Genomic DNA, 72,089 nt, shown 5'->3' on the forward strand with positions numbered 1-72,089 from the left:
ACTTAAAATTTCTCTCAAAACTCCTCATGAAGATTGGGTCATTTTTGTATGGCCCAAAAAGAAAAATATGGACCAAAAATGAAAAATCAAGTCAGGTTTGGTTTCTGTTTAGAGGTGACTTCTGATTGATTAAATCAGAACCACAGGCGCATAATCGTTCATATCCATCAGATACACCGAACAATTATCCATTGAGGTTATCTGGTGTATTTAATGAGATCATTGACGAAACCGAAATACCGGTGTCATTGAATGGATCCAGATTGCGTCCTGTCCTTGCCCGGACGGAATCGGTCCAGGCAGGGGCATGTGGGATCCATCGTGATGTATTGGATTTATCCACGCCGTTCATCCATTTTTACATATCACTATGGATGAACGGCGTGGATAAAAACTTCTTAGAAGCCAAAGAAGTTTTGGATGATATGTAAAAAATGGATGAACGGCATGGATAAATCTCACTTTTGAGGTTATGTATTAATGGATGAACGGCGGTGTGGTAAAAAATGTATTAATACATAACCCCAAAAATAAGGCAGATCTAAACACAAGTGGACCACAAAATGGGGATTGAATTTCTACCATTAAAACCTTCTTAGAAGCCAAAGAAGTTTTGGATCTATCTGACATTTGTGTTTTATCTTCATCCATGTCTATGTGACCTTATGAACACGTTGCATGGCAAATAAACATCACGGTGGACCCTAAGAAGGTTTCAAGGGTGGGTGTCATTACCACCACTACTTTCTGTGGTGTGGTCCACTTAACCCTTGGATATGCATCATTTTTTGGATTATACCTTAAAATGATATGTGAAAATGGATGAGCAGCGTGGATAATCTTCATACATGGACCCCACAGGCCCCTTCTTGGACCGATTCCGCCGAAGGTTACACGAGAATACATATACGCATGGTTCATGTTCCAGGTATTTAGACAGGCCGAACCCGTTTAGTAATTTTGGCAGAATTTTTGGACCCACACCTCCCATATTGGTCTAAGTTTTGGATGCAGACCCAATGATCAACCTGACTCATTTGCACCCTCCATCAGGAAGGGCCACTACTGATCTTAACCATCCGATCGGATGACTTCTGCTTATTGATTTGTAGATAGTTGCTTATTTATGTACTCTGGATTACATTTCTATGGTACTGATCGGATAGTTACTGATGGTTCTTTAAGCTATTCATCCTTCACGGTAGGTCTCGATTGATGAACGGTCTGGATCTTGTCCACCTGAGCATCTAAGAAAATCTTTGATCAAGGACAGAAGGAACTTTCCCCTTTTTTTGGTCAGAGACCTAGTTTAGTAAGATTGAAAAGCACAGCCAACTCCACCGAAGCAATTAAGAAAGTGCATTTAAATGACAAAAAGCAAGATCAGTCTGGATAGATTCTCATGTTAGTTTTGTACCGTTTAGAAAATGGTGGCAGCTAGTTCTGATGTACAACTATCCAGATCATCCAAAGTATAGGTCAGTCTCATCACGGATGGATGATATCTCCAAGATCAGAATCATCAACCATCCAATTAAGGTTGGGCTAAAAGTAAGTGAGTGGTCCAAACCGTATGGAAGAAATCAAGTGGCTGATTTTGTCTCCTCAGTTGCAATTTCTAGGTCATGCTCTACAAAAAGTTATGAGGTTTGATCGGTCTGAATTGCCATACAACCATACCATGTGTATGTTTGAAGAGTCACTACCGTTTCTAAAATGGTGCAAAACTAACATATGAGTAAAGTCCGATCAGTCCTCCGCATTGAATTTTGGGTGTTGGGTGACCACATCATGTTTCCGAAGAAGCTAACAATCGTTCCCGATGCCTGAAGGAAACCATTTACATTGACTAAAATACCCCTCGGGAGAAAACTTCTCCTACCTTAAATGATGTATATATTGGAGGGTAGTTTAGTCATTGTACTATTTTTTCTTGCATACATCTTTCAAATCAGGCTCTCGAATATTCAATACATGTATTAGCGACCAAACGGACCCACCTGTACCAAATTTATGAGGCATTCAGACAAGGTGGGCCCTACTGCGTGGAGAGCCAGAATCATGTGATTTTCACAAGAATTGCTATAATTTAAAAAAAAGAAAAAAAGAAAAAGAAGTTCAGATGATTAAATTAACAAGAAGCTCCATCTAATTATTGTATAACACCAAAATCGGGTGATCCCACGGGTGGGTCGTAAAAGACGGTCCCATCAAGCCATTGGTTTGATCATCGGGACTAATAAAATATTGCAGCATTTTGAATCCGGCAATCATTCATCTTCTTTGCTTAGGTAAGATTGGTGTTTTGAAAGCCAAAACAGACCAGATGAACGGACCGGATGCACCCGTTGAAATAGTCCCTTCAGGTAAAACGTTTGGACCACTATTTCCTGTGCTTTATTCATGGGGATTGGGGAGCAGATTAGGTGCGGCCCTGACCATGGAGCCCACCTTGATGTTTTTGTTGTATATCCAAGCCGTCAAACTGTTTTGCCAGCTCATTTTAGTAAACGAGCCAAAAAATCAAGCAGACCCAAATGTTATGTGGACCACACCATAGGAAATAGTGGTGATTGACCATTAAAAGCTTTTTATGGGACACAAAAGTTTTGGATCCAGCTGATATTTGTTTTCTTCCCTTCATGCAGGTCTGTGTGACCTTATCAGCAGGTTGGATGACAAATAAACATTACGGTGGGACCTAGGAAGCTTTTAATGGTGGGTGTTGGATCACCACTTTTTCCGATGGTGCGGTCCACCTGCGACTTAGATATGCATCATTTTTTGTCTCATGCTTTAAAATGAGCTCAAAAAATAGATGGACAGCTAGGATATAGAATACATACAACAGGGTGGCTCCTTGGTCGCTGCCTCCCCTCAGTTACATGACAATCATACTTATTTTCCCTCTCATCTGGATGATTGCAGGTCGATAAAGAGTTAGACAACCAAAATATCAGGCTAAGCTAATCATTTAGTAGGACACACCATAGAAGAAAACCTCCAAATTCACGTGGTAAGCCATTAGATGTTATATCAGCCTTATGTTTGGAGTGTCCCATTTTCATGGTGAAGTGACCATGCTGAATGGGTTGGATGGCACTCATCCACCATCATGGGCCCACACGGTTACAATCTAGTTGGCCATGACTGAAATGAAAGGGGGTATATGTAATAATCCAAAATAGAAGAGCGGTGCATTTTATTATCATGTAACTGAGAGGAAGTGGGTGTAATTAAACTTTATTTAATTTCCATATCGTTTGGACCATCAGTACTGGTTTCGACTGACACACCGACAAAAGCAAGCCTGGGTCTGGTTTGGGTTTTAGAACATTGGCTAGGATTATGCATGCAATTTGCTGTCTGGGCCATGGTAATGGTGTCAGCCATTTACGGGTCGTGTGTGAGATTCCCTGAGACTTCTGTGCATTATTTCAGTGTGTGGCCAATTTCATATGTAGCGTATATACACATGCAGACATAGTGACAAGGTTCGTATCATTTCCTTTCTAGTACCAAAGTACTATTGGACTTCAAGAAATATGCCAGCAACCTAGTGTACTCTTGGTAAGGGACATGCCAGTGTGGCATGCATATGGTAGGTTAGGTCGTGGCCATTCATAAGGTGGGACCACCGTGAGCATTCATGCGTTGAAATTTGAATATAGATGATTGGTCTTTTATTTCTCACTACCTACATTTTTATATATTTGTCGGCCAGCATGGTTTTGGGGCCAGGGCATGTTCATAGTGGTTCCTACCTTATGAATGGCCTGGATCAAAAGTATTGGACCTATTCATTATTGAATCATGATTAAGAAAAACCAAGTAACTTTAGCACCTACAAGGCCATTAACCACAATGGCTGAGTGATCTCTACGGTTGAGATGATCAAAGAAACCCACCAACATGGATGAGTGGTCTAGCCTAGCTATGATGAGGGGCGAATGAAAGGTGATGATCATGATTATGATCATTTTAATAGCAAAGCTAGTTTTCTCAATGGAGGAGGTTCATTGGAGAGCTGGTACAAAATGGTTGAAAACTAGAATGTGAGGTTTGTTAATATGAAAAATCATCATCCATGTGTAAGTCCATCTATACTTCTAGGAGGAATGCTTGCATGCACACATTCTTACATGAGCACCTAGGCGCAGGCGCACCTTTACACATGTGTCTTAGGCATAGAATTTGAATGGTCCAAGTGATGCGGCACCCCTTGAAACCACACAAGCCCAATTTTCAGCCCAATACAAAACTCTGGTGTGCCATGGCAAAAGGGAATAGTTTCCTCCCTTGATTTGCAATTCTCTGTGTTATGGCCATTAGAGCTTTGGATCATGTTGAAAATTGGGCTATAGAATTTTAAGGGGTGCCGCATCATGTGGACCGTTAAGATTTTGTGCCTAAGAGATGTGTGCAAAGGTGCTCACATAAGAAGGTGTGCGGGTGAGCAATCCTCTACTTATCTTTGAAAAAAATAAATACATGAAACAATAAAATTGTTAAAGAACTGCAAAAGCACACATAAATAAATCTCGTAATTACATAACTTTACGTGTGCTGTATAGAACTTTGATGGCATCGAAATTACTTCGATGACATCAAATAACAACACTAAAACATTCTAACAACCAATATAGAATTTTCAAAATTTACTAATGTAATCAAGCACCTGTCGATGACATCTACCTTTGCTCAATGACATTGAGTGGTCCGTTGATGGCGTCGATTGTTTACAGATTTAAGACATCAACAGCAGGAATCATCATAGTATTTTTATTTTTTTTTAAAATTCCCACATAGAAACGGAGAGAGATGATAAATGGATCACTCAACAACTTAGGCTTAATGGATTATATTTATCTTTTTTAGATGGAAGAAAAGACATTAAATCAGTCTATTTTTGGTGTCATATGCATAATGAGCACATTCGCCATAATCAGCAGCTACGAAATTATTCCTGAAAAGAAAATAAGTCTCTTACTGAATATTCTCCACATAAAGGTTATACTGAACATAGTTCTTATGGATGTTTTAATAATATTTGTCAATTACAAAATTACTTTTTTACTAGGTACACTTTCTCTTTGTGGCATTTAGCCAGAATTCCGTGTGGTCCCGGTACTTCAAATTGACGAAACGAAAGTAGAACTTTACCAAAATACCCCCCGAGTATCATCTCTAATCTCCAATATAACACCACGTTGTTCCAATGGATACCACACCTTTGGTAGGTTCGATTCGATAGTCCAATGGGCCACCATAGGTTGATATGATGGGACCCATTTCATGTCTAAGTCCCATCTTTTCATAGGCGTGTGGGACCCATCAATCAAACCAGCTGCAGAGACAACCTTGGCATGGTAGATGGCCCACTGCCATCCATTTCCCATCTTTTGAATCAGCTTTTGATCGGTCAAAAAGCTTCAGCGTCTATACATCAACACCACCTTCTTTTTCAAATCTCTTTAGCTCACACATCTACATCACAATAATAAGAGAATGATGCATGGAAGCTCTCCATTGCTACAGTAAGAGTTTCATTTCCCTCCCAAGAGTGTTTCACTTGCCCAAGAAAAAAGAGTTCTCAAGTTTACATTGCATCAGTTAAGGGAGCGTTTGGATGCTCCGCTGGGATGGATTGCGACAATTCAATCCAACATAAAGGGAGGTGGGACCATTTAAATCACAAGAACAACCAACCTTTGATTGAGATTCCTTCCATTTTATGTCGGACCGACGTCACCCGGTGACTTATTATTTGGCGCATAGTGTACCTAATCAAGAACATTGTGAGGATGGCCCCAATTAGGGCATTTCCACTTCTGCTGAATTAGATTTTGTAATTTAATTCAATTGAGAATCCAAACATGGCATTAGTCATTTTAAGTCAACTACTATAAAAGAAGCTTCCTTCTTCACTTGTTCTGGAGGTTTGCCGCAGTGCATGCCAATTACACAAGAGTCAGGTCTGGTGATATAAGCCAATTACAAGATTGGCAACAATGTAATAAAGAAACTTCCCAGTTGGAATACCTAAGTATTTTTATTATTTAAATTTTCTGATAAATGTGGACCACTGTCTTGACCATTGTTTTGTGGGCCATTGATTCGAAAGTCTAAGATTAATCATTTTAAAAAGATTTTTGAGGTGACCTTGCGCCATCATTGTTGTATTTCAACAACTTGGATCACAACCACGGTCCCATATCCAACTGTCATCGGCTTGTCACATTGTATTGTCACACATCTGGATGTATTCTACCCCAACCTCCTTTCTGATTTCTCATCCTAGCTAATTTCATGCATTTATTAGCATATTAATGGTATGGTACTGTTATGTGGCAATAGTTAGGCCAAGTGATTAGAGGATAACCACCCATGAAGTCAGGAATACTAAATAGTTTCTGATGATTGCGGATGGGCCGCTTCACCGGATCGGCATCCAGTTGAGATTGGGGTCCACATACAGCAACCATCTTTGTTAGCGGCATTGGTGGACCAGATACTGAAAGTTTTCGTTTAATGATTAGAACAAAGCTTGTCAAAACATAAAATTAGTGGACCACGTAGCTGTAACTAACCTTGTCACCGTCTAATTATCACTTGAAATCACAATTTTATGTGATTAGTGAAGTGCATTGGTACTACGCTCAATCACATGACACAGAAAATACCATTTAAGTAATTTCATCCAACTGAGGTGAAATAAAAGTGTCTGTAGGCAGCAACTGTGGGGCATGGATTTCATTGGGGCAGTTCTTTAAGTTCTCAAAAGATGAATATGTCCTTGGAGTAGAGAACGCAGCACCACCATGGACCAATTCGTTTGTCAGTATAGCAGCTTTGGTTCCATGACCCTTCTTTTCCTTACTGTGGGCATCCTAGGGTGGCTTTCAAGGGAGGGTTTTCGATGACCATGGGCTGTTTGGATGGAAGAAAGTTGTGTCTAGCACAAGTTATCCGGCCAGACACGCTATCCTCGCCTTGTGTAACCCATCCATTGACTTGTTGTGAAAAAATAAGGATAGCCATCCGAAATGTAGGGTAAACAAATGATAGTAGGCCTTCTGAAAAAAACATAAAAATTTATCTATAGTTCCTTGTTTTGATTCATGCAAATTTGTATTATTGATTAGCAATTAAAATAAAAGTACATGTATATGGTCTATTAATTTCGTTTGTGTATTGGAATTAGGCTTTTATAGACAAATAATCAAAATATATGACCATTAAAGCATGAATTAATTGTTTATTATTAAGCAATAAAGTTAATTATTCTATAGTTCAGTTTATACTAGTAATACATCCATCCTTGCACATGGGTCACATATTTCGAATTTGTCATGTATATCTAATTTACGCCTGTACATGTATTAATGTACACCATTCATATTAAGCTCACCACATATATTACCATCTGCCATTGTTTATTATTCGAGAGTTATTTAAAAATAAGGAATGGAACAGCTAGTCTCAAATACATGGCTATATATATCACCTATTATGACACAACTTTGGTTAAATTAAAACAGCTTCATAATGTTTTACATACATGTCGAAAATGTCAAATGTACTGCATGTGCAAATATCCATGTTCAAGTGTGATTTAGGGCAGGTTGTGGACACTTTCATAGCCAAGATGGACCAGAGAAGGCCCCATCGGATGAAGAAGTGATCAAGACTATTAGAACCCTAAAGTAGGCATATTTGGCAAACCATAATGATTTATTCAACTTACCATATATGATTTAGGGGTAGGAGAAGCTACTTTAGCCAATCTACCCTGCTACGCCAAGTTGCCCACTCCTAAATTGTTCGATTCCACCATATCAATGGTCAAAAGTATATTTTGATTTTATTTTTACTATTTATAATAAGTTTCAGTTCGATTATAACTTTGACTTTAGGAGTTGTGCCTAACATGAAAAAGATTCAGAAAAATTACGAGAATTACGTAGTTAGGTCAAATTGAACATTATCTTTGCCTAAAACGATGTAGTAGAAATCATTACCGTTTATAAATAGTAAATTTACCATTTATACTAAGTCACATTTTTTAGGGAGTTTGATTCTAAAACTTCTTTATAAGTTAGATATTACTATTTAAAGGGTTGTAACTTCATTTTTATCATCAATCAATTTATTTCAAATTCTTAAAAATTATTTTTATTTCCTTCCCCTATGGATTCGAGGAATCTCCTTGAGAGTCAACAAAGCTCTCTAAATTTAGAGCAATTATCCCCTGGTGAAGACAGTGATCAACCTCATCACATCCATCTGTATATCAGAGCGTTTTATATATGTCACATGTTCCACCTGCAATCTTTTAGCATGTTTTGCATGTAAGGTATACTTATGTCCCTTGTGCATAATGTCATTTTTACTCCACATTCCAACGTGTTAGATAAATAATAAAGAGAATGCTCAATTCTAAATAGCATATAACCTAAATTGCTTATCCAAGAATGCATGACTTTGCTCAGAACACAACTTACATCCAAACAGGCTGGGCTGTGGATGGCGCATCAGGCTGCATAGCTCTCCGGGCCCACACCGTACCATATATGATGCCCGAGCCTAGGATCTCTACATCATCCTCCGGTTTAAGTTTGGAAAATGGCACCCATCCATCAGTATCCAGACAGCTGATCTGATGGTGGGCACGGCTTGGGTACTACCCCAACAGGACCATGGGAGCGGATGAGATGAGACCCCGAATCCACCGAGGTGGTTGGGACCCCTGATTGGGGGGCCTAGTGTGATGTATGTGACTACATTCATACCGTCCATCTGATTTTGAAAGCTCGTTTTAGGGCATGATCCAAAAAATGAAGCAGAACCAAATCTTAGGTGGACCATAATACAGGAAACAGTAGTAATTGATCATTAAAAGCTTCACGTAGGCTGTAGAAATTTTGGATCAAACTGATATTTGTGTGATCTCTTCATCCAGATCTTTGTGACCTTCAAAACAGGTTGGATGGAAAATAAACATTCCAGTAGCCCTATGAAGTTTTTATTGGTAGGGATTCAATTACTACAATTTCCTATGATACGGTCAACATAAGATTTGGATGTGCTTCATTTTTTGGGATCATGCCCTAAAATGGGATTTCAAAACAGTTGGACAGTGTGGATTTAAGGCACATACATCACTGTGAGCCCCACAGTCAGGGGTCCCACCCACCTTGGTGGATCTGGGTCTCACTTAATCTGCTTCCCCCACGACCTAGCTAAGATGGACGGTCTGTCTGGGGCACCCTGGGACCTACTGTATTGTATATGTTTTATCCATGCTGTACATCCATTATGAAATATCATTTTATAGGATGAGCCCAAGAACGAGGAATATTGGAAGCCCAAGTGGACCACACCAAAAAAAGCAGTGAGGATTGAAAGCTTACGGTTGAAAACTTATGGGGCCACATAAGTTTTGGATTAAGATGATATTTATGTTTTCCCTTCATACTAGCCTTTGTGACTTTATAAACGGATTATAGCAAATAAACATCACGGTGGACCCAAAAACTGTTTTGAACGGTAGGAGTTCAATCCCCACTGCTTCCTATGGTGTAGTTCACCTGAGCCTTTGATCTTCCTCCTTTTTGCTCATGCCCTAAAATTATCTTTCAAAATAGATGAATGGCGTCGATAAAACATATAAATCACAGTAAGTAGGCTCCACAGAGCCCCTGACATGATCGTCCGTCTCTAGCAGGTCCTGACGGGGGGTAGTACCCAATCCGCGCCCTCTGATGGTGTGGTTCCTCGACAATCTCCCCCATTAAACAATCTTAAACATTTGATCAGAAATCTACATAAAGATGGTTAGGAAGGGAACACGGAGACATTGGGCATCAAACCAAAGAAAGGAATCGGACGATCTTCCAGTCCCGAAAATTTTCTGGGAATGTCCAATCCACATCGGAAACCATTAGATAAACGGTCTGGATTATTGGTTCATGGCCCACTTTTCCCAACCTAAAAAAGGATCATAAAATTACTAGAAATTAGATACAAATTGCTGATCTGATGATCCCTCACAGTGGATGTAGGATCCCATTCGCTGAAGGGAAGGGACCACCAACCCTTCCATTGCAGACGCCGTACAGTGGTCCACCAATCAGACAATGTCGATCTTGTGGGACCTAATGTGAATAAATGGCCCTTCGAAAGCAAAAGTGTGATTGTTAGAACAGCATCCAACCGTTGGAATCTTATGATGAATTGACCATCTTCTAGTGCTGGGGTTCACGTGTGCCTCATCATCTGCGGTACCATGCCTGGGAAAATCGGACCGATCGACATCCTCTGCAACCCCAGTTTAATACCTAATCTCTGTGGGGCCCACCATGTTGTATATGTATAATCCACTCCGTTCATCAAGTTCTCTCCTCAGTACAAAGTCCTAGGGCCCAAAATCAGCCAATTCATAGCTCAGTTGGCCAACCAATAGAAAACAACGGAGATGGGATGTCGATCTCCTATATGCAAAAACAAGATAAACTCAAATTATCATCATCATCATCATTATTATTGTTGTTGTTATTATTATTATTTCATTTTAAAGCTCTAGCTTCATTTGGTTCTTAATACATGCACATTTTATGTAGTTATGAAAGTAAACAATTTTTGGACAGTTAAAAATGAGCAGAAAATATCTGGTTAGTTTTATATTATGCAAGATTCAAACTCAGTTGGAACATAGTATGTTGGTTGGATGTAAACAAAGTTCTATTTTAGAATTGAAATTAAATATCAAACAAGGCTTATTAAATTTTCCTAGAATTTTCATTTAACTTATGATTCAGTTAAGGTTTTGATTGTCTATCTAACATAAAATTTGATTTGATGATCCTAACCACTTAATAACTGGTAGGAATATGATGTGGATCATCCATCACTGACGTGGTACTCTCCTTTTATTTCTGATTCCTATGATCAACATGCCACTTTGATAAAATGATTTTAATCCTTGCCAATGGCTATGAGAATAGACAACTACATTGATTTCAATAAATAATGTTCCATTAGGGCTTGTTTAGATCATAAGTTGCTTAAGATAAGTTACTTATTCCACAGGCAGCTTATCTTAGATTCTACTTATTAAGAAGATTATTAAGGGCCTGTGTGGACATATATGCTAATATTTTCATTTTTACAGTAATCTACTATGTTTTCAATACACATCTTATTTTTTGTACTTGTGATTTTATTAATTATATATATAGTTAATTGTCATAAAGAAGTTCTTTATTTTTTTAAACAAACAAGTTAAAATATAGGACAATTATTCCTTTAAAAGTCATGTTGTACACCAATCATTGGGAGAGCTATATTTGGCATATCTTATTAGCTTGAGTCATAACAGACAAAATGAACCAATGAAACCCGACAACATTAGAATTTCATGTGCCTTCAACACAAACGATCCGCACTCAATTATAATTTATAAGGAACTTATATATCGATTGTATTCAGGTTGAGTCGGGCAACCCGAAACTTCAACTTGAGCCCAACCGAAGTTTTTTCGAGTTGGTGTTTGTATAGCCCAAGCTTCAAACCGAACCTAATACATCCTGCTCAAGCCCAACCTAATGTTGGGTCATTCAGGTTGAACCCATCTGACTTTCAGCCATACCTTCCATCATGTGGGCTAGCATTTGACTGTCCATCCCTCTTACAAGATATTTTATATAACAACCGAAGAAGGTTCAACAAGTGATCAAAAATATCCATCAGGTGGGAATCATCCATCCCTATGCATGCAATTTAATGATCTTAATAATTCAATCCATGACCAGAAACCAAAACAGATATAGTCTTATCAATGATATGGAGGATCCATCATTTGGGACCCACCTTGATATTCCATTGCAAACCATCAAATCAATGGCTAGGAAACTAGATGGTTTATATTAATTATAACAAACAAGGTTAGATCATTGACCTAAATTATCCATCATTTGGGATTCGTATTTGATTGTCAATCCCTCTCACAACCAACTTGATTAGATGATCCTAACCATGTGATCATTACTTGAGAAAATAGGTGATCAATTTAATAGTAATAAATTATCTTCAATTATTAATGTGGATTGTCCATCTTATAAAGGGGTACAACTTAAGCATGTTAGGTTGGGTCGGGTTGAGTTGAGTTGATTTGAGAGTCATCCCATGCCCTACCTGACTTCAAGAGGACTCAACCCAAATTCCAATCAAGAGTTGCCCAACCAGAAATCCTCAATACCTGAGCCAATTTGACCTGACCCAAATAAATGTGATTATTCCCAACTCAAATCCAATCTAAGGACCTTCACAACTCGACCCAAGCTCAAGTTAGGTCAACCAGGTTCTGGTTTACCCAAATCCAACTTCCAGCCATACATGGGGCCATCTTTGATCGCTCATCCCTCTTAAAAGTCACTATATTATAAGATGCTAACCATCATATCAATTGCTAGAGTAATGAACATTCCATATTGATTTACAACAAAGAAGGGTTAATCATTGATTTGGACTGTCCATGATATGGAGCCCACCTTCAATTGTCCATAAATCTCACTTTGATCTATTGATTCTAACTAATGGAAAATGGACAATCCAGAATTTTTTTAGTTTATTAACCCAAACTAAGTTGATTAAAATTTGGAACCCATTCTCACCAAGTCACAGTTCAAAAATCAAATTGCTTAAACAAGCCTTTCCTTTAATTTTTGGACACTTCTTTTGTTGAAACAAGGCCCTATAAGTATCATTTTAAGCATCCAAAAAATGTCCACCCATCCATGGGTCCAAAAATAAAAATAAGCTTAGGCCCTGTTTGGCCTGGCTGATTGGAAGGGATTGGAAGATAAATCCCAGATTTGGCTAGGCCTGCCAAACAAACATGGGATCCTGATCCCAAGGATATAACAATCCAATGGATCTTAAGGCAATCCATTGACATCACCATCATTACTTTACATGTCATCCAATCCACCCTAATCCCTTCAAAATTGCCCGGAGCATGTTTGGTTCGAGGGATTTAAAGGTTTAATCCCGGAATTGGCTGGGCGTGCCAAACCGACCCGATATAGCAGTCCCATAGATCTAGCACCAATCCACCCACGCAGCTATCATTACAGTAAAATCACTGCAATCCACTCTAATGTTATCCAATCGCATCTAATCTGTCCGGCCAAGCAGGCCCTTAATTTTTTGTTATGATACATCGATTCCTACGTACTCTACTTGCCTATCATCCATCACACTTTTCCGGAGTATTAAAGTCGATCCCACTGGCAATTTCGCTCCAACATTAGAACAGTCAAGAGTACAATTTTGTAGTCTCCTGGAACCGATAAAACTGTAGTCTGCTCTCTCTCTGCCCCTGTAAGACCATACATTTGATCTTTTCGATTGATCTAAACCATTCATCTAGTGATACTCAACAACGCCATGCAAAATTTTTATCAGCTGGACTTCTTTTTCATCCGTAACCGGACATTTGCAGGAAAGGTACGAACGGTTAACCTGCTTACAAGCAACAGTTACTTCGAATACAATGGTGAGATCAAAAGTCCCACTCAATCAGTGTGATATCGAATTACAATCTAATTGATTGTGGTACATATGTATTGAGCGGTTCGGATCAATACATAGTAGGACCCATATGTGGCAAAAGGACTCAAGGATTCTGGTCCTACGGACTATCAATCCAAGATTAGATATTACCGAAGTTGCATCGAAAGGAAAAATTAAAGAGCCGCATACTGTCGGTTATTTCGCAGCAATCCGAAGAAGATAAAAGGACAATAAATCCTAAAAACGAGGGCCATTTACAGCCATCCATGCCCTACGGTTGGGATATGATACGCGTCGAGTCCTGAAATCTGATTGTTCTTCAGTTCAAGTTGCAGGTACTTTATCAATCGGACCTGTGATAGATGGGCCATCTTCAAAAAACAAGTCAAAAAATATTAGCTGTCATTTTTATTTCACTAGATAATTTTTTATATCCACAATAAATGTTATTTTGTTTTCTACGTGGATTTGAAGGCCACCGATCAGATGATCTGCATCATCCAATCTATGTAGATTTTGCAAAAGGTTCCATCGGTATATGATTCAACCAGATGAACCGTCCTGAATTATTGTTAACCTTGACACGTGTGCTTCAGAGTGATGGCTGTACCATAATCTCATTGTACCCGATGCACTGTATCCACCTCCCAAGTTGTTACGCACCTGAATTCCGTGAGCAGACAACAATACAATGGCTAAAACACCCTTGACCGTTTTTCATCCGGACCGCGACTGAATGTACAGCCCCTCCGTGAGGGGGCGGAATACGTGTCATAGATCCGAAGCGTCCAACACATATGTCGGAAATCCGTATCATTAATCAGATAGGGTAAACATTAAACATTCCATGGACCAAAAATTACTATTGTTATGCTAAAATAGACAGGCAAAGGTATATGTCAAAACTGGGCGGTTAGAAAAATATCCAACGGTAAGAATTCAAGCTAGGCAGTGGTAGTTCTAAAGATCAGTAATTGATGAGTTGAACAGCTGATCCTTTTTCCTAATGGATTTTTCCATAGGGAACCCTATTTGATGAATGGCATAGATCTCTTACACGTATGCCGTATACATGGTTATCTTATAGTAATTCTGGCCCTTACACATGAGGGAGCAGCTCACTCAATTACGACGCGTTTCAACTACTGACAAGGAATTCCACGTATTTGCTTTTTTGTTATTATTTGATAGGTGACAAACCCAAGGTGTAACAGAGACCAACACAGGCAGCATCCCCACTACAAAGCAGGAGTTCTTCATGTGGTCCCCTCCACCTATGAGGTCGTTTTCCATTATCCTATCCGTCGATCATGGATGTCAAACCGTCCACGCGCTCCATTTTTCTCTACAGTTGCCACGTGTACGGTGATCGGGGACATGTAGTACGTCGAACAGAGTAAGAATGCCTCACCCATTACATGATCCTAGCCGTTCATTCCGGTGGCTTGCAATCCAATTGTTCAAAACAGATTGGCAACAGGTCCATCTACTTGGGGAGCTGTTCCACGTGTAAATTTGGATGGAGGGTATGAGGTTCTCAGTTAGGACGCGGATTGCGTGCCGAGTAAACTCAGCGTGGCCCACTATGACGTGTGTCTTATCTAGACCGTCCATCCGTTTTATCAGCGCATTTTAAGGCATGACCCCAGAATTGAAGCATATCAAAAGCTTATATGTTATCCAAGTTGCTTATTAGTTCACACAGACATAGAAGTTTTCAACGGTGGGCAGTGGTGTCGTCCACTTGAGTTTTGGATATGCTTCAATATTGGGCTCATGCCCTAAAATGAGTAGGAAATGGATGGATGGCGTATATAAGATACATGATGGTGAGCCCCGCAGTTGAATTCAGATAAGACACATACATCACGTCGGACACCACATACTGTACTCAGTACGTTATGCGCGTCCCCACAGTTAATCGGTACGATGATGAATCTTTTTCTTGGGTTTTAATTTTAGGGCAGTGACCCACTAATGACACAACAAACCCACGGTCCAGATTTCGAGATCACCGTTGATCGGTAGAAAAAGCATGTGTAATTTTTTAAACTTTTAAATCCACACCTTCGGTTCGGACTACACGGATAAACGGTCTCTTTTTAAGTATGAGAAACGAAATGAGTTTCCATAGTCATGCATGAACCATCCGAACGGTGGGCAACAGTATATATGAGCCACCATGCACCCAAAGTTAACAGCTATACGATGATCCTATCCTCCCATAAGCAGACATTTACTCATTCAATTTGGACCACAGACAATCCCACATCCAGACAGCTGCTTGTCGGATCCAATCAGGCAGGCAGGCAGGCAACATCATTCTTTCATATGGTTTTCAAGACTACGTACCATTCATAAACTGGTCCACAATCTGGACGGTTTAGATTGAGGTAAACGACAACGCGTGCGTGCTTTGTAAGCATAGGCAGCGGAACAAATGCCACCACTTTCGCGAATCCGGATTTTCGGGATTCCAAGAAAGAAAAGCTAAAACCTACAACTGGCCAAGAAAAAAAGAAAGTAGTAATCGGAGATATCTGCAAAAACTCCTTAAAACGTGAAAACCCAAATAACGAAAATATTCAGAGAAGCTTAATAACAGTTGACACGAAGAAAGAAAGCCCCAGCATTTATGGATTGCTCTGTCTGGGGCAGCAACTGCAACGCCACCTTCTTCGCACCCACTCTTTTTCTCTGCACAGATTTGAATTTTGACGGCTTTTGAGGTGCCACTGCCACAGCAGGAAAGTTACGGTGTAAGCCGTATGTATATACATTGGTATTTTGATACGGATAATATTAGTATTTTCGTGGGAAGGGAAAGGGCGGGTACGGGTGCTGCCACAGCACTGCCACGGACTTTGACCTGATATGGGCGCGGAGTCCAATAACTGTCCCTCGCTTTTAGCATATTACCGAAATGCCCTTGCGTCGAAGGAGGTGTGAGAAGGGAGGCCTTGGTCCAAAGAAGCAAAAGAACAAGATTTTAAAGAAGAGAAAAGGAAGAAAAACAAGGCCATCTCCCGCATCTTTCTTGTGCTTTTCTCTCCTTTTCATGCTCTCCCCCTCTCTCCCTCTCTCTCTCTCTCTCCACACTCTTGCCCTTTTGCTGTTTGGCCAACCTTTGCAGTAAGCTTCTGCAAAAGCAAGTTTTCTACCGTTCAAAAACAACTCATACTCAAAAGAAGGAAGATGTAAGAACTGAGAGGAACCCCACCAAACAAAAAAAAAAAAAAGGAAAAGAAAAAATTTAAATTCATCATCGCTCTCTATCTTTCACTGTACATTCCTTATTCCCAATAATACCCCCACTTGAAATCTTTCGGAAGCAAAGCGCTCTCTCTATCCATTTCTTCTTTCTTCCTACTCACATCTTCTTCACTTAACCCAAAAGAAGAAAAGATAAGAAAAACAAAACAAAACAAGAAAAAAGGTGAAAAAATATAATCCAATTCACCCCTCCCATTGGCATATACAAATTCCCAAAGGCTGAGCTCCAAAATTCAGCCCAACACCACATACCCATCTCCCAATTCTTCCAAATTTTGGCTGTCCCGGCCCGACCCTGACCTGGCCTGCCCCGGCCAGGCCCCACCTATATAATGGTCATATTCCATGTGGCCCGCCACAACCGATCGGAGGGACATCGATCACCGTTCATGAAAACCTCCCCGATTCTTCAGTCTCCCACATTGCCGATAGCATCGACCGTGGTCTAGGGAATTCTGATTTCTTTTCACCACTCTTGACGCTCACTTGTCCTCAATGAAGATCTTCCGTATGAAATCTCGGAATCTCTTAGAGTAGAGCTTCGGATCCACGGCTGAAATTGAGGCGGGATCAACCTGCAAGGACTTGTAAGCATGCTCCAGCTTCTTGCTGATGTCGTAGTCTTGGAGGATGTCAATTATCCCAAAGTAGAGGATCACATCGGATATCTCTCCACTGCGGGAAGGCGTCGACCCACCACCGCACAAGGGGTATGATTGATATTGATCATAATCACTTCGTCTTGCCACCTGCTCCGCCCTTGCAGGCATGTTTGCCCCCAACCGTATCAACGGTTTCCTGTTTCAAAGAATGTTTGCACATAATAAGCATACCAGAAAATGAAATTTTGCAAAGAGTGCTCGATTGTCTTCTCTCACAAAAATGAATTAAATTCGATTAGAACAGAACTCTTCAAGCAATCAGTAAAAAGACTAGTTTAGAGTAACTTATAAACAATCATCAGTCAACCGCCAACAAATAAAAATAAATAAATCACCGTTTTGTTTAGTTTTCCTTTCGTTTTCAGTTCTCGATCAAAATGAGCAACTAAGGACAAAACACAATTCACTACTTAATAAAACTCCGTCAATGCTTATATGGAAACCAAGATTTGTCCAAATGCTGATCAGTGCCATTTCATTCACTGCATTAAAAAATCAATACCAATTCAACGTTATCGCCAACTATAGAACACAGATGGTGTCGAAACCTGCTTTCGGGCACCTCCGTTTTCTACAAGGTGACAAGAAATAATATTTTGGCAGGTCATACAAGAAACAAGCATTGGATTATTTGAAGAGACTTTGTTCCGAAATGAAATATAATAATAATAATAATGAGACAGAAAAGGAGCAAGTACCAAGCCATCTTCTCCCAATCCTAAATTCCCTTGAAGAAATTATTCTTGATTTCTTCAAGCCCGAAACAAAATAACCCAGAAAACTTGTTTTGAGCTTACTAGAAAGAAGCCTGACTAGGAGCTCAAAACATCCACCACTCGCCCTTTGGTGTGCCATAGACATCACATCTATAACATTATTAGAATTTCATGGAAAAGACAGCTGTTTTGCTTCTAGCTCCACATAGGTAGTCACTTGATTAATTTGATTAACCCAGATGCTCATAAGATGGAAGTAATCAAAATTGATGGTCTACATATAATCCAGCAGAAAATCATACCGGCCAGAGAGAATCCGATCCATGTCACGTCTCTCTGCTTCCACGAGGCGACATTCAGATACACTTCTTTCACCTTGAAATGATTCCCTTTTGCCTGAAACGACATGACAATGGCCTATTGATTTAGATAGGTTCAGAGGGTAATTCCCCAAAATTTCAATAATTGTGTAGCTTCAATCCCTCTGGACAGAAAAATTGATCACCTAAACAGAGGAAATGGATGAACTTACTGGGCGGCGAAGCCATTGGTGACATCCCAGCAGAAAGGTCGTCACGGAAGTGAATACCCACCAAGAGACTGTAATCCATGATCCTCTCTGCTTCCAAGAATTCACAGTCCCGATCGATTTGTCTGCAATGCAGCCAGCGATCAGCAATGTAGATGCACGTTAGACACCAGAAAGACAAACCCAAGACTATTCTAGAATCTAATAAATTCACTTGTTTGGAACAAAGACAAAGTTACCTGAGAAGATCTTTGTACCAAGATCGTTGCAAGCGAAACACATAATTGAGATCAAGGTCCTTTAGGGTGGTTGTTTCATCAATCTCCCCTTCGGCCTTCTCAATGGTACGGCCATGGGAGGATCCTTTCAGGTCAAATCGCTTGTGGATACAGTACTCTGAGCAGAACAAATTGCCCATTACAATGAAGCGGACCTGGGGTTTTTTTTTCCAAACATGAAGGGGAAAATCTCAAATTAATTCACAAACAACTTTTCTTACATTGGTAATGGACAAAACAACTTCAAACATGAGAATTTCAATCACTAATTCCTCATTTACAGGTATGCATACCTTTTGGCCACCAACTGGCTTAACACAATGCACGCCAAAGAACTTTGTGACCAGCGAATTCTCATACCGACAAACATGTTGGTAGTAACTGGGAAGCATTCGAAGAAGCACCTGCACATGAATTATCAAGCAGACAATGAACATGGTTCGAATGCGAATACAGCTAGTTGATAAACAGATGAAGAAGCATTGCTGCCCATTTAGGTAAATCGAAATCGAAAACTACATAATTTTACAGCCCATTGCGTTCGAATCTAGACACCAAACAGTAAACTACCAACTATCATGGAATGGATTCAAAATCTTCAGAAGCTGGTGAATTGGTATTCGTAAAGAAAGGAATTCATGGTAAAAGAAATCGGAATGGAAGTTGTTTACCTTCACTTCTGATTTCTTAACTGTCTTTATCATGAAACGATCGTCCTGGGTCAGGTAGAAGAAACTACCACTCTTCCCTGGAGAAGACAGCTCTCTCAGCGCATCGTTGCCGCAGATGGCTAACATGTAATCAGCTGGATCTACCTCAAATAGTTTCCTCAGATGTCTGGATAACCAACCAAAACTCATCACATTAACATTCAAAACAAACCCGATCAAACATAGAAATTCAAGCTCCTGATGCATTTACACAAGGTGCACCGTGCATAAATAACCCAAAACCAAATGAGAACGAATCAAAAAATAAAAATAAAAATAAAAAATCCAAAACCCACATTTCAAATTTCTCAGATCCAATACCTGAAAACCATGGGGCAGTAATCCTTCCACCGGAACTCCACCGACTGATGAGGGGGAGTGACCTTTGAACCTTCCGACGGGAACTTCGTCCAGAACTTCTCCCTCGGGTCGAAATCTGCAGGCCTGAGCTCCCGCATCTGAAATGCAGCCGGTTTCCCAACCGAATACCTACAAAAAAACCAACCCAAAAATTGAAAACTCGAAATCAGCCAATGCTAGCAATCGACAGATCAGCTGATTCAATCACGATCGAACCCACACATTACCTAATCCCCAATTGCAAATTAAGCATCAGATCATAGTTCTTATGCCCCTTTGATATTGTCTGCCCGGGCTTCTTGACGTCGCCTGTGAAATAGCAGGGGCTCCGCCGCTTCTCTGCGGCCCCACCTGGATCCAACCCCGTCCCGTCCCTGTAAAACATCGAAGCCTCAACGTTATCGATGATATCGCAGGTGATATCCCCAGCATCCCCGTCCGATTCCCAAATACAAATTCGGGGGAAATTCCGCTCCGCCAAGCTCCCCCTGGCATCCCCATCCACTGAAGATCTCTTCCGCAGTGGGAAATTACTGTAGTTCTCTTCGAATGGGGAAACAGTCGGACTCCGCCTCTGATTCATCTCCTTCCCGTTGCCGCCGGGATAAAAGGTGCCATTCAGCTGGCAATTCGGATCTTTACTCCAGCTCCCGACGTAGCAGCTCCCGTCTGGCCACGTGAAAACTCCGCCTCCTTTCGGAACACCGTTTTCCCAGAGCCCGTCGTAACGGTTCCCGTTCGCCCAGATCAAAACCCCTCTTCCAGAAATGACCCCGTTCTTCCATTCCCCAACGTACTCATTCCCATTCCTCCACACATACCGCCCCTGGCCTTCCTGCAAATTACGTCGCCACGCCCCTTCGTAGAAATCTCCGTTGGCGTAGCTCTTCTGGCCGAAGCCGTGCTTGCGGTCCGCGGCCCACGATCCGACGTAAGTGTCGCCGTCAGATCCCGTGAAGGTGCCGATGCCGTCCATGCGGCCGGCCTTGAACTCGCCCTCGTATGTGGCGCCCGAGGGCCACGAGAACTTCCCTCGACCCGCTGCCTTTCCGCGGCGCCACTCGCCCTCATACATGCATCCGTCCTTCCAGAGGTACTTTCCGGTGCCGTGGGGGGCGTTTCCGGCGAAGCTGCCGGTATAGAGGTCGCCGTTGGGGAGTAGCTTCTCGACGACGACGGCAGCGGAGGGGGCGGTGGTCGCTGAGGTGGGGCTGGTGGGTGTTACACGGCGGGTAGTGGACTGGGATCGGGCTCGGGGCACGGAAGCTGGTGGTACAGAGACCACCACAAGCTCCTTATGGTAGTCCTGCTTCTTCTTGTTGGGTGACTCGGTAGCTTCATCGCCTGAAAACTCCCGCATTCTGAGTCAGATGTGAGGGAAGCCTGGAATCTTCCTCAGAGAGGGAGGCAGCATCTCTCAAGATCAGGACCTCTTGCCGGTGGACTACCAAACCATCAAATGAATGATTACAGGATAAAATGTCCCGCTCTTCACAGAGAAGCAGGGAAGACCAGAGAGAGAGAGAGAGAGAGAGGCTTGCCTTGGGAACGTTGCTCTAAGGTAATATACCCCAGCTCGGCTCTTTTTGGCCTGGAATGACGAGAATATCCTTGTCTTTGTTAGAAAATGGCTCGGATGCCCCTGGCTCTGGTTTCATCGCGACGCGACCTGACGGAATCGCCTTGGGTGCGGGTGCGTTTTCGCTTTTTTATTTCCTTTTTTCAATCCGACGAGTCTAGTGATTGTGCGCCTCCATTTTCAAAATGGTGGTGAATCGACCACCCCTACACGTGTCACCCACTTACTGACATCCGTGGACGCGAGTTTCCTTGATCCTAAGGTCAATGGCCCCACTACCATGTCCTTGCAATATCCCCTCCTTTCCCATTTAGTTTTAATTTTACCATCTAACTTAAAAACTCAAACAAGCAACACCAAAAGAAATAATTAAAATAAAAACATATCATTGAAACTTTCAATCAAATGCAGAAGTTTTGAATCAGACTTGTATATCTGTTTTCCACCTTCAACCTTCTTAGAGTCACACTATAAAAACAAGTTGGAGGGCAGACAAGGGGTGCGTGAAGGTTTCAATGATGTGTGTTTTCATCTCCATTATTTATTCTTACTTAAATTTAAATTTACTTCATTTTAAGCTCACATGACAACATTAGTAAACAAAACTGATTGATAGAGCAAAGGCCACGTAGACAAGGCCTCGGCTCATAAGACCCGGGCAATGTCTAGGTAGCATTTGTTCTATTAATTAGTTTTGTCAACTTTCATCCAACATGGTCTATGTTACATTCATATTAAAAAGACTCTTTCTAGTTATGTTGGAGGAGCCTTACATCCACTATCTAGCTCGTAAAATGGAGGATATTTATGTTTCTTCCTTCGAAGAGGGGTGCAACACATGTGCCCTACTTCATATGACACGTGATTATGGGTGTAGCTATGGGGGCATTTGGCGCATGGTATTAGATGGGCTTAGGTGGGATGGAATTGCATCTGGTCTTGCCCAATTCCACTCCATGTTTGGGTAGAATGGAAAAACTTGGATGTAGATTAAATGGAATTGCATTGGGTCTCGTGCCAATTTTATCCAATGTTAGCAAGTTGTGTAGGTCCCACCATGATGTGCGGACTATATCCACACTATCCACCCATTTTTCGAGATCATTTTAAAGCATGGGCCAAAAAATCTAGTAAATTTAAAGCTCAAGTGGACCCCACCATAGAAAGCAACGGGGATTGAATACTTACTGTCAAAAACTTCTTTGGGGCACAAAAGTTTTGGATCTACTTCATTTTTAGGCTGATGCCATAAAATGTCATTACAAAACAAAAGAATGGTTTATATATAACATGTGTTATTCTCAATGGTTTCAAATGATGGTGGATATATTCATTCAATGTACCATCATATTACAAACAAAGCATGAAATTAAGCTTATCCGATGGTAACAAGGAACAATCCCTACCATGGGTAATAATTATGTTTTTTGAATACCATCTACCTAATCCTTCCCAATGCCATGTCTCAAACACCCCTTAAATGAATGTGAATATAAGTTTAAACATAATTTGAATTTGATTAATAAATGAATAAATATGTTACCATATCTATATTAGTGTGATCCAATGATAAAAATATGAGGGTTTCATTTAGTGAAATTGTTAGGGCAACTCAATCATCATTTGTTTGGAACTCTAGATCAAAGAACTAGATAGCAATTAAATCTCTAGACTCTAAACATTATTAGATAATCCTCTTAATTAATTGAATACAGTCAACATCTTCTTAAGCAAATTCATTGTAATTTCCTTTTCATTTGCACTCACCACAAGGTGGATTTTTTTAGACCAACTAATATTAAGACACTGGAACTTTTTCTTGACTAACTATTTCTGCGCATTTGTTGTCTAAAGATGAATTTGAAAGCCTTTTGACAAATGTAATCTAAATGCGGCCACGGAGAATGCATGTAAGTTAAGCATATCATGATTGTCTAACTGACTTCAGCTAAACCTAATTATTATTAGATTTTAAAAACACTAGTTTTCTAATTCATGAAACCTAGTAATTTAAATTAATAACGGGATTTTTATAAAATCATAAATGAATATAAATATTCTAATGGGTGTCAATTTCATGCCTCCAAAGATAAGTATGGGGTAGTACGCATTAAGGAACATAGGATGGGTACCCGACCCGAACCCGGTTGGAAATGCGTTGGATGTGCGTGGAACATTGCTTGAAAAATATAGGAATTAGGCAATTTTGCATGCGTGACTGCCGACCACGTTATTTTGTTGCCACTACTTAGATCATTAGAAATATGATCCATTCCCAATACGTACCTCAATTTGGACGGTCTGGATTTTCCTTTAATATATGATGCGTGTACATCAAATGGTCCACCGTCATTTTGAATTTGGTGATGAACTATCACCGTGGTGAACTTTTTTAAGAAATGACCTTTGTTTGCAGCGTAATTACGAGGACGACATTGCTAATTTGCTATAGGCCTTCCACGGGGAAAAGGATGGTGGTCCACTGCAGTGCTGATTCCAACCATGGGTCGCCAAGATTCCGTTGTTGAAAATGATGGATCCCACATTTACCTTAGACCCAGAGCACCTTGGTTCCAGATATCCTTAGATCTTGAATTTGTACAGGTGGGGCCAACATTTTTTATGATCCCAACCGTTGAGCTGATAAGGCTCGCTCTGGATGGATCATGGTCCTGATGTTTTCCAACTTCTTAAAATCCAAGCCATCCAATCTTCGACCTTTATGCTCCGAATGTGGTCTGTTGGTGTATTTTTTATTAACCATCTAGTTGTGGGGCCATTGATCGAATGGTTCAAGACTTGTTCACGTTGGATAACTTTTTAGGGAACGGTTGATATTAGCCAGGTCATCGGATCAACGGTCTGGATGATCCCTTTTGCATAGACTCGGGACTGATTGCTACTATTCACACTGCCAGTGGAAGCGACTGGACGTCCATCTAAATCGGTAGTCCAGTGAAACGCCGAATGAGAGGAGGGGGAATCATTTGGGAAACGGATTGGCTACTGCCCCTGACAGGCCCACCAGCCCGGGGGCAGATGATATTGATCGTGCTCTGTGGGCCCCACCATGATGTATTTGTTTCATCCATTCCGTTCATCCATTTTTACAGATCATTTTATGCCTTGATATAAAAAATGAGAGGTATATAAATCTCAGGTGGACCACACCGCAGGAAAACAATAGAGATTGGATATCCACCATTAAAATCCTCCTAAGGCCCATTGTAATGTTTATTTGACATCCAATCTACTGATTAGATCATATAGACCCAGATGAAGGGAAAAAAACAAATATTAGCTTGATCCAAGACTTTTAAGGCCCCCAAAAAGTTTTTAATGGTGGAAGTTCATTCAACACTGTTTCTTGTAATGTGATCAACTTGAGATTGGTATATTCCTCAGTTTTGGTCTCGCGGTATAAAATGATCTATAAAAATAGATGGACGGCATGGATGAAACACATAAATCATGGTGGAGCCCACAGAGCACCGACCACTAGCCATTGGCTTGGTGGCAGGGGGAGTAGCCAATCCGTATCGAATCTTTTGATACTCTGGCAGATTCTGATATGTCATACATACTCATGCACTCAAGAGATTGTTAACGTTGCATTCAAGTAACTCAAGATGAACCGTCCAAAACGTAGGCCGAATCTTGGATAGATTATAAAATTAAAATCAGATTGATTTAACAATCACGCTCTCCGATTCCTGGACATTACTTAGTTGAATTTAGACCTTGACTAGTGTTCATATAGCCGTCCATTTTAAATACGCGAATCTGCCAGCAATATATTGAGTTAAAACGAATTTTTGGTTTATAAATTACAAATAAATGAAAGTAGGACCCACGACTTGGACGATCAATTGAGCCAGATCTATGCTGATGTTCAATTTCTGAGTGCTAGCATATGAACCTCACAATGCAGAGTATCAAAAGAATATTTTCTCTTTCTTTCGTAAAGTGCTGTCATTTGATTTTGTACGCATTTGATATTCTGGTAAAGTGATGGTCCATACGAAGGCACGCTGTACGCGTGACAGATTTAATTCAAAATAAACCGTAGAAATCGTGTGATCCACTGTAGAGGTCATAACCTTAAAATGCGATTGATTTAAAATCCCAAACCCTGATTAATGGCATCCGTTCGTTGAACTCATACTCTACTGTTTTCATTTTGACCGTCCATCATATGTCCATGATCGTCCACTTGTGACATCGTTCAGTGTAATAGTTAGTTTATGATCCATCTTCGATCGCCATTACTCGGGTACGACTATACACTGTTTAGTTGCTCAAGTACATCAACTGTATACAACACTGCTAATAGGTACGGCGCTACTGGATGGTGCTCTGTGGGTCCCACCATAATGTATATATTTTATCCACGCCGTCCGTACATTTTGCATAATTATTTTAGGAAATGGGCCCAAAAATGAGGCATATAAAAATCTCAGGTGGACCACACCACAGGAAAACAGTGGTGATTGAAGGCCCACCATTATTAAAAAAAAAAAAAACTTCCTATGGCCCACTGCAATGTTATTTTCCATCTAAACTGTTGATTAGATGACGCAGACCTGTATGAAGGGAAAACAAAATTGTCGGCTTGATCCAAAAGTTTGGTGGCCCCTGAGAAGTTTTTTAACGGTGGATGTTCAATCACCACCTTTTCCTACGGTGTGGTCCACCTGAGATTAGGATATATCTCATATTTTGTTTCACGTACTAAAACGATCTGGAAAAATGGATGGACGGCGTAGATAAAAATATATACATCATGGTGGGTCTCAGAGAAAACTGTCCAGTAGCTGGTCGCGACTAGCAGTGTCTATATGCACTCCGCGTCCCTGCTCCGGGGAGTTGTTTGATACTCTGGTAAAGCGTGATGGTTGATACTCGCTCGGCTTGCATGGTTTAAATTAAGTCGTTCAAATTCCGGAAACTTTTATAAACAGTTCCCCGTACAAAAGTCCAAGAGGTTACGTGCATGTTGATCGGGTCCACTGAATATTTATCATCCGACCATCCATCTAAATGTACAGTTAAGGTATCAAATCCATGTAAATTTTGGTGCATCATCCATCTATAATTAGACCTAACTATCACGACAGTTTAATTAAAGTTGGCTGCATACTCTACATTTCTAATTTTCCAGCTGCCTGCGTGTCAACCATCATGTTCTTCCGAGTATTATACCTTTTCTCTTCTCTTACGCAAAACCGGTTTGGATGCGAGATATCCACACCATGGTTAACTATCATGATTGTGTTTTTAACACTATTTGACGGGAATTTCCAAAATAGTGGTCTGTTTAGATGTAAGCAGATATTTCATTCCTAATTAGTCAACTATCATCGCGTATTTTGTGCCAATTGTAGATAAGTTTGAATGTGTATGAAGTAGAAATTAAGGTTTTCTTTACAACTTAAACCGTCATTAACATCTAATCAAGAAAAAACCGCTTATTCTCATCATATTTAAGTAAAGCAAAAAGGAAATTAAGAGTGATTTCTATTGATGCAAATATCTGGTTCACCCTCGCTGAGCTTCTAGATCTAAGCACCTGCACAAATGAACGACAATGAAGACCTAGCTAGAGCAAGGGACCCTCTAATGCCAAAGTGTAATGACCCGGAAAATTTCGTGCAAAAACTCGAGTACTACCTCAAATTCCTTAGAAGTTAAATGTGTGTTAATTAGCACTAAACTCAATTGCTTGTGAAATTAGCACTAATCACTTTAAATTTGATCTGCATAACCCAAAACCTGTAGAATCGTTAACGCTATGTTACCCTGAAATATAGGATTCAACGCTAAATCCAGTTGCTCTCAGGAGTACTTGGAAACCTTGTATCGGACCTGAACCGCGCGTCGAAAGTCCGATAGCGATGATCTTAGACAATGATGATTACCTTGTTGGGCTTGACCGTTACCTCAAAAATCAAGTCCAGATGATGTCCTGAGTCGATTTGCTTGAGTCCGGAGTAAAGAGTGTGAGAAAGCGGAGAAATTAAATATGGATTTATGAAATCTGAGTCGTGTCGCTTGCGCGCCGATTCTAAGCATTCTGACCGTTGGATTCTGAACCAAATTTACCCTCGGATCAGGGAAGATGGCCCACACATGTCAGAGTGTCGGTGGACTTGATCGAGTTTCGGTGACCGTTGAACTGAGATTGGTCTGCCACGGCTGATCTGTAGATTCAATCGGTACAAAAACTCAGCCTGACTTGGATCCATGGTCAGTGAGCTTAAGTCCGACCGCACGTGGAGAAATGACCACCAGAAGTGCTCCGTTGGATCGGAATAGACCCGATTTGGTTATAACCTAAGTATACCTTAGCCTTAGGGCTATTTTCATCAATATTAGGCCTATAAAAAGACCTTAAAATCCTCACTCTCAATTCCATACGAATTTTCTAACCCTAGCTAAGAAAGAGAGAGGAAAAGAGAGAGAAAGTGAGAGAGAAGTTGGTGAATCATCTTGAGATTCTTCCCTGTTATTCTGCGTTCCTAAACCATCACTTCTGAATCGTTATTCCGGCGATTCTAAGTTCATTCTTGGGTAAGTCAATCAAACCCTAACCTATTTTAGAGCTTAAAATAGTCTAAGTGTTGATGTAGATTATTTTATTCTTGCCTTAGGTTTTCTAGTCGCCGTTGACGAAGACTTATCGTCTGAATCAGATTTGTGCGCATTTTCTGGTTTAAGGTGCGGTCTATATTCGTATAGGTTATGGTTTTCAAGGCTTTTAATGTTGGTTAATAGTTTATTATTGTTGTAGGTGTAATTTCGCATGCTAAATGCGATGCTTATATTGCATTCCTGATATATATGAGATATATTGAGATTTGTGTATTCCTTGTATATGTAGAAAGTATCGTATACGTATGAAATATGAACATGTGTTTGCCATGATTAATTGCCGTGTATTTGTACTAGTTGTATGTGACTCAACTCCTTGGCGAAAGGAATTGTCCAAATGTGTGTTATCACCAAAATACGTCATGGATGTTGGAATATGTAGTCTAAGTGTTTGTAGAAATGTCTGAATGATCTAATGTGAGATATTATCCTGTTTATGAGCGTTGAGAAGAGATTCTCAACTATCCTATTAGTGTGTATGATTTCCTACATGAAATTTACCTTCTTTGTTGTTTAAATTCAAGCATTACTTATGTGTAAATCCATGTTAAGTTGATATTCATCAAATGCTCACATACTGTATGATGAGAATTGTTGATCCATTACTGTTCTAAATTGTTAGTATGAATATCTGTTATGATTGAAGATGTTTGGGACTATGAAATAGTCCAGGGAATTGGTAACAAACCTTGAGTTTATGGCTGAGGTAGTTTTCGCCACGTAGGACGTGTTTGACGAACCCGAGTCGTATTAGGGTTGTCAGCAGTGGTTTGGCCACACGGAGTGTTTGCGCACTCTAAGTCGTTCAACTCAACGTGTGCTTGTGCTAATCGAGCTCGTCAAGTAACCCGATTGTCCCGATGTATGTACACCATGTATGGACGTTATTGCTTGAATCTAGGGTACCAAACTTACCAATGCAATCTCGTTAACCATTGTACCTTGATCCGCTAAGATCATGAGCTGGACATGGTGGTATGGGACACCGTGGTCGGGCTGTCGGCCTATGATAGGGTGACGAGCCTCCCCGTAATGACCAGTGAGTACACCAGACTCGTGAGCCGATTATGGTGGTATGGGACACTATATTCGCGCTGTCGGCTTACATTGATTGGTGATGAGCCCTTTGTAGTGACCTCGAGCATACCTTGATACTGCGATGAGGCGACGAGCCTTAGGGTAGTAACTAAGGTATAATAGGCATGCATTGATTGGTGACGAGCCCTTTGCAGTGACCTAGAACCATATGATCGTATGAGATTGTCTAGGACTAACGACCTTAGAATGGATCACCGTTTGAAAATTGATATGAGGAAGGTACCTTAGCTTCCCAATTCTGCTGTATGAAAAGGATTAATAATAACTTGGTAATCATGTTCATGCACCGCATTGCATGTGCTTTGGCGTCGTTGGCACTGCGGGAGGTTGTCATGCGTACCGTAAGATAAAGACACTAAGGGAGTGCAGGCGAGGGCATGCATCATTTCTACATACATCCTTGCATTAACAAGAGTAATTAGGACCTGCTTGATTGTATTGCCTTATCATTACTACTTGATTGAATTGATAACATGTTAACTTTTACTGTATAGTTCCACTAAGTTAATCACTCACTCCCACGTTCTGGGGCGGTGTTTCGACACCAACCAGACTGTCTTAGATGCAGATGATGACGTGACCCCTGAGGCAGAGGAGGAGTATGAGGATGACGAGGATGCATTTTCTTTTATGCAGTTCTCAGGCGGGTTCATGTGAGCCGTGTCCTGATATACGGGGATTCTGGATTTTCTTTGTAATAGATGATTTCATTTGATACTTATATTTTGAAAACAACACTTGTTATTATGACCTGGCAGAGCATACATATCACAGAGACTTGTACATGTTCACATACATTTCTTTAAGTCTTCTGCTTGCGTCTTTCACTTATCCCTGAATTATGTTTGCAGTTTGGCTTAATCTATTCCATGTTTTATGCACTCATACAGACAACATACATCCATCATTACATATGTTACATAAGTGATGTTTTGAAACTCGGGCGCTGGGTTATGCTCGACCCCCGAATTTCAGGGCGTTACACAAAGTCAAGCTTGGAATTTGGGTCTAAATTGTGTGGATGGAGTTTTGGGTGAGAGATTTTGCGCACCTGTTACGTTCGATGAGGGCCTTATTTATACTGTTTAGTTAGAGTGGGCGTCCGTTAATCTCGGCATGATATCAACCATTAGGTTAGAACTATGCACGTGATGATGTTGTCGGTTATCCCATGATCATGGTTGAGCGTTTAATGTTATTGTCGTTACTAGACTGGACTTGGCTCAGTTGATAAAACTTAGCTAGCCAATTGAAGACGAGTTGAGCAGAGCTTTCGCGAGCCGAGCTTGACCTATACTGGGTCAGCTGGAGTTGTCAAAGCATGACTCGACCACCTACTTGAGGACGGTTTGGACTGATCCATCCGAGCCCATATCTTTCCATGTCATGCCTCGGACCTATCTTTTTCGTTGGTTCCTTTTGATGAAGTCTCCAAATCGACCACTTATCTGGGTGAGCCGACCTTGAAGGAAGTTAGGTTGAGCCGCCCATAAATATAACTAGGCCGAGCTGACCTTAATAATCTTTGGATCATATTTTCCCCTAACAATTTTTTTTTCTCTCTCTCATAGTTTACATTAACCCTGTTTAGATGCCAGATTAATAAACATATATGTATGATGTGAGTATGAATAACTATCATGAACATTTTTTTCTTTTTTAAAAATTTATTTGCCTGTGGGTTCCTTAAGAGTGATTTATTTCAATGTCCGGCAAAAATCTAATTTATCATTAGACAACAATTGCAACCATCATCTTGGATTTTATGCCGATTGCCGGGGAGTTATTTGGTTGATAGTTAATGGTTGTAATCAATGGTAAATGGATGCACATGGTTAGAAAGGATATTTGGTTGATGGTAAACAATGATGATCAAAATCAATATAAAATGAAATGTAGCAAGAGTATGTGAATCATCTCAAAAGGTTGAGATTATGATGCAAATACTAGTAATAGCCGAATTTTTAAAAATAAACTCACTTTTGTGGCTTACCAGAGGCTTAGAATTCTTTTTTTTTTTTTTTTTGTCAAAATATATATTTTATGGAGTTATTTTAGTTATTATGTTAAATGTCACATATATTAATTTGGATATTAAAACTAATATGCATAATGCATTCTAATTATAGGCTTCCCAACATAAATTTTAAATTCTAATTCATTTTAATTATAGGCATCAAACACAACTGAGGATTTCAATTTACATTGATTCCATTTATCATGTGATAAGGATTCCAATGCTTTCTAAATATAAAACCATAATTTCCTTACAACTTAAGCTCTTATAAACATCAAACCATGGGGAAATTGATTGCTTTATCATGGATTGGAATAAAAAAAACAAGGCTCCATGATCTAAAGAGGGTATTATAGGATTCTCAATAGGATAATTAAGTTTTTATATCTGACAAGCCAAGCTATTAAGTTTTTGTAATCTAGACCATTGATTTATTATGTGCCATTGCAGATTGGCTATGACCCAAAAAATTCCTCATTAGAACAATCTTAACCCTTTGATTGGTTACCTGGAAAGGCCAGGGATTAGTGGTTAGTGTTTACACCCGTTTTTGGCGCACAGTCATGGACCAATAAGAAGTCGTCACGTGTTGACACCACACACCTAATAATAATAAAATTATACTTGCACCTAAGGATATCTTTTGCCCCTTATCTTTTGACAACAAGTCAACTCGTAAAACTAAAGTCGCATTGAATTGTACAACATTTAAAGAGGAGACTTGAATAACCCATTTGGAATGACTAACGTCTACACTTCCACAAATAGTTTGATCATTGTTACAATTGATGGTTTAGACGGAGATTGAATCCTAGAATTTGGTCTTAAACGACTAATCCCAATGCTGGAGCACTCATGTTGAATCAAACTTAAGTCTCCCAACTTTCTATTCACACACACACACACACACACACACACACACACACGTTGACCAAATACTGGCATGTGTGATCTTATGTTTGATTGAATTGCACGAACAGTTGAAATCTTCCCATTGGTAAGATATTTGTAGCGTGCGTCCACAGTGGCAAGCAATAGGCTAAGAGTAGGATTTCTGGACTATGGGCCACACATGTGGGAATCCAAAATTCGAGTGTACCTTACAAGAATGTCCCACTGTTCCCATATGCACCACATTTTCGTGCCTTGAGATTGTGTACCATGCGTGCGGCATATGCACATGCACATGATGATCCTAACCACGCATCATCTTTGATAATATCCTTCCATTGAATTGAATCCTGCTATGTCATGCCTATACATTGGCACAAGTAGGGGAGTACATGTAGATACTCCACCTTAAGTGAGATTAAATCCTATACGCGGACTTCAGATGGGCCTCAATCAAAGCACCTATATGGCATAGGACATGTCTTGAAAACAATCATTGATTTGAATCGGTTGTCATCATGGCGTATAGGTGGTAGACCGAACAAGGGAGAATAGTTTCAATATCACAAGTGGGACATAAACCTTTTTTTTTTTAAAGGTGAAAAAACTGTAACTGATCAATTTATGATTGGTTGTGGGTGATCTGATCTTCCAAAGACCCGTTCTATGGGCCCAGTTTTAAATAGGGCATGATGTAACTAGGCCCCAAGCGGGTCCGGATCAGAGAAAATCATTCCAAATTGAGAAAAAATGCCGTTCAAAGCGCAAACCGTAAATCATCAATAACTTTTTTTAATCCAGACAAGACGCAAAACCTATGAATTTCGATTAAAGTTTTGTTATAGGGCCAACCAACGCTTGTAAGCATGTTGTGTTGCACCATTTCACAAGAAAACAACTCCTTACTCAAGTCTCCCGTTTTTAGAAAACTTACTATTTTTAGTAAGTTTAGGTTGGACGTACCTTTTTATTCTTAGAGTTTTAGTATTTGGTATCTTCTTAGAGTTTGTTTCTTATTATGCTAGGATTCATCCTTCGTAATTAAATTAGAACTTTTTATTTTTAATAAGTTTTACTATTTTAAGAAAGTTTCAATTTATTTTCATTAGGACTCTTAATGAGAGTTTTATTTTATTATTTAAAGCATTGTAATATCGATTTTCAATAAAGTATTTCAAATTTTCTTAACTCTTATGAATTTGAGAGCCATTGTACCTTATGGACTTAAGGTCTTATTCACTTGATGAAGACAATGATCTTTCTCTTTATCCTTTCAAGCTCTTCCCTACGTCAGCTAGGGAGTCTTGAGTTGATTAAGCCCTCGTTGGAAGACATCGAAGATAGAAGACTCAAAGATTTGAAGCATCAATGCTTGAAGATAATAAGTGATTTGAGTGTCTTAGGGATCCTAGCCCTAGACTCCTTTAGGTTTCAAAATAACCTACATCTAGATGATCTATTTTCTCATAAGAAAATCCTTATTTGTTCATCCCAAGCTTTATTTCTAAAATGAACATGATAAGCTAGGCTCATAGAGTTTCAGATATGCTAAAAATCGAAAATCATAGTTAGTAAAATTCTGAGAATTGTCAAATAAATCAATAGTCCATCGATTTGATTCGATTGAATTAATAAGTCTGGTCGATCAAATCAATGGTCCAATCTAAAATGGCCAAAGCTGTCCAACAAGCAATCTGGACAATTCTGTGAACATTCGATCTAATCGAAAGATCGATCGGACTAGTTGTTATATATTCGTTGGAGCTTTTTCTCTATAAAAGTTGCACTCAAACATTTGCAAAATAGAGAGATTTTTCATAGTTTTAAAGGCCCTAGGTACACAACTTTAAAAAAAATAAAAAAATCTTAGGCTTTAATTCATTTAATTCATGTCATTTTCCTTGTGATTCATCACTCCAATAAATATTCCAAGCATAATTTAAAGATGTACATATTCTCAAGAATTCCCTAGAGGTTAGACACCAATCCCATAAGCAAAATTATTTGTCTATCTTTCTCTGGAATGTCTTTTTAGATAAATTTCAAAATTGGAACTAAGTATCCTATTAGTTTGTAAGACCCGACCCGAGTCTGCATATGTGCATGTGTGTGTGTGAGTATGCATTTCATTTCTTGTGGTCCCGCGGTCCTACTGGTCGAATTCCGACGACCCGCGACCCTCGGATTATCTTTGCGGTCATTCTTGAGTCCGGTCATGTAGACCCGACTCGGATCGAGCCGAGACCTATGCCATCTTTTTCGCTTCGTCGTTGTGGTTCCAACGTCGCGTCTTGTGCCTCCATCCGACGTGTAGATCATAATATGTAGGCTTTTCATTTCTAGCCCTTGATCATAATCATATGACCCACCTAGTGTGGAGGGCACATTTTTCAAGATGATCACCCTCTTTTATACAAATTTCAACACGCACACCACCCACACACTACCCAAACCCCTTCCTCTACACCACCCACTACCCACACACTACCCATCCCTACCCCAAGCCTATGAGTCTATGAGCATTGTTTATATCACTCTAGTTTCATGATGGATTTGCCTATCCTAGGAGAGAGAACTCATGATGACTCTCTCTCTCTTTTCTAGCAATTTCTCTTCTCTCCCTCTCATTTCTCTCTACTCTCTTCTCTCTCTTCTCCTAGCAACACCTCTACATGTCCCCACCTTCTCCTTCTATCTAGCCCCTTCTCCCTCTAATCCCCTCCCATCTAACCTTCAATAATCCATCTCACCCACTGAAACATGTCCCTTGGAGCATGAAGAGTAGATTGATGTAACTTTGGAGTAGGATCTATTAAGGTGGGTGCTTCTTCTTCTTCGCTTTCTCCTTTTCTTTTTGCTACATGCATGGAAGAATGTAGGACCCACCAATCCATGGTGGAGGTCTTACATGGCTCCTAGGATGGAGGCCATGGGCCTAGATCTTACTCATTCCTTCTATGGTGGGTCATTCTCCATGGACCAACCATGATGTACTTTCTCTTCATTCTAGTATCTCATAGGCCATTTAGGTCTTTGCATGCATAGTAGGGAAATGTGTCTCCACCTTTCAGCAACTTTTCTTAATGAATAATAGCTTGCATGTAACATATGTACATATGGATGGCATGGATTGTAGTATGGAAGGTCCATTAGTGGCGGGACCTTCCACCAATGGCAGAATCTTTCTCCTTCTCTCTCCCCTTCTCTCCTTTTTCTTCTATTTATTTCTAATGTGATATGTGCCCTTTGTTATTCTCAGAAATACTTGCTATGATCTTGCGTATGCTCGTATTGGAATGATTATACTGTTATGGAAATCCTCCTTATAGGATCTCAGGATCGTAACCTGCCTCAGGAGCCGAGAATGGGATACTACGGAGGCTGTTGCGGACAAAACAGGCCATCGGGTTCCTTATGAGTCCGGTTACTGAGTCTGGGGCGTGACATAGTTATAGGAGATTCAACCAACAATCTTTCCCATTACCTTAGCACTCTCAATAAGAAGATCATTGTATGATAGTTGATTAAAGAAGCTAAAGAATATTCACATCAAAGATTGGGAGAGCAAAAAAGAAACTGATTCAAGTGTGAAGAATCATCTCTACATAGGCGTTTTCAATGTGGCTCATCCATACTTGTAAGAGTTTAATTTAAGAGTCCATCGAGTTTAAAACTCAAACTCAAATAGGTCATTGTGTATGACCGTCTTTAGTGGGAGTGTATGTAAATTAGTTCTTGTGTAGGATTAATCAAAGGTTACTTGTTAGCCTATAAAGAACCTTTAAAGTTTTCAAGAGAGCTACTAACATGGGTGCATATGTGTAGGACTACCACCAACACGGGTGTGTACATGTAGGTCCTTGCGTAGGACTGCCTTTGGCGGGTGTATGCGTAGCTCCTTGTGGACGACTTCTTTGATTTCTTGTTAGCCTATAGAAAACCTTGGGAGTCTCCAAGAGAACTACCGACATGGTTGTGTACATGTAAATTATTGGTTAGCCTATAGAAAATCTTTATAAGCCTCCATAGGAGCTCGTGGCACAGGTGTGTATGTGTAAGTCCTCGTGTAGGACCGCCACCAACACGGGTGTGTATATGTATGTCTTTGTGTAGAACCGCCTCCGACGGGAGTGTACGTAGTTGGTTCTTGTGTAGGACTAATTGAAGGTTTGTGGTGAATCTATTGAACATCATTATAAAGGTTATTGATAAACCTATCAATTGAGATGGTGAAATCGTTGTGTTTACCAAACTACTATATATCATTGTGTTTGGAATCGATTATGTAGATGCAATTTTATTTATATTTGTGAATGAATTGCTAATATGAATGCTTAAAATAGATTGTATGATAAGCGTTTAATTTAGTGCACACACATTCGATAATTCACATCTCACATTATAGACTAGTTGCACAATTAGTTGTATCTTTGTAGTCTATGATCTTGAACCTAATTGACATTATGGATTAATTTATATTAATTGATGAATATTTTAAAAAGATCCTATTCACACACACCCACACCTACACACACCATAGTGGGTACTTGAACATATGACCTCCATGTTGAAACTCTTGTGAGTCTACCACTAAGCCATGAGTAGGGACTTAAAAGTACTTAAACCTTAGAAGTCTATTATGTTTGCGATCCACTCTCCCCCTCTAAAAGATATATGCCACTGACCCTACTCTATGCAGGGGAAGTTCATAGCCGAAGAAAATACTGAAATCAATGAGTAGAATTGAAATTCGAAACATCTAGTCATCTTTTTTTTTTCCCAAAAATGGTGTTCGATTTTTTCTTTCCCTAATAACATTTTGAGTCAAACCAAATTCCATTTCGCACATAAAAGAACATAATCAATAAACCCTAATCTTTTTATTTTATTTATGCAATACTCTCATAAATTTAGACCCTTCATTTTACTTGTCTAACTGGGGTCTTAAACCCTACATAGTAAAGGTAGGTGTCATTAATTTTCTCTTTTGGCCTACTTGGAGTTTTAAACTTCGTGAAATAGAGTTAGAAATATCGACACCAAAATTCTTATAAATTTTCATAAAAATCGTATAATTTCATAAAGTAGAAACCGTGTACTGCATGAGCATAAAATGGTACTTAACCCTTTCATTTTTCATAATCGAGACCCTTATTTATAATCTACGGTGCAAACCAATGCGAGAGAATATTGCAATTTGTCGTCCTATGTGCGATTTTATAGGTTCTAATTAATCGTAAATTTTAAAGTCCTATCATAGCTAGTGGTGACTTAAGTCAAATTCACTTTTACTTTAGCCAATCTTACATTTAAATCAAATTAAATCAAACCAAAATTGACAAACAGAAAAGATCAAGGAAATGAGGGCTTCATTTTGCATGTGTGCACAAGGGAGGGCATTCATAGTGCCTAATCAAGTTTCAAAGTTATTATAACCAGATTGGATGGGGCTTGACCTAGAGGGCTTCCAATGATTAGGTACATGTGCAATGTTGATTGAGTCCACCTACGCCGATGAATTACTTTCAAACATGCTTTAAATAGCTCAAAACCATTTTCATTTAGGTTAGAGAAACACAGAGTACATTAAAGCGGTGATGTGATGAGATTTGATTAACTGAATGCAAGTATGATGTTGGTTGAGGAGGGAAAGGTTCCCTATTGAACAACTTTCAAACATGCTCTAAGCGGTCTCATCTTTAATAATATTAGTACTAATGAAACTTAGTGTTTCTCTTACATTACCAAGTTCAATTTTGCTTGCCCCTATCTCTATATAATGAAACACGGTTCAATCAAATTTCGTCGGGTCATTGTACCACCGAACTCCGTATTTCCCCTGCCTCATTGGGTTGGAAGTTATCTATTCATGGCCGACGTGGCACCAACATGGCAAATTCTTTTTTCCTTGCCTTACATTGCCAAACATGTTTTGTAGGTTGTGGTAGAAGGTTTGCATTTTCTTGGCCGCCTGCCTCGTCTGTCTGGTGATTTCTGCTACTACGGTATGAAAGTAAAATAAAATAAAAAAAGAGAAAAAAAAAAAAACAAAAAGCAAACTTCGAAAGGTAAGATTAACGTGGCCGCTGGTGGAACATTTGAAAACATGGTATACGTATGCACGATCCAAACCATTGATCATGTGGGGAGCCACCGTGTACCTGCCATTGCCTGGAAACAGGCCGACCACTTGTCAGGCGGGCCACACTGGCCTGGAAGGAATTGATGGTGAGCGTGTGAGGGACACCTGATGAATAGATCAACCTGTTTTCCAGGTTTAGATAAAGTAGCTATGGACCTCGCTTGATGAATGGTCCGGATCTTGCAAACGTTCGCCAGCTTGGCACAAAGGCTGGGGACTACGTTTCTCCATACAGCTTCTTGCGCGAGTCACCTTAGTATTTGTTTGAGGTAAAAGCAGTTGGCGATACACGTAGAGATTGTGGTAGGTGGGAATTGGTGTTTTCTAGACATTTGATAATGGAGCTTATAAATGTTGGTCAGATAACCCGACCAAACCCTAATTACCGCTGAGTCTATATTTCATGCTAGGATGCAGACGCCGACTTTCAAACCAGCTACCAAAATTAGCAATTTTACTAGTATTTCTAAGAAAGAGAACCGTAGCCCGCGGCCTACCAAAATACACCTTATTCACTGAGTGGAAGTTTTCTATATCATTCAGGTAAGTGGATTGTGTACTGATTCAACTCAGTGGGGCCCACTAGGATGTATGTACCTTAACGGCATTGTCCATCCATTTTATCAGCTTATTTTAGGTATGATACTAAAATGAAATTATATCTAAACCTCAAGTATACCACAACATGAGAAATAGTAGTGATAATGATATCCACGTGAGAAACCCTCCTAAGACATGCCGTGTTTTTTATTTATCATCTGATGGGTTCATAAGGTCGCACCAACATGTATAAAGAAATATCACAAAAATCAACTTGATTCAAAACCTCCGTGTGCTCAAAGAAGTTTTCAATGATAAGCCTACAATTCAGACGGCTTCCTGTGGTGTGGTCCACTTAAGCTTTGGATATGCTTTAATTTTGAGATTATGAATTAAAATGAGATGATAAAATAGATGGACAACATGGATAAGACACATTCATCATAGTGGGCCCCATAGAGTTTGCTCAAGCATAATGAGTTAGCAGGCAATCTGCTCCCATCAATGACAGCCCCAGCAACAAAAACCTACTTGAGCCCAACGTGATGTCCTATTGACATCCACTCTTCCATCGATGGGGAGACCAAAGCAAAACCGTAGGCAACCAATGCATGCCATCCAAGCAATCTCTGGCTGTGGGGTGTTTATATGCCATCCAAACCGTTTATAACTCTGGGTCGCAGCACACAAAGGAAACTTATAAATATTGACCGAATTCAAAACTTCATTAGTATACCAGGAAAGTTTTGATGGTGGGCATCTCCATCCCCAATATATTCCCAATGATAATGCAAATGCCCACCATTAAAACCTTCTCGCAGAGGTCCTTGATTCCTAAAATCAGTCTTAATTAAAATCAGTCTTAATTTAGGCTACTGTCCTAGCGTAATCTAAAATCCTCATTATTCACTATGCCCTAGCTTGATTTTTAAGTTAACATCTTAATATGGGTCCTTAATCTTGCCACAGTGGCAGAAACACGAGTTTCAACACGAGGTCATAGGTTTGAATACCTAATCCTGTGAAAATTCACTGTGATGTGAGTGTATGGGCGTGTGTGAAGTGTAACTTGTTTAATGGTGTTGATTGCCAACAATTAGTGTACAGCCAATTGACGGTTGAAATGGAGACCGATCAATGGTCCAAATTCAATTTTACAACGTCTAATTATTGAATGGGTTACTCAACGTACCATATATGATTTTATTTTTTGTAAAATTGAATTACTCAACCAAGTTGGCCCACACCAAATTTGCAATATTTCATCATATCAACAGACGAATTCCATGTTTATTTCTGTTTTTACTAATTTTAGTAAGTTTTAGCTTGATTGCAACTCTTCATCTGTTGAGTTTTACAAGTTGTGTCTAACATGAAAAGTATTTTAAAAAATTAACGTGGTTAATCTACATAGGACACTTACTATATATAGAAAATTTACTATCTATAATAAGTTATAAATTCTAGGAGTTTTAGTTGTAATTTGATTTTGAAATTTCTTTCATTACTTAGTTTCTCTATTTAAAGGATTGTGACTTATTTATTTCATAAATCAATCAAATTATGAATTTTATAGACTTTATTTTTATATTTTTTTTTACTTTTTCCTTATGAATTCGAAAAGTTTCTGTGAGGGGTCCAAAGAAACTCTGTAGATTTAGAGTAGTTTATCTCTAAGGAAGACAGTGATCAATCTCATCATGTACATCCCTACGTCAAGAGGTCCTAGGGGTCATGCAAAACGATCTGATTTTAGGTTGTAATCTATTTACAGTGGGTCCCATACTTTGAACGGGCTGGAACATGTGTCCTCCATTGAGCTACGGGGTTGGACCCGACTGTGAAGCCATTATCTTAAACTGTTCTCGAAGGCTATATTTGGTGCTTGGCGAAAAGGTAGTCTGTTGAAACTCCATTTGCCAAAGGAGTGGGACCTACACTACGTTGAGAGGGTCCCTAGCTAGTAGTGGAGAGGCCACCACGGGCGTTCTACAGATCAATCTCATTGGCCACAGCAACCCACCTAACAATGAGTGGGGCCCAGATGTTTTTCCTTGACTCCTGTAACGAAAACAGGTGGGGCCTCATTGCTTTAACATGTATGTTGGCAGATACAATATTTTCTTTCGGGGCCAAAAAAGTAAATATTGAAAAATGGAAGTTATTTGATACTCGGGCAGAGTATGGCAATTGATACAAGGCCCTGAAAACTGGTACACGTGGCATGTAACCAGTGAGAATAAACTGCTTAAATTGTGCTACGCGATGTACCTAAGTCACGGTCGTTGAACTATCTTAACCTCTGATTTGGACGACGCGGTGTTTGTTGAAATAAGACCATTAAATTCTTTTAATTTCTAACCGTCAAATAAATGTCATCATTTGATCAAATGAGTGTATGTTTTATTTCATGATATATCTAATCAGGGATCATAATTTGGACAGTTAATTGAATTACTAGTATTCCACGTGTGCACGCAATTTCTATAATTAATTTATAAGTGCCTGCCTATCATTCATCACACTCCGCCAGAGTATAGGAGAAAAACTAAAAGTTGATATCATGGGCTGAAGGGCACGATTGTGCAGTGACGAGCTCACCACGCTATAGTCTGTTGTGGATTCTTTGGGGCCCATATGTGTGTCATTCACGCCATCTATCTATTTTAAATCATTTTAGGTCAGAAACCCAAATTTGGAGAATATCCAGATATCAAATGAACCACTGCACCGTAGTTAGCAGTGGGAATTTAAGGCTTCCAGTTTAAAGCTTCCTTATGGCCATAAAAGTTTTGAATTAAGTTGATATTTTTATTTTTCCTTCATCCAACATGAGCTTTATGAACGACTTGAATGAAAAATAAACATAATTGTAAGCTCTATGATGGTTTCAACAGTTGACCTTATTATTTGCATTGTTTTTAATAGCGTGGTCCACTTGAATTTTGGATATGTTTCAGTTTTGTGCTTATGCCCTAAAATCATATGGAAAAAGGGATGGGCTATGGTTAAGCAGCGTGTACAAACAAGCTAACCCAAAAAGAAAAAAGGAAACAAAGAAAAAAGAGGTACAATAGGCCGGGCTTGGACATGCAAAATCAGAAATTTGAATAGGGCTGGCCTTATGCTGGCATTGACAACCCTAGCATGGATAAAGCGCATACATGATGATAGATCCCGTAGAATCCACACCTATGCAATCGGTGTCGTAGATTGAACGAGGGCTCCTGTTCACCAAAGACAGGTGTTTTTCCCCGTGAGCTGCCACACAGAAATGGACATATGCCACCGTCTATAATCCTGACTATCGGGCGTGTGGATCCCACCATAATGAGAGTCAAAATGATCTTAACCATTCAATTAGTGATTCCAAGTACAGCTGGGCATCAAGTTGAGTTGAGCTGAGTTAAGGTTGACCTGATTCGATCCAATTTTGAAATAGACTGGACTCGAACTCAACCCAAATCAGTACGAGTCTAGCATGTCTGATTTGATGAGAGTCCGGTCCGGCATGGACTGACCCAAATCGAGTCCGGCCGGTCATAGGGACCAGGTAGGGTTAAGTTAGCACCGAGTCAGGTCAAGTTGACCATGTTTTTTTCTATTTGTACCCGATTTAGTTGTGTGCTTGAATTGAGTTGTTTAGAATAAACATGGTTAAATATAATTTGTAAAAAAAAAAAAAAACAAAGTAAATAAATATTGTCAAAATTCAAAATTTAAAAGCATGTTCAGGGTTTAGGAATTAGGGATTAGGTTTAGGTTTAGAGTTTAAGTTTAAATTTAGAGTTTACATATGGCTTAGCCCAAGTTAGCCCAGACACACCACAGCCAGCTTGACTACACTTGAGCCAGTTTGGATGTACCACACAGTCCACACCTAACTTAGCAAGGTTGTGTGGCCGTGTGAGAGAGAGAGAGAGAGAGAGAGAGAGAGAGAGAGGGGCCATGGCCTGGTGGCTGCCAAGCTCGGGAGAGGAGGGAGGGAGAGAGATTGGGTTAGGCGCAGGCGTGTGGCGGGTAGGTAGGTTAGATAAGGTTATTTATATACACACTATCCAAACTTGAGTCGAGTCAAATTTCGGGTCAAGTCAAGTCAAGTTAATGGGTGACTCGGACTTGACTTAGTTTGAGTTCTGATTAGGCGAAGTCTACTCGGTTCAGATTGACTCTCCACTCAGTTTAGGTTGAATTGGATTTGAAGGAATTGAATAAGTCGAGTTTGTCGAGTTGAGTAGTCTCGTGCCTAGCTCTACTTCCAAGTAGATTGTGGAGAAGAAAATTGTCAAGGGTCAGCATTGTCTAGAAAAAAAGTTCCACCCATATGGCTAGTAAGATTTTCTAGTTAGTGCAATTTACAGAGAGTTATCGATATTTGGCAAGACTCACCTCATGAATGGTCCATGTCATTGGTTACTGAGACACATCATTCATGTAATGTTTATGTGCAAAGAACCATTTAAGAAGACTGGTATGTCACTAAAGCTGGGCACAAACTGACTCGATCCAACAAATCTAATTTGATCCAAACCGAACCGAAGGCCTGGATCGGCAAATAAACATCACTGGGGCCTTATAAAATTTTCAATGGTGGAAATTAATACTTCTACTTTTTCCTATGGTATGGTCCACTCGAGCTTTGGATATGCATCAATTTTGGGTTCAACCACTAAAATGATCTGGAAAAATGAATGGACAGCGTGGATAAACCACATGCATTCATGATGGGCCCAAGCAGAGTTTACTCAGTACGATAAGAGCCCACTGAGTTACACTACATGCAATATAATTTTGTGCACAGGACGTAAACACATTTCGTGACGTCAACACAACTGGTGTAGATACGTGTTGTACAAAGACGAGCGGAGATGCGCCTCAAGCTCCGAGTTGTATGAATTGCTCAAATGAGATCAAAATTACATGGGCCTCACAATGATGTTTTTATTATATCCATATCGTTTATCCATTTTTTGTGATCAGTTTAGAGCATTTGAAAAAAAATAAAATGAATCATATCTAAAGCTTAAATGGACCACACTGAAAATAGCAGCGAAGATCATGATTTTCACCGTTAAAAAATTCGTAGGGCTCACCATAATGTTTATTTTCCATTTAATCTGTTAATAAGATTAAAAATACATGGAATCATGGATGAAGAGGATAAACAAATTTCATATTAATCTGAAACTTCCGTTATCTCCAAAAGGGTTTCAATGGTAAACGTTCAATCTCCTGCTCTTTTTTTTTTTTTGTAGTGTGGTCCAACTGATCTTTAGATTTATCTTATTTTTCGGCTCAAGCCTTAAGAGGAGCTCTACAAATGGATGGACAGTTTGGATATAATACATACTTCATAGTTTGACCCATAAACCCAACCCGATCCAACTCGGTTTTCCTGACCGAGTTAGACTTGATTCAGGTCAGGCCAATCGTGCATCAGATCGGTTCGAGTTAGATGTCCCAGACTTGGTCCTAAATCGGATCGAGTTTGGGTCATCCCAAGTAAGATTTCAGACCAAATAGATTTGGACCTAATCCAATCCGACTCGGTCCGATGCCCGGCTCTACATGCCACTGCTTCGTTTAGATCTCATGTAAAGGGAACGGTAGACTCTCTCGATGCTGGTTTGAGAACACATCTACAAATCTGAGCCATCCATCAAGGGCCTCCACTACCCGGGTACTTGCCCAAGAAAGTCTGAGCGCACCAAGACAGGTATGAAACGGATGATAGCAACTATGAAATTACCCGTCGCTTCCGTCACATGCAGCCGAAGAGTGGGGTCCACTAAAGGATGGAGGGATTGGGACGCGGTTTGGCTGGTGTTGAGGACACCAGCCAGCTAGACGGTGTCAAACCTCCGTAGCCCCACCATTATTTACGTGTTTTATCTATGCCTTCATCCATTTAGCTACCTCATTTTAAGTCACCAGCCCAAAATAGAGGCAAATCCAAAGATTGAGTGGACCACACTACAGGAAGGAAACAGTGGGGATTGCATGCTGACCATTAAAAACTTCTTGTGGGCACAGAAGTTTTGGATCAAATTGATGTTTTTCTTTGCCTTTGATCCAGGGTTATGTAACTCTATGAACAGGTTGGATGGCAAATAAATACAGCGATGCCCCTCCAAGATTTTTTCAACAGTAAGCGTTCAATCCCCACTTTTTTATCTGGTGTGGTCCACTCTATCTTTAGATCTACCTCAGTTTTCGGCTCATGTCCTAAAATGAGCTAGCAAAATGGATAGACGGACTGGATAAAACGCACACATCATGGTGGGGCTCACAAAGTTTGGACATCAGCTACCTGTCAGCGTCCAAAGGTTTGGGTGCTGGAACATAGCACGATCGTGGTGGGGGCTTGCGTGATCCCTGCTTGTATTGTATTCTCACATGGCACACAAACCTCTTCCCTCTCAATGGGGGAAGCCTTTACAATTAGGGCCGTTGATGGGCCAGGCCTTAAGAAGAGACTCTTGATTCAGCAGACATTAAAGGCCCACTTTCATGAGGGGGCGAACTCTGTACGGCGCACATGTCTAAGAACACGTACATTAACAATTGCTAGGGGTATGGCACGTGGCACACGTGCACAGAGCAGTTGCACATATGCAGGCTACATGTGAGGAGAGGTGGAGAGAGGATTTCTGATAGTAGGCGACTCACGCACACTTTTTACTGTACGAAGACCCGCTGGAGCTTTATATATACCCCTTTTTAGAACCTACGTCCTAACCTAAGCTGTTCTACGCTGATGGGCTGGCTTAAAATCGACCATTTGATGATGAAAATCCTATCATGGTGGGCTCCGTAAAGTCTTTATCACAAGGACTCTCGAACGGTGCACCTTCCGTGTGATTATACGCAAAGACAAGGAGTGGTATGAGCAACTTCTAGGAAAGAGTTAAAAGGACATGAATACCCCCAAGTTGAAGAGTCATACAAGTAATCCCTCTCCACGACTAATTGCAGTGCCAAACGTCCTAAAGCTACTGATGTTATAATTTCTTTTTCTGATTGTCCATATGTCATGAAAGTTTGACTTGTCTGATTAGGGCATATCTAGAGGGAATTGTATTTTATTCAATATAAATTTTTTTTGCTGGCATTTGGGAATGATGGGAATAATTGAATTAATTTAGGTATTATATGATCAACTCTAGGCAGAAGATAGACAGGATTTTTGATGGATTTTGAAATTCATTGCATTTATGAGCACCATGTTGATGCATGTGTTTTATCCATGCCATCCATCTATATACATACTTTATACATGATAATTGAGTTTTATGTGCATGTAGGTGACCTATATCGATTGTGAAATTCGATCCATTAATTTTCATGGTCCAACAAACACAAATTTTACTTGATACTGTATTTTTCTTTTGTCAAAGTAAGAATTTATTCTAGAACATAAGATTGGATAGTCAAAATACCAAAATATTTTAAAAGAGATAGTCATTTTGCAATAATAGTGTTAATTCACTTAATGCAACTCCGCACCATTTAATACCATGTTCTAAACAAGTCCTTAAAGAACCGACATGATTTTTGGTCCATGGGATGCTAATACGTTTTTTCATATGATAAACGTACATGTTATATGTGAGAATGTTCAACACATTTTCTAGCGTATTAATTGTACTCAAGAAGGAAAAATCTAAATCTTGAATAGGTTCAACCTTATTAGTTCAAATCTCAACATAAATTAAACTTTTAGTCTGATTCATTCAAATCTCGAACCAAAACTATTCAAAGCTGGCGCATTGTCATCTAATCCTCATTCTCTTAGAGATATAGCTGTCAACGAGCACAGCTTGGGGTTGCTTTCGGCCTAGATTTTGATCTGAATAAACTGGAATATTTATATAGAACTTTGGAACTAGTCTTTTGAAACCCGAAAGGAGGAACCTGTGCTAGCCCTATCCCACAACCGTCATAAATAGCCAACCACACGTGCAAACTCAGCAAATTTATAGGACATCTATAAGGTGGATCCATCATCCATGTCATTCGGCAAAAACCCTCAGGCTCCAGTTGTTTTCATTCACGTGTGGTCTACTAAAGTGTTTGATGGATGTTAGCTTTTTGGGCTAGAAGTTCTACGTGGCGGGCCCATCTCATTCAACCCTCGGATACCATTCATGGATGCTAGGTTGGCTTGTACAGCCGTGTGTAGAAGTATTCATGGTGCCAGAAGACTCTCAAACCCTACAGGCCATGTGCGATTGCTTGTCGTACTTTACCTTCTTTAATGTGAACAAGCCACTTGTGCAAGCCATTAGTCAGGTGAAAATGGTAAACCCCACCACAAAGAGAACAAGGCACAAAAATCAGGTAAGTCCTCTCATCAGGTGGGCCACACAAAAGTTGAGATTAATGAAAAGTTGAAGGCCTTACTAGATATAAGTGTGGCCCACTTAGTGATTGGAACAGATTGATTTTTGAGGAGGGTGATCTTGTGGTAACCAACCATTTTCATGGTTCTAATTTCCAATGTAAGTGGCATGTTTTGGCTGAAGTTCTGGTGTTGTTTAATGAAGGTTTCTCGTACTCTTGCCCAGTACTCTATGTTCAAATTCTACATGTTGTAAAAGATCACTCCATTTGAGTAAATCCTCGTGAGTGGACCTCTAATTGAGGTTGGATGATGGTAATTGTGTGATTGGGGATTTTGATAAATCCACTTTCTTGTAGGACCTTACGTAGGCCCAGATGATGTAGGTGTACATATCTCAGTTTTCTATCACGTGGGCTACACAGTTTAAATTTTCAGTTCTTTCCTAAAGATAAGGTTATTTCACTCATTAGGTGGGCCATAAGGTTCAAATAAATAAAAGGCCAGAAAGCAATGTTTTAAATGAACAGTTCACAAATTCATAATTTTCTTTTTAATCTGAACAATGAGAAATGTCAGATTAAGAGAATATATATATATATATATATATATATATATATATATATATATATATATATATATATATATATATATATATATATTCCCGATGAATTCCTTCTATTCAAGCAAACCCACCTAAGGAGTGAAATGGGCTAATTTTAGAAGCATCAGATCTAGGCATAATTTCCAACCATATGGAAAACTCTACCTGAGAGCATGTTTTATATAGGGAGTGTATGGTGGCACATGAATAGCAACCTACACAGGCTTGTGGAATTAGCAGACCGAACAATTTTTTGACATGCATTGATTTAATTTTTATTTTTTTTTAAAAAAAACTGCCTCATCTAGCTTACGGACCTTTTTGACCATTGTGATATAGAGATCATGTGGCAAATAACTTTATAAATGGTCACGATCTAAAGAAATTGGTCTGGGAAGTTTGATCAAAAGCAGAATTAGCCTCAACATACACTACAGCCGGCTTCTGATGTGGCTATAACTTTGTAACCAATAATCTATTTCACATGTAAAAAATGCAACTGTAAGGGTATCGGTGAGTTTTATGTCTTAGCCAACAACCAAAGGTTGTTAGTTCTTGAATGGCTTTGCAAAATTCAATTATTTTATAAATTAAATATGAGTCTAAACTTATTATTTTTAGTAAGTTATATAATTTACAAAATATTTTATAAAATTTAAAAGTTTGACTATAATCTTTATTTTAATCATTTAAGAATTGTTTACAAGTTTAGGTTGAATTAGTTAATTAATTTTTTTTAGTATTTTAGTAATTTTATTATTTTAATATTTTGAGAAAGTTGCTCACTTTGTGTCTGATTGGAAAAAGTCTAGGGCAGCTTTGTTTATATAAACATGTGAAATACATGTGATATTCAATTTTCATTATCAATACCAATTTTGTTTTATATATATATATATATATATATATATATGCTCACAAGCAGCAGTTGTATGTCCAACTAGTTAACATAGGGGCCCAACATGGTGTTTGTACAATATTTTGCCCATCCATTAAAATCTTCCCATCATGAAAATGAGATGCTCAAAATTAAGTTGGTCCAACTATTATGTGGGTACACCCAGAGGTCAAGTTGTGTGAGCCCCACCGTAATGTGCGTTGAAAATCAGCACCGTGCATTTAATGGATCTCCTTTAGGTTATGGGATATTCCAAAAATCAGCTGTATACGGAACACAGGTGGGCCATACTATTTAAAATCATGTGAAGACATGCCTAAAACATATAAAATCACTTAGGGGTGCTAACCTAAGTTTTGGATGCAGCTGAAACTTAGTTAGACCCCTCATCTAAGTGGGACACACAATGGATGGGCTTGATTTTTGAACCACATCTTGGTGGGCCTAAAAATAATTATGAATATTTTAATGGGGGGATAACCCCTCTCAACTCCTGTATGTGGTGTGGCCCACCCAAGTCATAGATTGACTTAATTTTTAACCCCGTGGCCCACCATGGAATGGTGCATCTGACTGATGGGGTAGATGTTTGACACACATCACCGTGGGCCCCACACATCTCGACCTCATGGGAAGTTTCCATGAGGTCGACCTTATAGGACCATTTCCATATATATATATGTGTGTGTGTGTGTGCGCGCGCGCGCGTGGGAAAAGGTACTATGCGCTCGACCTCACGATAAGCTCCCGTGAGGTTGAGCTATGTGGGCCCCACCGTGATGCGTGTCGACCATCAACACCGTGCATTTGATGGGTTCCCTTTAAATTATGGGATATCCCAAAAATCAGCCTATAAAGAACTCAGGTGGGCCATACCATCTAAAAACATGTGAAGACATGCCAAAAACATATAAAAGCATTTGGTGGGGCCCACCTGAGTTTTGAATGCTGCTGAAACTTGGTCTGAACCCTCATCCAAGTGGGACACACACATAATGGACGGGCTGGATTTGCAAACCACATGTCGGTGGGCCCAAAAAATGATTATGAATGTTTTAATGGTGCACGGCCCCTCTCCACTTCTGTATGTGGTGTGGCCCACACAAGTCACGGATTGACTTGATTTTTGAGACCTAGGCCCACAATGGAATAGTACATCTAATTGATGAGGTAGATGTTCGAAATGCATTACGGTGGGGCCCACACAGCTTGACCTCATGGGTCGGACCCATTAGCTCGAGGGCATAGTACCTTCTCCCTCTATATATATATATATATATATATATATATATATATATATATATATATATATATATATATATATATATATATATATATAAAAGAAAAAGACGGCAATATTCTTCATTTGTCTACTCACCCACAAAATTATATTGCCAATATTTATTTGATGGCTCATCGAAGTGATCATCATGCTTAAGATCTTAAGAAAAATAAAATAAAAAAAAAGATATATGATTACTCTCATAGATAAATGTATGGTTGAGATCACAAAATCCCTAATACATTTCTACGGCGGACTATGCAGAATCCACGTGAGGTGTGATCAACATCACAGAACATGTACAAGGGTATAATTTGATTGCAGCACACTATGTTAAAAAAACAAAGGCATCCCAAATAAAGAAATGGGTCATCCTGCATGTTTCCTTCAAGAAATAAGAGAGCAATTTGAAAAAACAAAAGGAAAAAAATGTTATATTTTGTTTTAAAATAGTATTAAATTTTGAAAATTTCAACTTTTCGGTAATTTCCCTCCATTTTTGAAAAGTTGTAGTACTTTTGAGTTGTGGGTTTTGTCCCACATCGGATTTGACATAGTAAACTATCTTGTATATAAGATAGTCTTTTTGTCTAGGGCTTGAGCCCCTTTCAGGGGGCATGTGAATTTGGTCCTGTGGGGGGGCTATGCCAATAGCTCTAATCTATGCCATAGACCACACACGCTTGCCCCCCACAGGACCACGAGCCGAGCCGAGCCGTACCGTGCCGTGCCGTGCCATGCCAAGCCGAGCCCGAGTCTGTGTCCGTGTCCGTGTCCGTGTGCGCGTGCGCGACGCGAGGCGACGGGCTGGGTTGGGCTGGGCGTGGGCGGGGGTGTGGGTGCGGTGTGTGTGTACTCACGTGGTTGTGTATATGGGTACTCGCAGGACGGTATGTGCAGGAGTGTACTCGCATTTGTGCCTTTTCGTTTTAAACCAGAGAGATGTGTCCCTTCCGGTTGGTCGCACCTATTGGGTTTAAACCCAACGGACCTAACCTTTTATAAAGGGTGCTTATGCACCACTTCGGAGTCTATATAAAGACAACAGATTCCAGTTTCAAATATACAAAAAATTCTTCTCTTATAAAGCGCTCTCTGATATTCGGTTTTAAGCATTTTTCTACTGAGTTCATCGCTGAGTCAACTCAACACTTTCGGATTAAACTGTAAGTGGTTCGAGTCCGTGTACAGTGAGTGCACCGCTGGGACCGGGTCATAGTCGTTGTATCCTGGAGGTCGATTGCTCTGGAAACCTGTTGCACTTGGGACGCTGTCCAAGGGGAGCAAATTCGATTTCAAGCCGAGTGACTCAGTCACGCCTCGACTTAATTCAATAAGTTCTTCTTTATCAAAATTTATTTTTCTTTTTTTGGTTCTCGATTTTTAATAGTCTATTTAATTCAACCAAATATTCCAACAATCTTGAAATCGAATATTGTTGAATTATATAGACTATGGCTACAGTAACAGTAAATGCTTCTACTGAGTTAGCCAAAATCGAACCCTTCGCTGGACAATCATTTAAACGGTGGAAACAGAAACTGATGTTCTCTCTGACCACCCTGAAAGTTTCATACATTTTATCTGAATCATTTACTATAGATCCAGCAAATCAAACTGAAGTAACAGATGAAAATAATTGTAAAAATTATATTCTAAACTCTTTATCCAACGAACTATATGACGTGTATGCTTCTTACGTGTCTGCTAAAGACATATGGACTGCTTTGGAAAAGAAATATATATTAGAAGATGCAGGCGCTAAGAAACATGCAATTGCTAATTTCCTTCATTATGAAATGACAGACAATATACCTGTCACAAATCAGATTCACGATTTTCAAAGTCTAGTTCACGAACTATCGACAGAAGGAATTAAGTTGGATGAAGTGTTTCTTTCAGGAGCACTAATAGAAAAGTTACCGCCCTCTTGGAAAGAATATAAGAATAGAATGAAACATAAAAAGAATGGTGTTTCTTTGGAGACCACTATCGTACACATACGAATAGAGGAAGCCAATAGAATCAGGGACCAAAAAGAAAATAAAAATGAGATAGATTCAAAGGCGAATCTTGTGGAATCAAGTCGGGCAAATAATAAGAAAAATGGCAACTGTCATAACTGTGGCAAACCTGGACATTATGCAAATGAATGCAGGCTCAAAAAGAAGAATGCAAATAATCAATTTAAGAAAAAGAAAAACTACTACAATTGTAAAAAGCTTGGGCATCATGTCAAAACCTGCAGGCTTAAGAAAAACAAAGATAAGCCGCAGACTAATCTTACAGAAACAGGCAATGAGTCTGACATGATAGTAGCTGTGGTGTCAGAAGTCTTCCTTGTAAACAACTTGGAGTGGGTGCTAGACACTAGTGCAACTAGGCACGTGTGCAAGGATCGTAGCATGTTTACCTCCTATCAAGTATCAAGAGATGATGAACAGGTGTTCATGGGTAATGCTAGAACGTCTCTAGTTGTAGGGAAAGGGAAAGTCTTCTGAAACTCACTTTTGGAAAGACTCTAATGCTGAATGATGTCTTACATGTGCCTGACATTAGAAGAAACTTGGTCTCTTATTCACTCCTCAATAAGGCTGGTGTTAAGTTAGTATTTGATTCAGATAAGCTTGTAATGACTAAGAATGGAACTTTTATTGGTAAGGGGTACCGTAGCGATGGTTTATTCATTATAAATGTATCCAATGATAATAATAAGAAGACATTCAGTTCTGTTTATATCGTTGAACCTTTTTATCTATGGCATAGTAGATTAGGTCATGTGAATATAGCATCTTTAAAGAAAATGAAAAGATTAGGTTTATTACTTAATATATTTAATGAAGAATTTGACAAATGTGAAACATGTGTCAAATCAAAATTCATTAGAAAACCCTTTAAACAAATAGAAAGATCATCTGTTCTATTAGAGTTAATTCACAGTGACTTAGGTGATTTTAGAAATCATATGTTTAGAGGTGGAAAAAGAAATTACATAACTTTTGTACATGATTACTCTAGGTTCACTAGAGTCTATCTATTAAGAAACAAAGACGAAGCTTTAGATGCTTTTTCTAAATACAAAATTGAAGTTGAAAATCAGTTGAATATAAAAATTAAAAGACTTAGAACAGATAGAGGAGGTGAATATGAATCTTCTCAATTTAGAGAATTATGTGAAAAGAATGGAATAGTTCACGAAACTACAGCTCCTTATACACCAGAACAGAATGGAATAGTAGAACGTAAGAATAGAACTCTAAAAGAAATGATGAATGTTATGTTAAATAGTTCAGGCTTACCCTCAAATATGTGGGGAGAAGTAATTCTATCTGCTTGTTATATTCTAAATAGGATTCCTTTTAAATCTTTTGAACAAACACCATATGAACTTTAAAAGAATCATGTTCCTAGTTACAAATATATTAAAGTGTGGGGGTGTCTTGCTAAAGTAGGATTACCTGAAACTAAGAAAAGAAAGTTAGGTCCTAAAACGACCGACTGTGTTTTTATAGGTTACGCACAAAACAGTGCGGCGTATAGGTTTTTAGTTTTAAAAACTAAGGATAATATTCTAGATCCTAATACAATTATAGAAGCTAGGGATGCAGAATTCTTTGAGAACGTATTCCCTATGAAATCTAAATCTATAAGAATAGAGGAAGTCAAGGAACCAGATATTGTGTCTACTAGTAAATTAAAATGCTTACGAGAAAGTAGTAGAAGAGATACAACCAAGAAAAAGTATTAAGGTTAGAAGAGAAACTAACCTAGGAGATGGTTTTTTCACTTTCTTAGTAGAAGATGATCCTACAACCTATATAGAAGCAATTAACTCTCCAGATACAACCTTTTGGAAGGAAGCAATAAATGATGAGTTAGAATCTATTATATCTAATAACACTTGGAAAATTGTAAACTTGCTACCTGGAAATAAACCAATAGGCTGTAAATGGGTGTTTAGAAATAAACTAAAACCAGATGGGACTATTGATAAGTTTAAAGCTAGGTTGGTAGCGAAAGGCTTTAAACAAAAAGAATGAATAGATTACTTTGATACATACTCTCCTGTAACTAGAATTACAACTATCAGGGTCTTAATAGCGATAGCTTCCATATATAAACTGGTGGTACACCAGATGGACGTTAAGACAGCTTTCCTAAATGGAGACTTAGAAGAAGAAATATATATGGAACAACCTGAAGGTTATAAGATATCAGGAAAAGAAAATAAAGTATGTAGAATAATTAAATCATTATATAGTTTAAAACAGACTCATAAACAATGGCATGAAAAGTTTAATGGTGTTTTAAAATTAAATAGTTATCATATAAATGATGTAGATAGATGTGTATATAGTAAAATTTCTGAAAATGATTATGTTATTATATGCCTTTATGTTGATGACATGCTTATTTTTGGAACTAATATTAAATTAGTTAATACAATTAAGAAATTCTTGTCATCTAAGTTTGACATGAAAGACTTAGGAGAAGCTAGTGTAATCTTGGGTATTGAAGTAATCAGAAAAAATGGTGTTATTATATCATCTCAATCTCATTACATTGAGAAGATATTGAGAAAGTTTAACCATTTTAACTGTTTACCTGTCAGTACTCCTCATGATTATAGTGTGACTCTCATGAAGAATACTGAAAATAGTGTGTTCCAATTGGAGTATTCCAGAATAATTGGTAGTCTTATGTATCTAACAAACTGCACTAGACCAGACATAGCTTTTGCAGTAGGAAGGCTAAGTAGACATACACATAACCCTGGAAAAGAGCATTGGAATGCTTTGTTTAGAATTTTGAGATACCTAAAAGGCAGTATAGCCTATGGTTTACATTATAATGGTTTTCCTGCTGTATTAGAAGGATACAGTGATGCTAACTGGATTAGTGATTCAGATGAGACAAAATCCACGAGTGGATGTCTTTACTTTAGGTGGAGGAGCAGTCTCTTGGAAGTCTACCAAGTAGACATGTATCGCTCGGTCTACTATGGAATCTGAGTTTATTGCCTTAGAAAAGGCTAGATCAGAAGCCGAGTGGCTTAGAAATCTCTTAGCTGATATACCATTGTGATCAAAGCCTGTATCGGCCGTATCTATTCATTGTGACTATCAAGCAGCTATAGCGAAAGCAAAGAGTAAAATATATAATGGAAAGAGCAGGCATATTAGACTCAGACACAACATAGTGGAACATATGTTACGTGATGGAGTCATATCTATTGACTTTGTGAGGTCAGAAAAGAATCTAGCAGATCCTCTAACCAAAGGACTATTTAAAAGGTTAGTCAATGATGCATCGAAGGGAATGGGGCTGAGCCTAATATATGAGCTGCCAGTGTCGGCAACCCAACCTATGCAAGTGGAGATCCCATGAGATAGGTTCAATGGGTAAACAACAAGACACGAGGTAGACGATTGCACTGAGTTGTATGAGCCCCTTCTATGGTGTACAGTGCGAGCAGCAACGCAGAAGGATGAGTTGTTAGAACTCTTAATGAATCCATAGTCATATATTTGGTGGTGTATACAGTTGCTGCATACACTTGATGGAATTCACCTATATGGGTGTGGAGGTAGAGGCCGCTTCCTATGAGAATCTAGGCGAATTCTCTAGAGCACTCATGAAATCTAGGTAATGGTGTATGGCCGAAACACACCGAACCGCAGAATCACTTGCAGAGAAAGAGTTGTGTGAGTGGCATGTACTTGCGATATACATTAAAAGGATTCAGGTTCAAGACTATGGTGTCACTTGATTTCTATAGACCTGTCTTGCTTACTCTAATGTCAGTTCAAGTCTATGGTAATACCGGCACCATTGCACAACTATTACGCTTTAATCCGAAAGGATTTTATTTTAAAACATGTGGGGGATTGTTATATTTTGTTTTAAAATAATATTAAATTTTAAAAATTTCAACTTTTCGGTAATTTTCCTCCATTTTTGAAAAGTTATAGTACTTTTGAGTTGTGGGTTTTGTCCCACATCGGATTTGACATAGTAAACTATCTTGTATATAAGATAGTCTTTTTGCCTAGGGCTTGAGTCCCTTTCAGGGGGCATGTGAATTTGGTCCTGTGGGGGAGCTATGCCAATAACTTTAATCTATGCCATTGACCACACACGCGCGTGCGCCGAGCCGAGCCGAGCCGTGCCAAGCCAAGCCGAGCCCGAGTCCAAGTCCATGTCCGTGTCCGTGTCCGTGTGCGTGTGAGCGACGCGACACGACGGGACGGGCTGGGCTGGGCTGGGCGTGGGCGAGGGCGCGGGCGTGGGCGCGGGTGCGGTGTGTGTGTACTCGCGTGGTTGTGTGTATGGGTACTCGCAGGACTATATGTGCGAGAGTGTACTCGCATTTGCGCTTTTTCGTTTTAAACCAGAGAGATGCGTCCCTTCCGGTTGGTCGCACCTATTGGGTTTAAACACCAACCGGGGACCTAACCTTTTATAAAGGGTGCTTATGCACCACTTCAGAGTCTATATAGAGACAACAGATTCCAGTTTCAAATATACGAAAAATTCTTCTCTTATAAACGCTCTCTGATATTCGGTTTTAAGCATTTTTCTATTGAGTTCATCGCTGAGTCAACTCAGCACTTTCGGATTAAACTGCAAGTGGTTCGAGCCCGTGTACAGTGAGTGCACCGCTGGGACCGGGTCATAGTCGTTGTATCCTGGAGGTCGATTGCTCTGGAAACCTGTTGCACTTGGGACGCTGTCCAAGGGGAGCAAATTCGATTTCAAGCCGAGTGACTCAGTCACGCCTCGACTCAATTCAATAAGTTCTTCTTTATTAAAATTTATTTTTCTTTTTTTGGTTCTCAATTTTTAATAGTCTATTTAATTTAACCAAATATTCCAACAAAAAAAAGAATAAAAAAAAATGAAGAAGAAAAAGTTGGGAGTTATTTGGTATTCTACCACAGTATAGTGAAAACGGATTGCGTACGGAGTTGCTCAATATGCTTTTTATCATACTGAGTAAACTCTGTTGGGTCCACCATGAATGTAATTGGTTTATCCACTTCGTCCATCTATTTTTCAAGCTAATTTAAGAGGCTGAGCCGAAACTTGAAGTATATACAAAGCTCATGTGAACCACAATAAAAGAAACAGTAGGAATAATGATTTTCACCGTTGAAACCTTCCTATGGCCCACATTAATGTTTATGTATCATCCAACCTGTTCATAAGATTACAAAAACATGGATGAAGGGAAAAAACAAATATTAGCTTAATCCAAACTTTCGTGGCCCACAATAAATTTTCAATGGTAGAATTTCAATTCACACTGTTTCCAAAGGTGTAGTCCACTTGAGCTTTAAATATTCTTCAAATTTGGGATCGAGCACTAAAATTATATAGTAAAATGGATGAATGGAGTGGATAAAATACATAAATCACAAGGGACCCCACAAAGTTTACTCAGTACGCAATCCGCTTCCGAGTACAATGGTTGTCACCCATATAAATTTCTTAGCGCCTGCATATCAACGGTCACACTCTGACGGATCATCATAGTTCATCCGTTTAAAAAAAAAGTACAGTCATCGAGCTTCGCTGCAGTACTTGCCCGCATAGTTCTATCTTTTCGCCAGGACTACAGCTGTTCGAGATAGGGTCACGTTACAATGATACAAACCATTGATATATGATGGGCCTCACGGTTTGACGGAGGATATTAAAAAGAGTGGTTCACCAATTTCTTTCCCTTTGAATTTTAGCCGTCTGTACTTTTACCCTTGTTTTGTGGGACATTGATAAGACATTTCAGTTTTCAAGATTCTTTTGAATATCATCCGTCCACGTTCAACCATCAGAGAAATAATGGTTCGGATAACTGTAACGTGACCCCAAATCCAACTTCTCTGATCTCCATGTGAAAAAACAGCGTACGTCCCGACGTACCGTAGCAAACTTAAACCCGCGAATTCCAATAGTAATAACCTTTCCGGCAAGTGCACTTGACTCCACTTTCACTCATGGTCACATGGCACACGTGTGGGAGATGCAAGCCCTTAATCAGGATGAACATAATTGCTAGTTTTTTCTATCTACTTGGCTACACATCTACCAATGGATGGTTAAAAGAATTTGATCAACAATGAGCAGTCTAAATTCAACATATCAACATATCTGTGGGGCCCACTTATCAGTCTTATTCTTAATATTAGGATCTTTCTATGGTAGGATATGCATGATGAGCGGCTTGGATATTTCGTACGTATTCTTATTTTCCACGTGTGAAAAACCAGTACTTGAAAAAAAAAAAAAAGTTCAGGCACGACTGCACTTGGCATTCTCGAACGTTTTTCTCTGTATAACAGAGGACAGGTCACCTGAAGGCAACCGTACCGCAACTTCTGGTACCGTAACATCTTTTCGGCCAAAATAGCAATTGTATATAAAATCAGGGCCATGGAAAAGATAGAAGTGGCCATAAAAATCACCATCCTCTGGAATCATATCGGTCAGATCACTAGGTGACCACACGTATACGTTGAATTAGACCGTCGGTTGTCCATTTATTCAGACGGTGTTACCCAACCGATAAGCCTACCAGCATGAATTTTCTGCTGAGTGATTTTCATAGTGGGGCCTACCCTCTACATGGTAAGGATGATCTATACAGATGGCATCTTGACGAAAAAGATGGTATGGTACCACGAGTTGTGGTACGTAGCCTGTAGTTGATCCGTTCTCACCAAAGAAAAAAAAAAGTCGAGCCAAACCGTCGCTTTTACAGAAGGACCAAGTACGTGGGGCCCACGTCGAATGTTAGCTGTCGGCTCGGACGTGGACCCACTGCCTAGGGCTAGGGCCCGTCCCTGTCTTCATCCAACACGCTTCGCCGTGCTTGCTGGTCCGACGATCTTCCCCGATTCCATCTGTGCCACGTGTCTACATTATGCGATCGTTGATCCCTTTCTAACTGACACCGCCGGATTATCGGATCTTACCCGTCGGAACCGTTGCGGCTAAAAGTGAGTTCGTCATTTTACGAGCTGTCGGGCCCACCCATGTGATCTCCTTCCCGATACTCCGTAAAATGTCCCTAGAAACGCCCGCGCCCCTATTCAAATATCAAAAGTGCCCTTTCACCTTCTAAATTACGAAAATGCACTCAGGGCATCAAAATCAAAGAAAACCGCATGGATGATGGATAAGTGGCGTTCGTTCCTATGAATGTTTGCCACCATTTTGTAAACGGTGGTGACCCTTCAACCGTGCACATGACATCTTTGCACGGGAGATCCAGACCGTCCAGATCACTTAATGAAAGAAGGAGCATAAACCAAAGTAAAATGAGAATTATCAGCAACCATCTATTATTTCGCCGTAACTGACATCTTGCTATTTTACACTAAACCATCCATACATGAGGATGCGGATTGCCATGATCCTGGCCACTACAACCGTTGAGGTGGCCCAACGAAAAAAGTACCATGTCTGCGCGCCGTATTCGTGATGCAATAAGGACGGACATCTGATTCTGTCTTGCCATGACTCAGTCCAAGGCTCAAGTGGGTCATATTACAAGAAATTGAGGGAACCGGGCACCTATCGGTGAAAACTATTTGGGCCAGGATGATATTTGTTTTTAACCTTCATCCACGTCTGTGTAACCTTGTGAAGAGTTTAGATGTCAAATAAACCAAAGGTCGACCTGAGAAGGTTTCAGTGATGGAACCATTAATCCCGGCTACTTTATGTGGTATGGTCCACTTGCGATTTGGATGTGCCTCATTTTTCAGCTCTAAAATGATTTGTAAAAATTGATAGATGACATGGATCTAACAAATATATCATGGTAGGCCCCAACAAAGTTTCACACATTAAAAGCCATGTTGTGTAATAAGCAATCTATCCAATAGAGAAAAAAATGGTCTGTCATGTAAGCTGGTGTCAACTTAAAGCCTAGAATTTTCATGTGCCTTCAACGTAAATGACTGCCACGCCCATTAATTTGATATATCATTTTTGAGTATAAGCATAAAAACGAAGTAGATCTAAATCTCAAGTAAAATGCACAATGTATATTCAACGCCTACTACTAAAAGCCTTTTTGGGAGCCACACAAGTTCTAATCAAGTTGATATTTGTGTTTTTTCTTTATCCAAACATCCAACTCTAGCAAGCAGGTTGAATGGCAAGTAAATATATGTACACACGCTCAAATGATATGCCAGAATGGATGAATAATGTGGATAAAATGCGTACATTACAATAGACTTAATAGATAGAACCCTTGCTTGAGCCGAATATGTACAAATTAAAGGATCCACATCTAATATGAAAGGCCACAAAAATCATCATTTTATGTACGGAAATTTTTACTTTTAACATTAGCCTCACATCTAACTTAAACATGTGGCGCTTTTTCATAGGACCAACCTAATAAATAGAAGACACCATTGACAAAGAGTGGAATGAACGGTGAATTACCATAGTGATGTCAAGGTAGTCCTTAGTGGGGGGCAATGCAAGGTTATATCTGTCATTGTGGAGCACATGGAGAGATTACCATTTGCGATCGCATTATCCTCTGCCTTTATTTTATTCGGTGGGGGGAGAAGCTTCTTTTGTAGCATCTTCAGTCCTCACGTCACACGGATTAGACGCAACGATTACCATCTGATTTGAGGAAATACCATCATGGCTGCCGGATTTCTATGGAAATATGATTAGGTACGGGAATGATACAGTTGATATGGATGCAGATTGATTGTTGATATGTAGCTGGCCCACCTAGATGTTAATAAACGGCCGATATCAGGCCAACAGGGCCCCAAAAATGCATGGATTCAAATGCTGGAGAACTTGGTCCAGGCCCGAAACATACATGTGCAATTGCGACGTGGCTAGATCGCAGACCATACAAGCCCAAGAGATTCAAATCATGTCTGAATTTGAGTGGGTCTCCCAACGGCCCAGAAACTGGATGGGCCCCTGGCTAGTCTGACATATCGTGGGATCTGGTAGCGATTATGATGGATAACCGAATAAAAGGCTGTTGGGCTGGGCTTTTGCTTTTTAGGGCATGTTTGAATATAGAAAAAGTCATCGAAATCACGAATTTTCGTGAAAATTAAAAAAGGTTTTCAACTGATGTGACTTATTATTATTATTATTATAAAAAACTAGTAATTACTGGCTTCTTTTTGTAATTTGAAATTACATTGTAAGACAAGATTTTTACTTACTACAAAAGTAAAAATAAAAAATATGTTTACTTTAATTTTATTTTATTTATTATTATTTTTTTAACACACGCACACACCGCCACACACTCACGCCGTGGTGGATTTTCACCACGTATGGGAGCTGGAACCCTTGACAGGTGTTGAAACTCCTGAGTTCTTTAGAAATTATATCACTACATTGATTGAGATTTTCAATACGAAACCAATGATTTCTTCAATCCTGACATGAAAAAAATCATGTCAAACAGCAGGACAAATATCACTGAGATTTAACAAATCTTGCCATATTTTCCTGACGGGTAAACAAAATTGAATTAATGCGACAATAGAATATCAACAAATTTAAAATTGTTCTAAAATTTCCGGGAAATTGTCTTGATATCGATGTAAAAACATAAATTCAACAATTTCATTAGGTACTTACATATTAAAAATTAAAAATTATTTATTAATTTAAATAAAAATTTTGAAATTTTTAATGCAAAAAATCTTCGGGGAATTAGATTTTACAAAATAGTGCATGCGGCATTTGATATTCTTGGATAATGCTTTTAAGAGGAAAAATTGCATTGTTGCCATCCTTTGCTGGTTTTTTTTTTTTTTAAAAAATTTTTACAGCAACGTCAAAAGTTGTGGGGCCCATGTGGTATATGTTTCACATTTTCCAACAAATGCACACCAATATTATTATTATCGGACTAACAAAAAAAAAATGACATATTCAATCATCAAGTGGGCCAAGCCATAAAAAATAATATACACCGTTTAAAATATCCCAATTTAAGAGTGGCCCATCAATTGACCTGATATTTTGTTCTGTCACCACCATGGGGTGGTGTATATGTTTAATGGGTTAGATTTCATACACAGTCCACATGGGCCCCACAAATCTCGAGTTTCACCACTTATAATTTCTAATCGTGGAGGCATTATTTGATGAAATAAAAATTACCGAGGAATTTTGCTGATTTTACTACAAAATTCCCTGAGAAACTAGATTTTATCAAATAGTGCCTCCAGTAACAGATATTCCCTACTAGTGCTTTCTAAGAGAGGAAATTACATTATTAACTTTGCCTTCTCTTTACAACAATGGAGAAAATTAAAGTTGCGGGTGCCATTCACATGTGGCATATCCAACTTGTCTAACAAATGCGTACCAGCATTATTATTAGTCAAACCAAAAATATGGTATATCCAATTGTAAGGTGGGCCAATCCATTAAAAAAATTGCACCATTCAAAATATCTCAACTCTAGTGTGGCTCATCTGATGATTTGATTAACCTGATGTTTTGTTCATGTAATTACTATGATGTGGTGCACACATTAATTAAGTTGAATGTTATACGCATACCACACGAGCTGTATCAAGCTAGACTCTATTCCGCCGATTGTCTCGGGCTTTATTCGTCACATTTTTCATTTCATTTTTAAGTATATCAGCTTTTGTGATGGGAAAACCTCAATTTTTGTTTTCTACAAATAAGTTTCAAAGTGTGACTTTCTGTCACCATCATCAACACCCATCAGCCACGACTCGTGTGCATAATCCAAATTGTCCACATGTAGTACCTTGCAATAAAAGCATGACGCTTAACACATTAACCATTTTCTCTTTCATATGATTGGTTGCATGTGATATCATCAACTCTCTTTGAAAATCTATAAAAATAAGATGAAAAACATTAGAGTCTGGAAAAACAGAAGATAAGGCTCCCTAAGCAAACTTTATTACGGTGGATGCATTAGGGCGCATTTGGGTGCCACTAAAAATGCGTTTTAAAACATTTTTTGCTCCCTGCCTGCTAAAAGCATACCAACGGTTGAGATAAACCTATGATTGTGCCCCCCTCAAGCATCCAACCTCTAAATTTTTCATTGGGCTACTTTTTTTTTGTGATGGAGAGTTTGATGGATAGTCTCGATCTTCTAATGTGTGGGCAAACGTGCGAGAGGCAGTTAATCAACTCATTACTAACCAGTGTTTAAGAAAATGGGCAGAGGACAACTTTCTCCCACAAATGCATGTCCCCTGTAGATTCACTGAAAATGCAAAATGGATGGTGTCCAAATACATCCTTGAAATCCACAGATAAAAACTAAAAGGTACAAAGATAAACAGGGATATATACAAGTTTGATAGTTCCACATGCCTTTATATCGTAGCCCATCTACTTGTCCTATAGATCTTAGCCCATTCACATGTCCTATATATGCATGCCCACATGGTATGCATATGCAAGAACCCAGCTGGCCAACTAGTCCCATGTGCTTTGGCAAAGAATTAGGTTAGTCCACTCATCCTGTGGGCCACACTCCATGAAAAAATACTGTTAGGCCAGAAAAGAGCACTGTCTAAGCTTTTCTTAATTGCTGATTTTGTTACTTACTGTTCCTTGGACCCCCCCTCACATACATAGGTGTTCGACTAAATGTAAGGCTGGTACATTCCATGCACATGTTAGCTGTCGCAAATTTCGGTTGCGTAGAGTGACTGAGAAAATGCTCATTAACATTGAAAATGATAGAGAAATTTCATAAAATGCATTTGAAAATGGGCTTTGGATGTTGGCTATGTGAATGGAGAGCCGATTAGGTGACACCCGGGCCTCACCCAAGATGGTGTGGCCCTTACCATGGGGCCCACCTTAATGTATGTATTATGTGTCCATGCTGTCCATCCGTTTTTCCATATCATTTTAGGGTATTATCCAAAAAATGAAGCAGATCCAATTATCAGGTGGACCATACCATAAGAAACAGTGGTGATTGACCGTCCCACCATTATAAACTTCTTAGAGGGCACCTTAATGTTTCCCTGGTGTTTATTTACAATCCAATTTGTTGATTAGGTCACATAAGTGATGTAGAGCGGGTTGCGGATAGTTTCATGGCCAAGATGGATCAAAAAAGGCCCGGTCGATGACAAAAGTGATCTGGACCATCGGACCTTAGATCGGGTGTATCTCGCAATCCGGAATGAGTTATCTGACGTAAAATATATGATTTTGGGGTAGAACGAGCTACTTTAGCCAACCAACCCCGCTATGCCAGGTTATGTGGCCTGAAATTGCAAAAAAACCCTTGGGTCGACGGTCGTTTTCCTGTTTTAATTTCATTTTTACTATAAATAGTAAGTTTTAGTTTGATTATAACTCTTCATCTGTCGAGCTTTAGGAGTTGCGCCCAACGTGAAAAGAACTTAGAATAATTAGGAGAATGGTTTGGTGAAGCCAAATAGGACACTTAGTATTTTTGGCCGAAAACCTTGCGCACTAGTAGACATCATGACCGTCTATAAATAGTAAGTTTACTATTCTAAGAGTTTTAGTTGTAGTTTGATTCTAATTTCTTTCCCATTGGTTGGTACCCCTATTTAAAGGGTTGTGAACTCGTTTTTATTCATTCATTAATTAATTTCGAATTTATTAGAATTTATTTTCATTTTCTGCTTTCTTTCCTCGTGGATTCGAGAAGTCTCTGTGAGGAGTCTAGAGAAGTTCCGTGGATTCGGAATAGTTATCCTCTTGAGGAAGATGGTGCTCGACCTCACGTCCTCCCCTGCATCAATAAGCCTGGATGAAGGGGAAAAACAAATATCAGCCTCATCTAAAACTTTTGTGGCCCGTTAGTGGTTAATTACCGCTGTTTCTGATGGTATGGTCCACCTGATAATTGGATCTGCTTTATTTTTGGAATAATACACTAAAATTAAATAATCTGGAAAAACGGATGGACAACATAGATATATAATACATACATCAAGATGGGCTCCACGGTAGCCCCACGGTGAGGGCCGCACCGTCTTGGGTGAGGCCGGGGTCTCACCTAATCCGCTCTCATGCGAATGCCTGTAATATTTCCGTGAACTACTTTCAATGGTGGGAGATGGTATGAGCACATACCCTGGTTTCTAATAGCGTGTATTGAAGTTATTCCCTTTGTTTGTTTCTCCTCTTTAAAAGATATATAATGGCTATTGCTGCAATTGAAACAGCACTGCAAGAGATGTGCTACCAAATCCAAACCGTCTAAATTGTGAGATGCAGTTTAGATGGATTATAATCCCAAAATTACACTTTAAGTATGATCTAATTATATCTATAAATCAGAGGTCCAATAATCCCACTCGGGCATATATATAGCATATGCATACGTCATTTTAGAGGATGTAGGACACGTGTAAAATCGAAGCCGTTCATTAGGTTTAGATCTTTGCAGTTGTGAACAATATTGTCACACGTGGCACATGTGAGGTTGGGAGTTAAAGAGAGGGTGTGAAATTAGCAAACCTCTCTCTCTATCTCTCTCAATCAAACACCAAAAATACACACATGCACAGATGTGACATTTAACCATCCTGGCTGTAATGGAATGCGTTGCCTATAATGTACGTAGCACAAGAGGCTTTAAGTGCCCCAATATATGTAGGGTTTGGAAGGTTTGTGGTCTATGCATACATTTATATGTGATTTGAGTTTTAAATCAAATCTTAGAAGGAAAGACCTACTTTCCCAATGCTCCCATATCTATGATCCCCTAGCTTCTATTTACATTGCATTTCTAATCAGGGTTGCAACATGGGTGAATCAGGTCGGTTGGAGGTTCAACCCAAGCCCACCTGAACCTGAAGAAGAGTCAACCCCAGGTTGAACCCAACCCACTACCTGTCCAAGGTATTGAATAACAAACTCAAAGGCTACTCTACAAGAATTTTTATTTTTATTTTTTGGCCATAGCTTTGCATTATGGCAAGGTTTTACCCTGTATAAAAATTAAATGAGTGGAGAGAGTTTTGCCCTTGGCTACTTACATTATATCACGGTAGAGTTATGGGATTGGTTTCCAGTTGGGTTAGGTTGCTCTAGACTCAACCCAAGCCCAAACTGCTCCACCTGACTTTAGGTTGCTATTCAGCTAGATGGGTTCAGGTTGGGCCAAACCAAATTGTACAACACTGTCTCCAAGGAATGCTACTTGCTGGTAACTCAGTGATATAGAAATCATGTGACCCTAAGCTATAACAAGCCCACTAGGATGTTTGTGTTATATTTACTTCGTTTATTTGTTGCACTAGTTTATGTTAAGACGTTATCTAAAAAATAATCTAGATTTAAAATTATGTAAGCCATATTGTTTGTATGTGTTTTTGGGATACTTAAATGGACCAATGAGATGTTGCCATGTCTCGGCACTACGCACTAAATGATGAGCAAAATTCTACTCTCAATATGTGCGCTTAGATTAAATGGTCCAAGAGTTGCCACATAGTAGGCGTGGAACATATGGTGTACATGATTTCAAAGAGGAGTTAGAGATGTGCCTTTGAGATGTCATTAAATACTAGATATTTATATATATATAAAAATACTCTCAATAAAAAGTAAGAGTTCTATTAAAGTAAGTCTCTCTCTCAGTCTCTTCAATCATCAAATGTTAGAATCCTATCAAAATAGATTTGTATCTACATTAAATGGTAGAGCTTTGCCAAAAGCAACTCTCTATTGATGTCATAACTAAGTGATGTAAGAGTTAAGGCTCTAGAAACTTTCTACTATGGGCATTTAGAGACGCAAGGACTCCAGTCAATGCACGATCCAGAGCAAGTCTCTCTTGTACACATGGTTATACTATGCTAATCAAGGAGATTTGTATAATTGAACGTCCAAATGTTTCACAATGTACTGCACAAGGCCATCACCTCTAAGGAGTCTATAAAAGTAGCAATCAAATAAGAGCTGAGAGCCTCACGCTAATACAATTAAGCACAACATTTATTTTATCTGTTTACCTTGGACAGTTATCTTTTTATTTTATTTTATTTTAGTTTCAGCTCATCTCTGCTTATAGCATGGAGCCTGTAGTTTTTAGTTCTTAGCATCTCTCCACCATTCATCTACAGCATTCTGCTGGATCATAAGAAAGATTGCTTAGGTTCGAATGGAAGGTTACAGGGCTTTCCTACAGTGTGCTAGGTGATTCCATTGACCATCTTGCCACGAAGTCTGGTCCACATCAAACAACGAATGGATAGTTGATTCATGACCGTCTTGCCACGTATTTGGTTTCAACCAAAACCATGAACATGTTGTTGTCACTTCACCAACCATCTGACCATGGAGCCCGATTTTGATCGAGCAACAAATAGGTTGTCAAAGATTCGCTCTCCATCGATAGTATTGCCACGAGGCCCAACGACCGAGCAATGGACAGACAACCATCGCACACATTACGACCGTCCCACTATGAAGCTCAATTCCGATTGGGTAGAGAACAAATCGTCATCCATGAAGCCGATCGTGAGTGCTTCTCTACTTATCGTTAAATTTTGACAACAAATCATGTCGAAAGAATATGTCCCTAATTCGTAGATTCACGTCTATTGTCACCAGGCAAAAAGAACTCATTCAGAAGAGGCTTAGCCTCATGCCGTTCCACAAATTGCTTGAATGGGGTACAATTTAGGTGGTTGAGAAGATTTTGGATCCTATGTCTACTCTCCAATCTGTTTATCCAATTGACCCTTGAGTTAGGCAAACAATGACACGTCCATGAATCATACCCACGCACAAATTATTTTTTTTTTGGAGATCAGATCCTTCCATGGACTGAAACAACTGATAGATGGAGTGGAATAACACAGACATCGTGATATGCTCTTAGGGTTACATAAGATTCCTGTGAACGTACGCTGCCGGCAATCCTTGCTCATCTATAACTGCAGCTAAAAGGGAAACGATTGAGACCACGTCCGGCCTGTGCACGGGGCATGTCTCCCATACATGAGCCATTGGTTTTTGAAAATTTGCATTTTGAAATTATTCGAAGTGCGCTCATAGCTATGATACATACGCATTCACTCAGAAATTAGAGATGTCACACGTTTGAAACGAATAAACCGTCGTTTCTGTTGGACCTTTTTTGAGATGTGTCATCATGATGATCCAACAAATACAACTTGTCTTAATTGACGGCCTTCTGATCATCTAATGAATTGTTATGATAGGAAATATTCAATTGTCTGAATTTGACAAACAGCTGTCCATTAATATCTACATGGGTCCCACAATCTGTACATGATAGTTTGAGTGACGCTGTGCCACTCGATTTTAATCACAATTGCATATGACTTTTTCCATCCAAGCCGTCCATTAGGTTTAGATCTTGCACAGTGAGCAATATTATCACACGTGGCACATGCGAGGTGGGGGAGCTATAAATGGTGTGGAATTACCAAACCTCTCTCTCTCTCTCTCTATCAAACATTAAAATTAAAAAAAAAAAACACACGTACGCACAGATGGGACATATAACCATCATGGACGTAATGGTTGCCTTGCCTATAATCTAGGTAACACAATAGGCAATAGGCTTTAGTGGCACAATATATTTAGGGTTGGTGGCCTCAGTTGTTGGCCCATCTATACATTTGTAAGTGATTTGAGTTCAACTCGTATCCTGTAAGGGAAGGCCCACTTCCCCAATTCTTCAATATCTATGAACACCATTTAGCATCCATTTACATATTTCTAAGCAAGAGCTGCAACATGGACGGGTGAGGTGTGTGCAGGGCTCAACCCAAGCTCAAGCTCAAGCTCAACCTAACCTCAAGAAGAGTCAGCCCGGCCTAACCCAATACCCAGACCAAGGTATTGAATAAGAAACTCTAAAGCTACTATACTGCCCTTCTTTTTATTTTGGCCATAGCTCTGGATTATGGCAAAGTTGTAACCTATATAAAAATTAATTGAGTGTAGAATTTTGCCCTTGGCAACTTACATTGTATTACAATATTTCCTTCTGCTAGATTCGAGTTGGGTTAGATTGCTTAGGATACAACCAGCTCAACCCAACCTATGTAGGGCGTGGCAAAAATACATTCCTAGGGTGACTAGACCAAAAGAGGATTAAATAGAAGCAAAAGTAATCCATCAAATCCAAACTGGCATACAAATCTCATGGCGAGCTGCTGAAGGCTTCAAAAGTAGGTTTTTCCATTCCCATTAGATCAGGTCCTACCATGGGCTGAAACAAGCGGAATAACACAGACAACATGGTTGAACCATAGAGGTTAGGGCTACAGAAGATACATGTGAACATGGGTTGGAGGCAATCCTTGTCCGTGTCTTCTAGCTGCAACTGAAAGGGAAATGACCGACACCACGTCCGATCTGTGCACCAGGCATGTCTCCTAGGAGACATTGGTTTTTGAAATTTGGAAAATTGAAATTATTCAAAGTGCGGCCATAGATGTGATACAAACGCATTCGCTCAGAAATTAGACGTGTCACACGTTTGAAAGGAATCAACCGTCCCTTCTGTTGGACTTTTTTGAGATGAATCATCATAATACAACAAATAAAACTTAATTAACTGACGGACTTTTAAGCATCCAATGAATTATTAAGAGAGGAAATATTCTATGGCCTCAATTTAACAAACATCTCTCCATTAATATCTACATGAGCCCCACAATCTCGATTTTAATTACAATTGCCAGAGGTTTGTTGTTGTTGTTGTTGTTCTTCTTCTTCTTATTTTTTAAATTTTATTTTAAACCAACATTTGCATGCCGATGATGATTCATCAGTAGATCTACTATCCTAATCATCGTATGCAGTTGCCACGTGTACAGGTGAGATGAAAGAGAAATGCATGTATCCTCCGTAGCGTTATCTTATTGCCTGCCTTTCGTTGCTCCTTCATAGACCTCTCTCTGTCCTTCATACCTCATCGACACCCTGAACATTAATTCAAGACCCTCTGTGGACGGTCCACATCGGAAACATCTCACAGATCAGATATCCTGGCCGCCTGCTTCGGTAGCTATCTCACGGCTTAAGTGACGTCACCAAGTTATGTAGGCCACATTATGATGTATGTGTTGTATCCACACCGTCCATCCATTTGGAGATCATTTTCGGGGTTGGGAGGATTTGAGGGGATTTCAAATCCCCGGGGTTGTTTGGCACCATAAAGTAACCGGGTGTTTTAAATCCCCTCACTCAAGGGGTTTGAAATCCAAGGTGAGACCTTATATTTAGAGTTGGGCATCAATTCGGATCGGATTGGGTCCAACTCGATCGATCCGAAATCTCAATGGCTTAACCCAAACTCGGTCCGATCCGGGACCAAGTCCGTGTCACCTTGGACCGATCTGAAATGTGTATTGCCTGATCCGATCCGAGTCCGACTCGATCAGGAAAACCAAGTTGGATTAAATTTGGCCTGATCCGAAATGGACCGATTTGCTTCCCCAGCTTGAGCGCACTTGCATGTGTGCATGTCAAAAGGACGCCAACCATCGTCGCCCCATCCAGACTCAAACCTCCAACCTGCATCTCCTTAAATAAATTCAAAGCCACCACAGAGAACCCATTTTGAAAATACCCAATTATCATCGCATTCAAAGATATGGTCTCTCGTTTGGGCATTTTATCATCGTCCAGTAGCCCAAGGATGGAATAGAAATGGATGAGAATATTACAGGCATGAATTTCAATTTTGTATCCGGTTTTGACCACATGGGCATGGATTTGCTTGCCTTCTTCAATGCCGAGAAGGCGAGAGTAGGCCTTGAGAAGTGTGGGGAAGGTGTAATCGTTGGGAAGAAAATCAGATTTGTGGGTGGTAGAATAGAAGGAGATTGCGATTTGAGAAGTGGGTAAGCGGTTTTGGGAAGTGGTTGGTAAAATCAATGTTCCATATTCGTCTTCGAGGCTTAGTATTTGGGATTATAGTCAAAATATATGTGTGTGTGTGTGTGTGTGTACCACCTGACTCCGGATCGGATCGGTCCGAATCCACCTCGATCCGAAATTCATTCGGATCTGAATTACCCAACTCAATCCTCACCGATCCAGGCCATCGATTCAGTTCGGATCAGGTCTAATCAGGTTGGATCCACCAGATGGGATCTGTTTTGCCCGACTCTACTTATATTGCATCTAAAATCATTCCCACAATTGCATGTGTAACATGTGTATCACTAGACTATTAATCTAATGGACACATGGCCCACTAATGATATCCTAAAATAATTAGATTATCAAATGCATCACTATAACTACTTTAATACCATGATCATACCATCCAAATATTGTCCATGTAAATGAATGGTTAAAAATTGTTGATTAGTCACTCAGCCATGATCTTGTGCTTGTGGCCCATTCAAGACTTAGAATTTCATCATTTTTTGGCAAAGTATATATTTTAGCGGACTTATTACAACCATTGTGTCTAAAATTACATAAGTTCACTAATTATAGATATTAAAGTTGATTTAGTAATTAAATTCAAACCCATGCAAATACACTATGAATATCTACTTTTGGATTAAAGTTGATTCTCAATCAAGGACGCCAAACGCAACAGAGAATTTCAAATCCAGGGGCTCCGAATTGAGGGGATTTCAAATCCACACTTCCAAACACAGGCCCTTAGGGCATGAGCTAAAGACTGAGGTAGATCCAAAGCTCAAGTGGACACAAACACAGAAAACAGTGGCGATTGAACGCCTGCCATTAAAAACTTCATAGGGCCCACACTGTCCCCACCTGAACTTGGATCTGCTTTATTTTCGGGCTCATGCCCTAAAATTACCTAGAGGGGATACGACGACCAGTAGCTCATCTATTAAGACCTGAGTCGCATTGAACCCACTGGACATCATGAAGTCCAGGGCCCAAGCATAGCATGGCCTGAGCACAACAAGCACAAGTC

At 39.5% G+C, this 72,089-nt stretch overlaps 1 protein-coding gene across 1 annotated transcript; it reads right to left on the reverse strand.

Moving 5' to 3' along the window:
* Nucleotides 1-16,805: 16,805 nt before the first annotated feature.
* Nucleotides 16,806-21,789, reverse strand: LOC131236489 (phosphatidylinositol 4-phosphate 5-kinase 1-like). Its single transcript, XM_058233707.1, has 8 exons — nt 20,331-21,789; nt 20,065-20,232; nt 19,705-19,870; nt 19,327-19,437; nt 18,995-19,188; nt 18,759-18,880; nt 18,529-18,622; nt 16,806-17,646 (listed from the first exon to the last, which is right to left on the reverse strand). The coding sequence occupies exons 1-8, from the start codon at nt 21,461-21,463 to the stop codon at nt 17,331-17,333; spliced, it is 2,304 nt and encodes a 767-aa protein (XP_058089690.1). The 5' UTR covers nt 21,464-21,789; the 3' UTR covers nt 16,806-17,330.
* Between the last annotated feature and the right edge of the window lie 50,300 nt (nt 21,790-72,089).

The sequence above is a fragment of the Magnolia sinica genome, chromosome 2 (assembly GCF_029962835.1).
Source record: "Magnolia sinica isolate HGM2019 chromosome 2, MsV1, whole genome shotgun sequence".
In the NCBI taxonomy this organism is placed as follows: domain Eukaryota; kingdom Viridiplantae; phylum Streptophyta; class Magnoliopsida; order Magnoliales; family Magnoliaceae; genus Magnolia; species Magnolia sinica.

Bases quoted from the DNA above. Each gene is read 5' to 3' on its own strand.
- LOC131236489 (XM_058233707.1), bottom strand. From the start codon at position 21,463: ATGCGGGAGTTTTCAGGCGATGAAGCTACCGAGTCACCCAACAAGAAG. The intron at 20,233-20,330 runs GTAATGTGTGGG...GTTTTTTTGTAG, and splicing joins AATTTGCAATTGGGGATTAG to GTATTCGGTTGGGAAACCGG. The intron at 19,189-19,326 runs GTATGCATACCT...AAAAAACCCCAG, and splicing joins AGCCAGTTGGTGGCCAAAAG to GTCCGCTTCATTGTAATGGG.